This window comes from Gracilinanus agilis, chromosome 3 (genome assembly GCF_016433145.1).
Source record: "Gracilinanus agilis isolate LMUSP501 chromosome 3, AgileGrace, whole genome shotgun sequence".
Lineage (NCBI taxonomy): Eukaryota > Metazoa > Chordata > Mammalia > Didelphimorphia > Didelphidae > Gracilinanus > Gracilinanus agilis.
The window spans coordinates 15,381,968-15,439,231 of NC_058132.1; the positions used below are offsets into that span (position 1 = coordinate 15,381,968).

Consider the following 57,264-nt stretch of genomic DNA (forward strand, 5'->3'; position numbering starts at 1 on the left):
GTTGGGATGTCAGAAATACCTAGGAAGACCTATGTGAACTAATCCAAAGTGAAGTGAGTAGAACCAAGAGATCATTGTATCCTGTGACAGCAAAATTGTAATGATGACCAACTTTGAAAGACTTAGTTACTTTGAAAAAATAACAATTTAAAACAATTTGGAAGGACTCATGATGAAAATTGCTATCCACCTCTAGAGAACTGATGAACTTTGAGTGCAAATTATAGCATATTTTTCTTGATTTCTTTCATTTTCTGCCTTTTTGTAGCATAGCCAATATGGGAATGTGTTTTATAAGATGTCACATGTATAATTGGTATCATATTGCTTGCCTTCTCAGTGAGTGATGGAGAGAACTAGAAAAAAGGACAGAATTTGAAGCTCATTTTTTAATCTTTAAAAATAATTAATTAAAATATGTTAAAAACATTAAATGAACATTTATGATGAGAACTGGTTGTCTTTTTTTTTGTTAATTACATTGCCAGCACTCAGGACAGTGCCTGGCACATAAGAGGCACTTAATGAACATTTATTAGATTGGATTGGCTAAATAATTGGTGGTATATGAATACTTGGAATAGTTATGTGCCATAAGAAATGACAAAAAATGAAGAAACAATGAACCTAAAGAAGAAATATTAACTGACACAAGCTAAAGTTAGGAAAACAACACACACCATAATGACAACAATGTAAATGGAAAGAAAATTGACAACAAAATGAAAATGAATTATATAATTTTTAAAAGTACATATCATTCCTTTCTTTGGAGAGTGTTATATAAATAAATGGGCAGATGGAGAGAGGGTAATGTAAACTAAACTGGATGCTACCACTGGTAATTTTGTGACAGCAGTGGAGTCCAGATATGTGGCTAGTGCAAGATCAACTGAGGCTTGCCACCTAGCTAGATGATGTGACACCTCCCTCCTTTATGACAGTGCCCAGGCAGGATCCTTCAGGTCAGTGGATGGTATCCCTTCAGGTCCCACCTGGGGTTGATTGATGATAGATATTGGGTTCTATTAGCCTTGGTAATGGTTTATCTAACTGCGTGTCTCCCTTCTCAGAGAAGCTTTGAAATAACCAATCCAGGAAGGTACTTGAATAATTTATCTATATTTTAGCAAAGAGGAGTATTGGGAAATGGAAAGAGGAATTGGGAATCCCTAAACTAATTGAGTAATAATAAACTCTCAGAGCTGTAGGCAGGTAAGTGATTCTGGCTTGTTATTAGCTCCCCTGGATCAGCCTGGCCACAGCCAAACCAGAGTAAGCAAGCTGCTGTTTGATATCTTTCAGCTTCTTCTTCCTGCTAGATGTTATGCCTATACAGCCTTCAGGATCCACCCCTTTCCCACCCTCTTCTTCTTCTCCTGCCCACCTCCTGGATCCCTCCCAGGTCCTGGGATACCTAGATAACTACAGATGATTTGATTTCCTAAATATCTAGGGGCAGTAAAATCAGAAGAGAGATGGTCTGGGTACAGGTTGGCAATGATAGTTAGGTACAAGACAGGAGGATCCTACAATGTTGAGCCAATGAAGTCACCAATCCCCAAAAGACCAGGATCCACAGTTCTCAAGTCCAAGGGAAGTGAAAGGAACCAAAAGCCAGGGATGCCAGGGTATTTATACCCCCTGGGTCAACCGTTTTCTCCCCTGTCCTCACGGCCCCTGGGAACATTCTAAGATCCAACAGCCCTTACCCGTCAATCAAGGGTGAGACTCTCTGCTCCCAGAGTTTCAATATAACAAGAGATAAACTCAATGGATGTATTAATTACTTTTGATGAATTGATTCCTTTCTTCCCCCAAAAAGATGATTCCCTGGGTACTGGAGAAGAGAATGCTATCATTAGAAATGAATGTGATTTAAAAACAAAAGGCATGAATAAAAATCAGAGGAAGGTGACAGTGGAAAGCATATTGGAACTCAAGTTCAGAGACATATGATATAAGACCATAAACAAATGCTTTTATGTCTCTAAGCCTCAGTGTACTCAAATGTGAAATAGGTAAGATAACTCCATTATAATCAACTTTTCAAGGCTCTTCTTAGAGAAATGTTGAGTTAACATTAGAGGAGTTAAAAATCTTCAGGTGCTTCTAATGCTGATTTACAATCATGGTCAGGTATTTAGCATAGAGGATTGGGACCCGTTTCCTTCTTTCCAACCAGCTTTCTACAAAGAAAAAGTTAACCTCATTCTTGAATCTTTTCCTTAAGAAAATAAGTTCTCCAAAATAGACATAGGCTTTCACTTTAATATTCACTGTCTCAGGACCTTTCATTTTCAGGATGGAGAGATAGGAATAAAATTAGAATGCCATTGATATCAGGAACTCCCATGAGAGGAAATTTCTTCTACCCATGCAGGTCAGCACCTGTTCTTCCAAGTTACAGAACTAATACATGTCAGAGGCAATACTTGAAACCAAGGTCATCTGGGACTCGAACACTAGCATTTTGGCTACCATACCATAGAGCTCATTTCCAGATATCTATAAATTGAATTCTTCCCTTTCACCTAGCCGTGCCATTATGAAGGAAGAGGATGAATCTGAGTTCTGTAAGTTTCATGGAACCATGTTCTCCCCAAATAACATAACCTCTCAAGCCAAGGAAATAAAACGATCAGGTTTATACTTTAATCACCTCCCCCCACTAAAAACAAAGGGATAAACAAGAATGATTCTAATTTTAAAAGAGGCCTCTATCATCTGAGTTACTTCCTGTCAATAAAAGGACTTCTGACAAGACTAACCTGAGAGAAATACATTTTTCCACTGGAACAAACCTGACATTTGGCACCACCTCTGATCCTAAGACTTATACACTTCCCCATTTCTTTTCTACATGGAAGGCCATTAGTAATGTACTCCAAGCCAGCCTAAAAATTACAAAAACCTGATTTGTTTCCTTGGGGAACTATTACTTTTTTTCCCTTGCATTTGAGATTCTCATTTTTTGACCCTTTTCCATTTTGTAGACCTCAACATGGGTAAAATTCTCTCTGGACTTTCATGAACCTGAGTTTGAGAAACAGCTATAATGTCACTCATTCCCCTGTTCACGAGAATATTTAGTAGTTACCCATCATGTATGGAGACAAACTCCTGTATGCCTGCCCTTTGATTCAGCCATACCACTGCTGGATTTGTACTCCAAAGAGATAATAAGGAAAAAGACTTGTACAAAAATACTTATAGCCACACTTTTTGTGGTGGCAAAAAATTGGAAAATGAGGGAGTGTCCATCGATTGGGGAATAGCCGAACAAATTGTGGTATTGGCATGGGCATTGTACCCCCAAAACTATAGAAGTGTTTCAGGCAAACTATAAGCAGGGAAATTCCTTTGCTCCCTCCTATCCTTGTGACTCCTAACCCAAAACATCTGAGAACTCCTATAAGGCCTTGAGAGGATTATCCTCCTTGGATGGTCCTTTAGAGGACAGAGAGATACACCTCCTTGATATCATCAAGTTGTATCTCAGACCTCCATCTGTCCCCTAAACTATGAGGGTTACCCCCTATGTCTACAGGCAGACCTGGTCAGATGACCATACCCCCCACCAAATACCTGAGAGCTTACCACACTAGAGTCACATCTTCACCATGGCAACAGAGTCATGTCTCCACTGTTATAAAGAATATAAAATCCCCACAATTTATGTTATCTAGGGAAAGCTTTTCCATCCATGCTGTCCTCCCAGGGAATGGCTCCCCATCTTGCTGTTCCACCTTGCTATCCTCCTGACCATGCTGTCCTCCCAAGGAGCAGCTATCCACTCATGCTGTTCCACTTAGGAGGCAGGTTTCCACCTATGCTGCCCTCCTAGCCAGATTCAATATTACCTTCCAAATTAATATATTTCTCCTTTTATTTTTAAGCTAAGTTTTGGAGTCTTGCCTTCTTGCAAAAGGTATCCTTCCAGAGCCCCACAGTGGTCTCTTTTGGTGACGGAATATTATTGTGCTGAAAGGAATGATGAACTGGAGGAACCTCCAGGAAAGGACACGGAGGAAAAGGAACAGAACCAAAACATTGTACACAGAGATGGATACACTGTGGCACAATCAAATGTAATGGACTTCTCTACTACCAGCAATGCATTGATCCAGGACAATCCGGAGGAACTTATTAGAAAGAACACTATCCACATCAATAGAAAGAACTGTGGGAGCAGAAATTCAGAAGAAAAACATATGTGATCAACCATGTGGTTGGATGGGGATGGGATTAGGGTTTTGATGTTAAATGATCACTCTATTGCAAATATGAATAACATAGAAATAGGTTTTGAGCAATGATACATGTATAAGCCAGTGGAATTGCTTGTTAGCTTTGGGAGGGAGAAGGAAATAGCAGGGTGGGGGGGGTGAATCATGAATTATGGAATCATGGAAAAATATTCTAAATAAATTTTAAAAAAGAAAGACAATACCAAGAAATTCTGTAGAAAGATGATTCCATTGACTCTATCATCAATATGATTGCATCATTTTTATTGTACTTCAGGCAGACTACTAAGGAATTCTTCTAAGAATCTTCCTTTTTTTAATAAACTTTGTTATCATTTTCCTAACTTTTGGAACTATATCTTCTAGAATGCTTATGCTTATAAAGACCTTAAAATGTCAAATAAATAAATGAATGAATGAATATTAAAGTCCTTCACAACTTGGCTTCAACCCATCTTTTTCAGCCTCACCCTAAATTCTTTCCCCTCTCATACTAGCTTTTTCTCTGTTCCTCCTACTCTATGACCTATCTTCAAGTCACTGCACTAAAAATGTCACTTATCCTCAATGCACCTCCACTTTATGGTCCCCCTCTTTCTTTAAGAAGCAATCAAGACCCTTGACGGACTTCTAGTAAAGATAGCGGCAGAGTAAGGAGCAGCTGCTCGATCTCTCCTAACCAAAGCATTCAGGATTCCTCAAAGGGACATAAAAACAAATCCAGACAAACGAAGGAACCCCACAATGGGGCACAGCATTGATGGTATGCGGAACCGGGGCATTTACACACTGTGAAGGGGTGAAACAGCTCTCACTAAAACGCAAGAGGAAGAAGCCCCTCCACCACCCCCACAGCAGGCACAGAGCCAAGGCCAACACACAAGAGTGAAAGCGGGATTGGGGCAACCAGTGAGTCACTGGCAGCTCTAGGGCTTGTACGTGAGAGCTGCAGGACATAGGAGCCCAAGTGGCTAAAGAACACTCACGGACTTTCCATAGCATCTGCGCGGGTGGAGACATTGCCCTAGGTACAGACAAAGATCTCGAGCTCATGGACTTTCCGGAGTGTCTGGGCTGGTGAAGACATTGCCTTAGGCATGGACAAAGATCTTGAGCGCACGGACTTTCCCAAGCATCTGCGGGTGAAGACATTGCCCTGGGTGAGGACAAAGATCTCGAACTCAGGGACTTTCCCAAGCTTCTGTGCAGGTGAAAACATTGCCCTAGGCGCAGACAAAGATCTCCAGTGCACAGGTTTTTCCCAGCATCTGCGTGGGTGAAGGCATTACCCTAGGCTCGAACAAAGATCTCGAGCCCAGGCTTGGACCTCGAGTGGTATCAAAGAGCAGACGGGAACGAGGCTGTGGAAGCAGCCCCTGAGACTGCTGAAGGAGCCTCCGACAGAGGGGAAGACTGGGGACTACCAGGAGGCTTGACCCTGAGGACAAGGAGACTGGAGCCTTTGGGAGCTTAGAAAGCGCATTCAGACCCTGAGTGTCAAGACAAAGCTGAAAAGGGGCGGGGCTAACAATGGCAAGCCGAGAACCCCAGAAGAAAAAGATTATCAAGAAAAACTCTGGAACACTCGACAACTTTTATACAGAGAAAATCCAGACAACAGAGGAGGACAAACAAGTATCCAAACCTTCCCAAAACAATGAAAACTGGTCACAAGCTATTGAAGAGTTAAAAAATGAGATGTTGAGGAAGATGGAAAAGATCTGGCAAGAAAATAACAATTAAAAAGGCAGAATTTCACAATTGGAAAGTGAGGCAAGTCAACTGAAGACCAGAAATGACCAGATTAAAAAGGAAAACCAGTCCCTAAAGGCTAGAATTGAGCAATTAGAAGCCAATGATCTCTCAAGACAACAAGAACAAATAAAACAGTCAAAAGACTGATAAAATAGAAGGAAACATGAAATATCTCAATGAGAAAGTGACGGGCCAAGAAAACCAGTCTAGAAGAGACAATTTGAGAATCATTGGTCTTCCAGAAAAAGCAGAAATTAATAGAAACTTGGACTCCATACTTAAAGAAATTATTCAGCAAAATTGCCCTGAAGTCCTACAACATGAGGGCAATATAGACATTGAAAGGATCCATAGATCACCCTCAACACTGGACCCAGAAAAGTCAATACCCAGGAATGTAATAGCCAAATTCAAGAGCTTTCAAGTAAAAGAAAAAATCTTACAAGAAGCCAGAAAGAGACAATTCAAATATCAAGGAGCACCAATCAGGATCACACAGGATCTGGCAGCCTCAACGCTAAAAGACCTCAAGGCTTGGAATATGAATATTCAGAAAGGCAAGAGAGCTGGGCCTTCAGCCACAGATCAGCTACCCATTGAAATTGACTATATACTTCCAGGGGAAAGTATGGGCATTCAACAAAATTGAAGATTTCCAGGTTTTTGCACAAAAGAGACCAGGACTAAATGGAAAGTTTGATACCCAACCACAAAAATCAAGAGAAACATGAAAAGGTAAATAAGAAACCAAGGGAAAAGAAAGAAAACTCATAATTTTTTAAATTTGACTCTTTAAGGGCTTAAATAAGATCTAATTATCTGTATTACTATGTGGAGAAGTGCTATGTATAATTCTCTGTAGTGAACTCTATTCACTATTATAATATTCACTATTATAGCAACCAGAAAAATAATTCATAGGGAGAGGACAGGATACTAAATGGTCTAAGATGACATGGGGAGTGGGAAAGGGGGGGGAATAGTAGGGGACACCAAGAGAAATCTGAGTAAATAAGAAAAATAAGATATTCTATTACACACAAAGAGGGCATGGGAAGGGGAGGGGATGAATAATATCTTAAGAAGGAGAGGAAGAGAGCATAATCAAACCTTACTCTCAATGTAATCAACCTGGAGAAGGAAGAGTAGCTTTATTATCCATCTGGATAAAAAACTCTATCTAACCCTACTGAGAAACTCAGAAGGGATAAACCAAAGGGAGCAGGGGAGTGGGGAGGCCAAAAAAGGGAGGGGAGAAGAAGGGGGAGGGAATTCATTTGGTCTTTAAAAAAACAAAAAAGAGGGGAAGAACAAAGGAGGGGGCAGAAAGGGAAGTCAATCAAGGGAGGGGATAAGGGATAGCGGCTCAAAGCAAACCACTGGTTTAAAAGAAAATAGTGTAAGAAGAAGGGTTGGGTCTAGGGGAGGATACAAAAATGTCAGTGAATGCACAACTGATAATTATAACTCTGAACGTGAATGGGATGAACTCGCTCATAAAACGGAAGCAAATAGCAGAGTGGATCAGAAACCCAAATCCTACCATATGTTGTCTACAAGAAACACATATGAGGTGGGTAGACATACACAAGTTTAAGGTTAAGGGCCTGAGCAAAATCTTTTGGGCATCAAATGAGAAAAAGAAGGCAGGAGTGGCTATTATGATCTCTGACAAAGCCAAAGTAAAAATAGATATGATTAAAAAAGACAGGGAAGGACATTAAATCCTGATTAAAGGCAGTATAAACAATGAGGAAATAACACTGCTCAATATATATGCACTAAGTGGCATAGCATCCAAATTCATAAAGGAGAAAATGGCAGAGCTCAAGAAGGAATAGATAGTAAAACCATAATAGTGGGAGATCTAAATATTCCTCTTTCAGATCTAGATAAATCAAACCAAAAAATAAATAAGAAACAGGTAAGAGAGGTGAATAAAGTCCTAGAAAAAATTAGATTAAATTGATATGTGGAGAAAAATAAATAGGGACAAAAAGGAATACACCTTCTTTTCAACTGCACATGGTACATTCACAAAGATTGACCATGTAATAGGGCATAGAATAATTGCAAACAAATGCAAAAGAGCAGATATAATAAATGTCACCTTCTCAGATCATAATGCAATAAAAATAATAATTAGTAAGGGCACCTGGACAGGCAAATCAAAAACGAATTGGAAATTTAACAATATGATTCTCCAAAACCAATTTGTCTAAGAAGAAATCATAGAAAGAATCAACCATTTCATTGAAGAGAATGACAATGATGAGACAACCTACCAAACTCTGTGGGATGCAGCCAAGGAAGTACTCAGGGGGAAATTTATATCCTTGAGTGCACATATTAACAAATTAAGGAGGGCAGAGATTAATGAATTGGGCAAGCAACTCAAAAAATTAGAAAGCGAGCAAATTAAAACCCCCCAGATGAAAACTAAACTAGAAATACTAAAAATTAAGGGAGAAATTAATAAAATTGAAAGTAAAAGAACTATTGAATTAATAAATAAGACTAGAAGCCGGTATTTTTTAAAAAAAAGATAAAATTGACAAAGTAATGGTCAATCTAATAAGAAAAAGGAAAGAAGAAAACCAAAATAACAGTATCAAAAATGAAAAGGGAGACCTCACCTCTAATGAAGGGGAAATTAAGGCAATCATTAAGAACTATTTCGCCCAATTATATGGCAACAAATATAACAATTTAGGAGATATGGATGAATATTTACAAAAATATAAATTGCCTAGATTAACAGTAGAAGAAATAGAATACCTAAATTAACCCATATCAGAAATAGAAATTGAACAAGCCATCAAAGAACTCCCTAAGAAAAAATCTCCAGGTCCTGATGGATTCACAAGTGAATTCTATCAGACATTCAAAGAGCAACTAATCCCAATACTATACAAATTATTTGCTATGATAAGTAAAGTAGGAGTCCTACCAAATTCCTTTTATGACACAAATATGGAACTGATCCCAAAGCCAGGGAGACCAAAAACAGAGAAAGAAAACTATAGACCAATCTCCCTAATGAACATAGATGCAAAAATCTTAAATAGAATATTAGCAAAGAGACTCCAGCAAGTAATTAAGAAGATCATCCACCATAATCAGGTGGGATTTATACCAGGAATGCAAGGATGGTTCAACATTAGGAAAACCATCCACATAATTGACCATATCAACAGTCTAATAAACAAACATCACATGATTATCTCAATAGATGCTGAAAAAGCCTTTGACAAAATACAGCATCCATTCCTATTGAAAACATTGAAAAGTATAGGTATAGAAGAACCCTTCCTAAAAATAATAAACAGTATATACCTAAAACCATCAACAAGCATTATATGCAATGGGGATAAATTAAAAGCCTTCCCAATAAGATCAGGAGTGAAACAAGGATGCCCATTATCACCTCTATTATTCAACATAGTACTAGAAACACTAGCAATAGCAATTAGAGAAGAAAAAGAAATTGAAGTTATCAAAATAGGCAATGAGGAGACTAAGCTATCACTCTTTGCAGATGATATGATGGTCTACTTAAAAAATCCTAGAGAATCAACTAAGAAGCTGGTAGAAATAACCAACAACTTTAGCAAAGTTGCAGGATACAAAATAAATGCACATAAATCATTAGCATTTCTATACATTTCCAACACATTAGAGCAGCAAGAGGCAGAAAGAGAAACACCATTTAAAATCACCCTAGACAATACAAAATACTTGGGAATCTATCTACCAAAACAAACACATCAATTATATGAAAACAACTACAAAACACTTTCCAAACAAATAAAACTGGATCTCAACAATTGGAAAGCCATTAATTGTTCATGGGTAGGATGAGCTAACATAATAAAAATTACCATTCTACACAAATTAATTCATCTATTTAGCGCCATGCCTATCAAATTACCAAAAAACTTCTTTACTGAATTAGGAAAAACTATAACAAAGTTTATTTGGAATAACAAAAGATCAAGGATATCAAGGGAAATAAAGAAAAAAAATGGTGAAGGAAGGGGGCCTAGCAGTACCAGATATTAAACTATACTATAAAGCAGCAGTAATCAAAACAATATGGTACTGACTAAGAGATAGAAGGGAAGATCAGTGGAATAGACTTGGGGTTAATAACGTCAGCAAGACAGTGTATGATAAACCCAAAGAGCCCAACTTTTGGGACATGAATCCACTATTTGACAAAAACTGCTGGGAAATTTGGAAAACCATATGGGAGAGATTAGGTTTAGATCAACATCTCACACCCTACACCAAGATAAATTCAGAATGGGTGAATGACTTGAATATAAAGAGGGAAACTATAAATAAGTTAAGGGAACACAGAATAGTATACTTATCAGATCTTTGGGAAAGGAAAGAATTTAAAACCGAGCAAGAGTTAGAGAAAATTACAAAATGTAAATTAAATGGTTTTGATTATATTAAGCTAAAAAGCTTTTGTACAAACAAAAACAATGTAGTCAAAATCAGAAGGGAAACAACAAATTGGGAAAAAATCTTTATAACAAAAAACTCTGACAGGGGTCTAATTACTCAAATATACAAGGAGTTAAATCAATTGCATAAAAAATCAAGCCATTCCCCAATTGAAAAATGAGCAAGAGACATGAATAGGCAATTTTCAGGTAAAGAAATCAAAAGTATCAATAAGCACATGAGAAAGTGTTCTAAATCTCTAATAATTAGAGAAATGCAAATCAAAACAACTCTGAGGTATCACCTCACACCTAGAAGATTGGCTAAAATGAAAGAAGGGGAGAGTAATGAATGCTGGAGGGGATGTGGCAAAACTGGGACATTAATGCATTGCTGGTGGAGTTGTGAACTGATACAACCATTCTGGCTGGCAACATGGATCTATGCTCAAAGGGCTATAAAAGAATGCCTGCCCTTTGATCCAGCCATACCATTATTGGGTTTGTACCCCAAAGAGATCATACATAAACAGACTTGTACGAAAATATTTATAGCTGTACTTTTTGTGGTGGCAAAGAACTGGAAAATGAGGGTATGTCCTTCAATTGGGGAATGGCTGAACAAATTGTGGTATAGGCCTGGTGATGGAATACTATTGTGCTAAAAGGAATAATAAACTGGAGGAGTTCCAGGTGAACTGGAAAGACCTCCAGGAACTGATGCAGAGTGAGAGGACAGAGCCAGAAGAACACTATACACAGAGACTGATATACTATGGTAAAATCGAATGTAATGGACTTCTGTACCAGCAGCAATGCAATGACACAGGACAGCTCTGAGGCATCTAGGGTAAAGAATGCTAGCCACATTCAGAGGAAGAACTGCAGGAGAGGAAACATAGAAGATAAACCATTGCTTGAACGCATGGGTTGAGGTGGACATGATTGGGGACGTAGACTCAAAACGACCACACCAATGCAACTAACAACAATTTGGAAATAGGCCCTGAACAAGGACAAATGTTACAACCAGTGGAAATGTGCGTCAGCCATGGATGTGGGGATAGTGGGGGGTGAAGGGGAAAGTAGGGGCATGAAGCGTGTAAACATGTTAAAAATGAATATTAATAAATGTTTTTAAAAAAAGAGTAGTAATCCCTTAGACTTTAGTAACTACTAAAATGTTGCAAGCTACAAACTTTAAAAGAGAAAATGGGCAAAATGTAGTGCAAATAGGGTGCAGGTCAGCCCTGCAAGGCCTTGTTGGAGAATTTCTAGCAGTTGAAAAGGGTTTAGAATTCTGAGGAAGTTCAGTTGACCCAGGAGACTCATGGAGAGTAGAAGGGTCAATCTGAGCTCTTTCTTTGGATTGAAACCTGGCCTATGTTCTGCAGCCTTTCTCTTTAATATTATTAGCTTAACTATTTCTTTTGAATCTCCCTAACCTCCCTTATTCCCCATCTTCATTTTCCCTGCCTGAATTTTTGTGAGGTTTTGAAAGGAGGGTAGATTTGAGTGTTAGTTTTAAACTTGATATTTTAAATAGTCAAATAGGGTTTCCCCTTGTTACAAATTATCTATTGAATCATTGTATCCAATTTTCCTAACCCTATTGATTATAAAACCACTTGAGAGCTGAGTTAAGGCAGGTCCTTTCTCAGTTTCACGTTCCTGTCTCCCTCCCCCACCTGAAGCTCTCTCTAGGTGGCTGTTAGGGTTACCTTGTAGCCTCTGTCCTTTCCAATTGACCCTATAAATCAATAAACCCAGTTTGTCAAGTAATCATACCTTGGCTAGTTCTTTAGTTGATTAATAAGAGAGGGAGGAGGAGAGAGAGGAACAACATTCTCTTTGGGTTCAGAGGGATTGAAAGTGTCCATTTTGGAGGAAGTGCAATCTCAATACTTCCTCTGAACTGTGCCTTTGTAAACCTGAGAAACTGACTAGCAGCCCTCTAGTCAGTTTCAAGCCATTCTTGGCTGGCCTTAATCTTTATCTGTAGAAGTGCCCTTCCTACCTGAAGGGCTCATTCTGTTTCCCTTTAGTGCCTCTGTCTCAAATCCTGTGTCCCATTCAGTCTCTCCCAGGCTGTAGTTGTTTGCCCAAAGTATCTCATCCTCTCCCTTGCAAACCTTTATACCTCCATGTTTATATTTCCTAAACTCATTTATTCCCTTACTTCTCCTATCCCCTCAATTTACCACCTTTACCATTATACTTTCCTTATTCACTTTACTGCCTTAGGGATTCACAAACCCCTATCCACAGTACTTTATCCTCTATTCCAACCATACCTCTGCATTAATTCCCTATCACCTCTAGCCTATTCCCTTAATTACCTCCAGCCTTTGGTCCTATATCACCCCATTGCTTTAGTCTCATATTACATCTACCTTATTACATCCTGCAAACTCCCTTATTACACTCTGCAGCCAACTCTCTATCTCTGAGCACTAAACCCCTGTTAATAAAAAGTCTCCTCCTCTTCTAGCTTCACAGACCAGAAACTATGAAATTATCTCCTTTTGCTTCCTCTCCTTTATCCGACCAATCACTCTAACAGGTACATGGAACCAACAGCTGAAATGGATCTTGTAAATCTAAGCTAATTACCCTGTTTTACAGATGAGCAAACTAGCATGCATGGAGGTTTTCCTGTCAGTTCCAAGATCACAGAAGTAGTCACAGCAGGGATTTGGAGTCTGATCTGGTACCGTGCCTGGAATGCTCTCCTTTCTTATTTAGACATCTTAGAATCTCTGCTTTGCTATCAGAGTCAGCTCTGGAGCCACCTTGTGAAAAAAGAAGACCTAAAATCATAAAGTACATAATACAAGCTTGATAAATACTTGTTGGTGGGTTTATTGATTGATTGCTATGGTTTTCAAATCCCTTTGTGTAAATAAACTCTTTTGATGACTTTCCCACTGAATAAAGCCCAAACTCTTAAGCTACTCCTCAGCACCTTCCACTGTCTACTGTGAAAAGTTCATTCCTGCCACACTCCCGCCTCTGAGATTTTGCTCATGCCTCTCTCTCCACCAGGATTCTTCCTCATCATCTTCTCTAGCTAGGCAGCTCCTACCTTTTTATGAAGTTTCCCCTGCCCCCTCTAAGCCTACACTGGTCTCTATTTCTGAGTCGAGGCACAGACCAGAAAGCAATGGTTTAAGAGCCCTGAGACAAGAAACTCCAAATCTGGCTTGCTTCAATTTGGTAAATCCATTCCCTTTTGCCAGGCCTGGGGTACTTAAGGTTTGGAGGTGTGGAACTCCAGCTAGAAGGCCCCAGGATAGCCAGCAAAACTCTAGAGTCTTTCTCAACCAGATTAAAATGTAATCGGAAGGTGTTTAACAAAAATACAATACAACAAGGATGATGTTAATTTATGGGTTTTCTAAGGCACTATGCATCAGTATGTTTCTATCTGAGTTTGACACCAATGGTCTACAAAGCCTCCTTTAAGGACTAAAAATCAATAGAGAGGGGGCAGCTGGATAGCTCAGTGTGTTAAGAGCCAGGCCTAGAAACAGGAGGTCCTAGGTTTAAATCTAGCTTCAGATACTGTGTGACCCTAGACAAGTCATTTAACCTCCATTGCCTAGCCCTTGCCACTCTTCTGCTTTAGAACTAATACACAGTATTGATTCTAAGATGGAAGGTAAAGGTTTAAAAAAATAAAATGAATAGAGGACCTATATTTCTTACTCAGACTAATTTTTGCCCTAACTCATATATCCCTGTATCTTTTTTGTTATTTCTTTTAACATATGTCAGCTTAGTCTCCATAGTGAGCCTTTGAGTTCCCTGATTTCTATAACAGTAGCCATATATTTATTTGGAACTTATCCTAGCATCTGGAAGGGGGCTAAGCAGACAGTAGTCCTTAGGAGTTTGTTGAATGAATGAAAGACTATTGGTTGGAGAAGAGATGGACACTAGAGAGCTTTCCTTTTGGAGCCTATCATCTCCTAAGCTGATTCTAGTCTACTAAGGAGAGAATAATTGATGTTCTGCACCCCAGTGGTGTTGTACTGGGGAGAAGTCCTAGCATCAAACAAGGGAATGCATACAGTTTGACTTGGAAGATGGCGTTTAAATAAAGACAAAGGTCAACTTGCCTGGGACTCAGCTGTCAGATGCAATAGGGCCATCCTATTCCTTTCTCTGGTAACTTCCTGGAGAAAGGAACCATCCTCAGATGGCAAATCTACAGGGATGAAAAGAATCAAACGTGTGACTCCAAGACTCACAGACCTAAAAATCTCCACACACGATAGGCAGCAACCATCATTATCCCTCTAAAGAAGGAAAGGGAACATGTATCAAGAGTGCTGGACTTCGTAATCCAGGAGATCTGAGTTCTGTGATGTTTAAGCTTCAAATTAATATCCAATATTCTAAGTATTATATTTAATAAGATTTATTAATAATAACTAACATAAAAAATCTAGAGTAAAAAGCCCACCTTCCCAGCCACTCATGGGCAGGGGGAGGAAAGAGAGAGGGGGAGGAGTTACAGAACTATATAAACAATAATGTAAACACACAAGGTGGGGATGAAGGAGGAAAGGGACTCTGGGAGATGAAGGAATTCTGGGGAACATAGTCCTGGGGTAGAACATTCTAACTACACAGATGGGAATCTTTCATTTTCTTTTTATTACATTTTATAATACAAAATGGGGTTTATAGTGTGATGACTAGTATCCCATAGCAAGGGGGACTTTTCAGGGCTTCTTTCTTTCTTTAATGTCTACCTGCCACCCAGTTCTTACTTGTGGCTCCAAGAGCTATAGAATGCACTGTATAGAATGCACTGTAGCTTCACCCCAGGACAACCATCATGGTGGTGATGTGAAAAATGTCCTCAGGCATGGTGGAGGAGGGAGGAGAGCAGCCCTGTCTGGCACACATTTCCAAAGGTTCACCAACACTGGTTTACCAGGTTTGCTTCCTTAGGGAATTTATAGATTATGATTCTTGTAAAATTTGTTCAACTTTTATGACATTGAAAAAAACATGGGATTAAGGAATTGTCTTTTTTTGTTTAATGTTAAAAGAATGTATGAGATTGGAATATCCAAAATAATTGATTTCTGTCTTTTTGATGTAATTTTCTCTATAAATGAGTTGGACATTCCAAAGCAACTTCAAGATTATCTTCTCAATTCCGAACCTGTGCTTAAAGATAATAAAACTTAAAGATTTACTTGGGGAGCAGTAATCTACTGCATGACCTCAAAGAGGAGAAATTTCCCTCTGTAACAAGTCAAATTAAAACTGAGACACTTTCTAACATTATGACTCTGGGCAAGTCTCTTAATTTCTTTGCCTCAGTTTCCTCATTTGTGAAATTGCAATAATAACAACCACTCCATAAGTATTTATTAAGCATCTCCCATGTGCTTGGCACTCTGGTGAGTTCTAGGGATACAAAGGCAAAAGTTAGGCTCATTGCCCTCAAGGTGCTATTATGCCAGGCACCAATCTAAGATCTGGGAATTCAAAGAAGGCAAAAGATAGTCCCTGATCTTAAGGAGCATATAGTTTAATGCTTCTTTGCTATGAGAAGGAAGTGAGATAATGTATAAATAATCATAGATTTGGTTCCTTAAAGGGACCTAAGAGTCCATAAAGTCCATCCTCCTTCATTTTACAGATAAGAAAACCAAAGTACTGAATGGCAGTGCTTGCCCAAGGTTTTGCAGTAAAATTCTGAGGTAGGATTTGAGCTTAGGTCTTCCCAAATGGAGAGCCCTATCACCTTGTTAACTTTCAAGTGTTTTATACACATCACTTATTGTTAACTCTGGAAGCTCCAAGATAGATGAGAGACAGTCCTAATGCCACAGAGGATCAGGGAGAAGAATGGTGGCCATCATGGCTTCTTGTGAGGCCTCTATGGCATCTCACTAGTCAGAGAAGTCTTGAAAGGAAAGAAATTGGGAGTGGAGAGATAATACAAGGGAAGGGAAGAAAAATAAGCATTTATTAAGCATCAATTGTATGCCAGGCACTATGCTAAGTCCTTTCAGAAATATTATCCCATTTGACAAGCACAATGATTGAAAGACACTTTGTCCTCCAAGCTGCTCCATAATCCAGACCAGTAATGGAACCTCTCTCTGCCACAAACACCTCCTAGATGAGTGAGTCAACAAAGGCTTTCAATCATTCATAGAGAGCACCAATTAAGGAGCTCCCATATGATCAAAATGCACTAGGGGAGATGCAAAACTCAGATAAATCTCTATTCCTGGCCTTCATAGCAGCTATAGTGAAACAGAGGGATTAGACCCAAAGATGTAACTAAATTACATCCTATTACATCATCATTATCATCAGTTAACATTTACACAGCACTTTACAGTTTGTGAATCCATTTTTAACATATTTTCTCCTTTGATTCTCACAATAGCTCTTGGAAGTAGGTGTGATTATTATCTCATTTTACAGATGAGGAACCTAAGGTGAAAAGAGTGACTTGCCAGGGACATGATGGCAAATATCTGAGGAAGGATTCAAAAGCCCAAAGCTCTATCTGCCAGACCACCTACTTATTATTGTGTCCAGTTGTTTCAGTTAATTCTTTTTATTCAAGACCCCATTTGAGGTTTTTCATGGCATAGACACTGTAATGGTTTGCAATTTCCTTCTCCAGTTCATTTTACAGATGAGGAAACTGAGGCAAATAGGGTTAATTGAATTGCTCAGGATCACAAAGCTAGCAAGTGTTTGCAGCTGGATTTGAACTGATAAAGATGAGTGTTCCTGACTCTAGGCTCAGCATTCTATTCACTGTGCCACCTTGCTGCCCAAGAGCCACCTATGATAAAAATAGAAAGTCTAGATGTTGGGGGAAAGGGAGTACTGTTATTATCAAATGAACAATGAAATGAAAAGGAAAGACTTCCTGGAAGAAGTGGCCTTAGATAGGAATTCCACAGGCAAAGAGAGAAGGGAAGGCATTCCAGGCAAAGGTTCAGCATGGCCAAAGGCAAAGTGGCAGGAGAGAACAGAGCATATTTAGACTTGTTCAGCTGTGAAAAATCATGGAAAGTTTGGAGAAGAGTAAAGCAAGATAAGATCAGAAAATGGTCATACTATGAAGGTCTGAGGGCAGCTGGGCAATAAAGTGGATATAATTCTTGTCCTGGAGTCAGGAAGAGCTGAATTCAAATCTGACCTGAGACCCTTACTGGCTGTGTGACCTCAAGCCAAACACTTGACTCCTTTTGCCTCAGTTTCCTCAACTATAAAATGAATTAAGAGGAAAATGGAAAACCATCCCATTACCTTTGCCAAGGAAAACTTACACAGGGTCATGAAGAGTCAGATACAGTCACAATGACTGACAACAAAGGGTTCATTTTCCTCATCTCTAAAATGAAGGAATTGGACTATATGACCTCTGAGAATCCTTTGACTAAATCTATGATCTATGCAAGAATTTAGTCAAATCACTTGATTACTACTAGAACTCAGTTTTCTCATCTGTAAAATGAAAGAGTTAGACTAGATGACTCTTCTGTCACTTCAAGCTCTAAACCTATGATCCTATGCTATGGTTTACCATTTCCTTCTCCAGTTTATTTTACAGATGAAGAAACTGAGGCAAACAGAGTTGAGTGACTTGCCCAGGGTCACACAACTAAATGTCTGGGGCCAAATTTGAATTTGAGACCTAGAAGCGTATGTAACTCCTCATCTAACCACACTTCTTCAGTCTTTAGAATTCTTGTCAATGTTCTTCTGTCTCTTCCATTAAGAACATAAGTGAGACAATGATCACAAGAAGTGTCCACATCTACTCAGTCACAGATCCATGAAACACTTCAAAGGTCAGTATCTACCTCCAAAGCTTGCCCCTTCCCCACCAATCCTCTCTCAATCTTCTATGCTTCTCACCTTCTTCCTCAAACAGGTGGAGTGGATCCTCACTAGGCTCCCTACTTCTATGATGTTCACTCAGTGTGATGGCTTCATTCAAGTCCTGATCTCCCCCCTAGGGTGGAATTAGAGCCTGAAGCAGCACCAGCAGCTCTAGGGACCTTTGTTCTCAGCCACAGAACACAGAGCTCCTGGTGTCAGCTCAGGACCTCCCATGTTTAGCCACATCTGGGGCTTGAAACAATAGTAATATTATGATTATGTTATATGTTATAACCACTGATATTTTAAAAAGGATCTATGTCTTCTGTCTTCATATCACCTTCATTTTCACATAGATGCCACCTCAAAATCTACCACTATTCCTTGAACCAGAAAAAAGCATGTATACACTAATTGTGGCCATCTAAGAGGAGAAGAGAATGAGAATGGTTATGGAAGGAATTCTGATGAAAACTTAGAGGAAGTGACTGCAAAGGAAGTTGTTTCATAGGTTAAAATATATGTTACTAAGCAATTAAATTAGTTATGTTGATGCTTAATTAAGTTTTTTAATCACAAAAACAAAATCATTAAACATGTATTAAGCACCTACTGTATGCTAGGTACTTTGTGAATATTATCTCATTGGACACCCATACCAACCAGGGAGCACAGGTGCTACTATTATCCCCATTTTATAGTTGAAGAAACTGAATCAGGCAGAAATTAAGTAATAATTATAACTAACATTTATATAGCACTTATTATATGCTGAGCTCTGTGTTAAGTGCTTTATGATTAATGATATGATCCTCACAACAACCCTGGGATGTAGGTAGCATTATTATCTCATTTTACAGATGAGGAAACTGAGATAGATATAGGTTAAATACTTGTCCAGGGGCACACAGTTAATAAGTGTCTGAAACTAAATTTGAACACAAATATTCCTGACTCTAGAACTAGCATCTTATGCACTGTACCACCTAGAGGCCCCTCTGACTTTCTCAGGGTCACAGAGTTAGTAAGTTAGTAAGTTAGTACCTGTGGGTAGATTTGAACTCAGGTCTTTCTGTCTCTGAGTACAGAGCTTTAACCACTACAACACCTAGCTGGGTAGAGGACACAAATACAATGAATGAAACATGTTATCAACAATCTCTTAATTGCCACATCTAATTTTTTTTCTTAGTCCTCACACTTGTCAACCTTTCTACTAGTGTTGACGCTGTTGATCAACCTCTCCTGATTACTGTCTCCTCTCTAAGTTGACACTGATTTTTTCTTCTCCTGCTAGCTATCTGACCCTTTCCTTCCTAGCCTCATTTTACTGGCTTATCATTCATATCAGGTTCCCTTACTATGGGTATTTCCTAGTGCTCAATTCTGGCTCTCCCTTCTTTAAAGTCTTTTTCTCAATCTTGTCTCCATTATCTCCAAACTTGGAATGCATTTCCTTTTTCACCCTACTCCTACCTCCAATGTGCAGCACAAGCACTCCATGCACAAGAAGGCTTTTTGAACACTCTTCATTTCCAACTTGGAGAGAGAGAACAGCAACAAGCTTTGGGAAAGGTCTCCACCACCTTACCAGCCAAAGAGGTAAGAATCAAGCCTAGGAATCTACTGAAACAACTTGAGAGGTTCAAAGGATAGAATCTCCCTTAGACTCTTTTCTGGGGATTCCCTCCCTCACCCCTATGGAGCCGAAGAAAGCCAGAGTGAAAGAAATCCCATCCGTCTGCCTCCTCACTTTCCAGCTGTGTGGATCTGGGATTTGAACCCGAGTCCTTTTTTTCTAACCCTTATGTTCTCTCCACTAAGGTACTGGAGCCACGCACTCTAAGCGCTCTCCAACACCAGTGGCTTTGTATTTATTCTCTTTATATTTATTGGGAATCTTCTCACATATGTGTGTTATTTAATCTACTCTGTCCCCCTCCCATTGGATGTAAAGTCCTTGAGACCTAAAATTGTTTCAACTTCTATTAAATCCCCAGCACCAGGCACACAGTAGTTGCTTATAGGTTGCATCATTAGTTGATTGGCTGAAACAAAACCTGCCCTCAAAGAGCTTACATTAAGTTAAAGTCAAAGGGAGGCTTGCCTTGTCAGATCTCAAATCATAGGAGGAATTATCAAAACCATGAGGCACTACATACAGGATAGGAAAAAACTGACCCCATCTGGGGTGTTCTCTGCAAAGATACTGGAGTGGTTTGCCATTTCCTTCTCCAGCTCATCCCCCAACCCTCATCTTTTTAGACCCCCTTACCTTCTGTCTTAGAATCAATACTAAGTATTGGTTCCAAGGCAGAAGATTGGTAAAAGTTAGGTAATTGGGTGAAGTGACATGTCCAGGGTCACACATCTAGTTCGCATCTGAAGTCACATTAGATCCCAGGACCTCCTGTCTCCAGACCTGGTTCTCTCTCTCCATGGAGCCACCTAGCTGCTCTCCTAGCTCATTTTACAGATAAGGAAAAAGTACAACAGGGTTAAGTGACTTGGCTACAGTTACATAGCAAGTGAGTGTCTCAGGCCAGATTAGAGCTCTTCCTAGACATGACAGAATGATCCTGAAATTGCTTGAATAAAGAGAAAACGGAAGCCCGAGTTTTAAAAATCACTTAGGTCTTAGCCCAATGCAGAATGTGTTAGTGAGGAGAGACTCCAGGTAGGCAGACTCGCCAGCAGACTGCTACAAAAATCCAGACAGGGAGTGATAAGGGTCTGAACCAGGATGGGGACAGCGTTGGAGAAGGGAAGGGTACCTATGGGAGAGACGGTTAAAAAGAGGCCTTGGCAACAGCTTGGATATGGAGAGAGTGAGCAGTTCGGGATGACTCAAGGGTTGTTAGTTTGAGGAGTGGGAGGACTGCGATGCCCCAAATAGTCACAGGAAAGGTTGGGAATAGGGAGGAAGTGACGTCAAATTTCAGAAGAGAGATGATGAATTCTGCGCTCCGCCCCCGCAAGTTTTTGTTTTGTTTTGTCTTTGTTTTTCCTGTTGAGTTTCCGATGTCCGGGCAACATCCATTCGAAATATCTGAAAGGCAGGTGGAAACGAAGGGGAAGCTGCATCCAAGCATCCATCCCTTCTAAAGGGTGCTCGCCCTGGACCACCAGCGCAAGATGGTGACGTCACAAAAAATCAGCAGTTACCATGGTGACGCGGCAGCATTCTAAGTCTCCCCAGATTACGCATGAGCACATCACCTCCGGGTTTAGCTCGGGTTCCCGGTGCAGCGAAATCGGTAAACTGCGACCAGGAGGGGCTGCCTTGGGGACTAATTTCAAGAGCAGACATAGATGAAAGATCTAGACAGAGGGGCGCGGCTCCCACCAGCCTAATGCAGCTTTGCGCTTGCGCAAAGCCAGCCCACGAACTACATTTCCCAGGATGCTCCGGAGCCCAGCTCTCCTGCCCGGAACAGGCTGCCAGGTGCGAATTCTTTCTCACAGTCACCAGGGGGCGCGGCATGACCGCACCCGGCCGGTGTTCTCTGGGAGTGACGCCAAGGCTGAAAACTAGATTGGCCTGTTTTCAGTATATGTAGTCAATTGCAGAATGAATGAATGAATGAATGAATGAATGAATGAATGAATGAATGAATGAATGAATGAATGAATGAGTGAATGGATGAATGATGAATGACGAAGAATGAGGAATGAGAAATGGCCATTGAATTTGTCACTTAAGAGACCATTGTAACTGGAGCGGGGCGTTTCAGTGGAAAGATGAGGTCAGAAGCCGGAGTATAGAGAGGGGAGAAGAGGGAGAGAGGAGGTTGCAAGGACGAAGGGTGCATGGCCTTCCCAAGGCATGCGCCCCAAAGTGGAGCAGGGGGAGCAGACAGGCACTTAGATCAAGCCCCCTTTTCTTTCTTTTGACGATGGGAAGACTTGGATGTGCCCGGAGGTAGTTGGGAGAGAAGAGAGAGACCCCAGAGGGATGAGAGATGGGAAGAGATGAGATGAAATTCCATCCCTCCTGCATGCAGAGGAGAAGGGCCACCCCTTCATCTGGGAGGGGGCAAGGAGCAGTGAAATTCGAGGCAAGATTCGCAGCAGCCGGCCTGATTGTGGGAGTTGCTGTAGGAGTCTTGGAGAGGAATGGAAAGATTTGGAAAAGCTACCGCTAGTGAATTAATATGGGAGTTTTTAAAAGTATTGACAAGGGCCAGTAGGTGGTGGTTCAGTGAATAGAATACTGAGCCTGGAATCAGGAAGACTCCTCTTTGAGAGTTCAAATCTTGCCTCAAACACTTCCTATGTGTGTGACCTTGAGCAAGTCACTTAATCCTGTTTGCCTCAGTTTCCTCATCTGTAAAATGAGATGGAGAGGAAAATGGCAAACCACTCTAGTATCTTTGCCAAGAAAACCCCCCAAGTGTGTATGACTCAAAATAAAACAAAACACTGAACAACAGGAAAGATAGACTCACTATAGACAGGGTTCAGTTGGAATAATGGAACACAAATTTATAGTGAACCCTTCCTGTGGTTTCATGATTTTATCCAACTTCTTTCAATCAATAGGTGACCCTTATGTGAATAAACATGAAGACAATAGATCATGGGAGTAGTGCAAAATTAGGGTTTGGCAGGGCAAGAATAAGCGGTCAATGGACTTGTGCATAGCTCATAAACATGGAAGGAGAAGATTTGTATGTGATGGCAAGATCAAGGGTGTGACCATCTTTTTGTGAAGATGAAAAACAGAGTGTATTAGAGAGGAATAGAGGAGTAGGTAATAGGAACTGAGTAGCCTTGGGAACTGGGAAGAATATTTAAGGGTGCATCACTATGCATGATAGTCTCTCATATTGAGGTGGAAAGACTAAGAACCAAATACAAATTTCTTCAAGGGAAGTAGTAGAATGTTCTGGGGGGTTGATTGATTTCACTGTCAGAGAGTAGCCTGGGTGATAAATTTGTATAATATGAATTTCAAAGGTGACTCCCTTAGTGAGTGAGGTTGATAGAGATATCAGAAATGGCAATGGCAATAACACCCATTCTCTTGGAAAATTCTTCCCATGTTCTTCTGAACTTGTTAGCTATTATTCCATTTAGTAAGAGAATTATGTTAGATTAAATGAGATATTATTTATAAAGTGTTCCCTCTCACTCCATTTCCCATACCAGGCCTTACAATTACTCATCAAAGATGAAGCTATTTAGTCTAAGGGAAAAGATCACAAATATACGTAAATAGGTTTATTATGACTTTTATTAATAAATTCAATATATTCAATAATTTTAATACTATTTTAATATGAATAAATATGAATCATTAGTATTGGGGAAAAAGTATTCACCAGTTCATAAAATACTTGATATTTAATTCATTGGAGGAGGGAGAATTCAAGCTACTTAATTAATTAGAAGCTATCATAACTTCATTATTTTAAAACAAATGATCACAAAATACATCTAGATTACTCTAGGGCCCATGAGGCTAAAAGTAAATAAGAGAAGTGGCAGATTGAGATTAGGTGACGTACAAATGAAATTGATCAGACCCAGTACCCCCTCTAATACCTGGTTATACGTGTCAAGTTTTTTCATTTAAATTTGTTAGGTGGTTGTTGTTTTTTAAACAATTAATTACTTGACAGGTGCCTTCAACATGGGTTGAATGATTGTGCAGTATTTTTTTTTTGGTTGGTTTCTCAATTACTATTGTGAGCACTATACTTCCCCCTATCCAGTTCCATCAGTTTTCTGTAAAGTTCTTTCTTTTATCACTCCCATTCACACCTCTCCTCTTTTATTTCCCTCCTCCACTAAAGTTGGCAAGCCATTCATTCTGCTCTAACCTGTTCAGCCTGAAATGCTGGCATTGCTGTCTTGGTGGAAGTCCTGCAGCCAGAACAGAAATGGGGGTTGAGAGCTGGAGTCATGGGCTCTGACTTGGTGAGGATACAGAAAGCAAATCCTTTCTTCCAAGATGTCAACAGATATTGGGGGGGGGGTGGCAGGTTACATTGGGCAGATCTCAGAAGAATGGAAGAAGCCCTTCTATAGTTCATATTGGCAGGACTAGTAAGTATGATCATTCAAAACTAAACCCTAGAACTGGGTTAGAGCAGAGGGATACTCTACAGAAGTAATCAATGTTTCCTGCATTGAATCGAATTTGTAAGTCAATTTGCCCCAGGTTCAGAAAGGTGGTAAAAAATAGTGGAGTGGGGATATCAACCAGGATCTCCAGGCACTAAATGCAAGGCTGGTGGGAAAGCTTCAGTAAGTCAAATAATCTTTTTTAAGCACCTATTTCATGTCAGACACTGGGTTAAACATAGAGGACCTAAAGAAAGGCAAAAAAAGAAAAAAAAAACCTCTGCTTTCAAGAGCTCACAGCCTAATGAGTTCAAGAATGTAAAAAGCTTCATGGCACAGGTCAATAGAATTCATGCTAGGGATGTCTGTTTCTGCCTCTTACCAACAATCAGCGAGGCAGGACAATTGAGCCATGGGAGCAAGAAGTCAGCATCTCCTGCTGACAGACAGCCTTAAGGAGGGCAAGTGCCTCCCTAACTCTCTAACCTCTCTAATTCTGAGATTGCCTGATAAGATGGGGTGGGGGGGGGGCGGGGGGAACTGATGACCAAGTGTTAGAGTTCCCTGTATTGGCTCTTATTCCTTGGCCATAGAACTAGTTAGAAGGAAGGAGAGAGAGGGTAAGTGAGACTTCTTTATGACTGAGAAACTTGGTTCCAAAGACTCTTAAGTATCTGGCTGGACCCTTTCAAACTCTTCCATGTATCCCTGTGTGAAACACTTGTGCTTCTTTGTTGCTTGTGTTATAGGGATACTGTTTTACTGTGCTAAGGTAAGGCAGATAGATTTCTGCCTAGTTTCTTCAAATTCCAAATCCATTTCTTTCTTTACTACATCTCAGCTGCCTCTGCTACTTACTTGTGGGATAATGTAGGGTAAAACAGTTTGCTTTTCTGTCCCTTGGTTGGATGAGGTGACATTTTGTGCCCCTTTCAATGCTAAATCCCAAGATTTAATGACACAAATGCCACTGAGCTGACATAGAGTCATCACCACTCAAGCCTTACTGTACTCTCTGCCTAAAAAAATCAAGCTTCTTGTAGCACAGCCCAAAATATGACACTGTGGGAACATTTTAGTGTATTGTGTTGTTCGAACCTAGCCCTATGAAGCTAAAAAAGCAGATCTTTTGCTTAGAGACCAGATTTGTTTAATGCTTAATTCAGATCCTGACCAGAAACCTTTCAGATCCAAAGATTAATGTGAGGAGTTTTCTCCCACTATGTATCTTATCTCCATACTGTCTTGGTGATGGCCAATCAGCCACTATTTCCTTGTTCCTTTATTCGAACCCTACATAATGCATAACTTAGAAAGGCTGAGGGAGAAGGCTACCTCATTTTCAGCTCAACCCTGCCGGATGACTTACTTAACTTCTTTCTAAATTATTTCAGTTCTAGGCTTTGTTCTCTGCCACATCAAAACCATAGAAGAGCTAATTCAGAATAGTTCTCAACTCTTCCAGTCACGTGTGAGTCATTATTTATGGGATCCTAAGACCTTACCAAAAACAAGATAGAGAGATAGAGGAGGTGCAGCTTTAAGGTGAAATTTCCTCCTTCAAATAATGTTGGCCCTTTAACCACTCCTGGGTGTTCTGATGTGGCTTCCATAGAATCACATAGCACTTGGGGACAAAGATGCAGATCAGTATCCCAGCACTGGAGGCCAAGATGGCAAAGGCCTCCACAGTCACCATGGTCTTTCCCTTGGTGCGTTGATAAGCAGGAAGGAAAGGGAACCAGACACTACAGAACACCAACATACCGAAGGTGATAAACTTGGCCTCATTGAAGGTGTCAGGCAGGTTCCTGGACAAGAAAGCCACAGTGAAGCTCCCTAGAGCAAGGAATCCCATGTAGCCCAGGACACAGTAAAAGGTGATTATGGAACCCTCATTGCAAATGATGAGGATGTAGGTAAGTTCAAAGTCAGTGACCATGTCTACAAAGGGTGGAGAAATGGCTATCCAGATGCCACAGAGGGCCACTTGGATGAGGGAGCAGATGAGGACAATAGCATTGGACACTCTAGTACTTGCCCACCTTCTGAGCCAGCTTCCAGGTCTTGTAGCCTTGAAGGCCAGAACCACAGTGATGGTTTTGGCCAAAACAGAAGAGATGGCCACTGTGAAGGTAATTCCAAAAGTCACATATCGGAGCAGGCAGCTAGCTGTGGTTGGGCGACCAATGACGAGCAATGAGCAAAGGAAGCAGAGGGTGAGGGAGAGAAGCAGAATATAGCTGAGAGCCCTGTTATTAGCTTTGACTATGGGAGTGTCTCTGTATTTCATAAAGATCATGAAGACTAGGCCTGTGAGGAGGGAGAAGGCAAGAGCCATACAAGTCACAACAATCCCATGAAGTTCTTCATAGGCCAGGAAAGTGACAACTTTGGGGAGGCAGCCATCTCTCTGAGTGTTTGCATATTGGTCCTCTGGGCACTTTACACACTGCTGCATATCTAAAGGGGAAGAACCAATAATCTCTCATTCCCTTGCAAGCCCCATTTCTGAATCTTTAGGTCATGGGAACAGATTCAGCCCCTCACTGAAACTGATGGCAACAGACTTTTAGGACTATCACATAGAATAAAATGATTTTTATTCATTTATTCCATGGGGAAAGATCATAAAAGCACAGATATATAGTTGAGAGACAACCTTAGATGCCATCCATTACAAATTGATTATATGGATGAGAAAACCAAGGATCCTATGATAGAAGTCAGTCTTACAAGAAATAAACATAGGAGCTGGGATTTGAACTCAAATCTAACAAACTTCAAAACCCAACAGCTTTTCCACCATACTGAGCTGTCTACCTCCAGAAAGGAAATTTGCCACTCTTTCTTGCTTTCTTGCTACAATCTTGCTGGATTGTGATCAAGTTTTTCAAATCCATTTTATTCAACTGACATTTATGAGGGATTCACTCATTGCTTCACCTCTGGGAATCAACAAGATTCAGATAACTCATGAATATGTGGATATCTATTATTTATAGCATCTATATCTATCTGCATATTTTGACATTAAAGGTTTTAATATATTTTTGCAAATATAACTATATACATACATGTAGACATATTGTATGAATCAAGTTCCCTCTCCCAGTGCACCTGATAGAACTTTGCTCTGTGTGTGTATGTGTTTGTGGGAGACAGCAGCTAGGAAAAAAAAATTGAGGATTCTCACTCTCTTCACTTTCTCCAAGTTTCATTTACTTTTCTTTAGGTTCTGCAGTTGCTTTAGGCAATTCTGGTTTCCAGATTCAACAAAGAAGATGAATAAGGCCAACCTCACTTCAAGTGACTGGGAAAAGTAAGATAAAACTCTTGAGAAAAAACTCACATGAAAGCATCTGGCAGGCTCCATAATGCCTCTTTCTCCTATGTGAGATTAAAAATTAATACCAGAACACTCCGGGTATTATACTTAACAAAATTTATTAATAATAAGTAAAGTAAAGGGGGCAGCTGGGTAGCTCAGTGGATTGAGAGCCAGGCCTAGAGACAGAAAGTCCTAGGTTCAAATCTGGCCTCAGACACTTCCCAACTGTGTGACCCTGGGCAAGTCACTTGACCCTCATTGCCTAGCCCTTACCACTCTTCTGCCTTGGAGCCAATATACAGTAATGACTCCAAGACAGAAGGTGAGGGTTTTAAAAATGATAATAATAATAATAATAAGTAAAGTAAAAAGCTAGAGTAAAAAGGGTGCTAACCTAGCCGTGGTAGAGAGAGAGAGGCAGAGTTATACAAACAACGTAAGCACGCAAGGTGGAGATGAAGGAGGAAAGGGATGCTGGGAGATCCAAGGGTACAAGATTTCTAATTATACACTTAGCTGCATGAAGAAAGTTTGGAGAACTTCTCTTTGACTAAGATCTAGGAATCTCTCTCTCTCTCTCAGATGAGTTGTAGTATGTCCAAATCACAGAGGTCTTTCATTCAATATTGTTTGGCATATATTCTCCTATGTCAACTTTCTCTGATTTCTATTTAGTTGGATAGATGGGTTTCTTTGCTACTTACTATTTATGTTCATTGTGGAACTGGTATTTGGTACAAATGGAGCCAAATCTTGGGTATAAAGACTGGGATCTTGCCTTCTCCCAATAATGAAGAGTGATCAGAAACTTAACTTGAATCTGGAAATCACATCCCATAGACTAATCTTTATTTTTTTATTTTTTTTAATTTTTTTTTAACCCTTGTACTTTGGTGTATTGTCTCATAGGTAGAAGATTGGTAAGGGTGGGCAATGGGGGTCAAGTGACTTGCCCAGGGTCACACAGCTGGGAAGTGGCTGAGGCCGGGTTTTGAACCTAGGACCTCCTGTCTCTAGGCCTGACTCTCACTCCACTGAGCTACCCAGCTGCCCAGACTAATCTTTAATTTGGATAATATTTAATGGGCTAGACAGATAGAATTTGAACCAAGTACCTCCTCTCTTTGAGAAGAGAAAAGGGGCCAAATTTCTGGCCCCCAACTTCCTGCTTCCCCTCTCTGGCAGGAATTTAGCCTACCTTAATGAAGGGAAGGGGAAAAAGAGGTTAGAGATGCTTGTCTGCCCCTGTTTTAAGCCAAACAACAATATCCCCATGTACTACATATATATATATATATACATATACTACATATATATACATATGTATATTTTTAAATATCCAAACACAATTTTGATGTGTATGTGTGTGTGCATGGAAATGTGTATGAATTCACAACCTTTCAGTGTCTTCTTCTTGCCTACCAAATCCTATCTAAATTCCTCCACCTGGCCTTCAAGACTTTCCCTGATTTAGCCCCACTCCAGAAATGGACTGGACTTTCTCACAAATTGGAGTTGGTAAATTAACCATCATTAGAGAACATGAAGCAGAGGCTGGAAACCACCAATAAGACTAGATAAGGGATTGGCCTGGATGAACAAAGAGGCTTGAAAGCTGAGACTACTTATTTTCTTTATTTTCTTTTTGATTTCTAGTGCCTAGTCTAGGTCTGGTAGAGGGAAGATTCATAACCAATGTTTGTTGGTGGAATGGATTAACTTGCTTTTGATTTGCTTAAGACCTTTACTGAGAACAAGTCCCTCATTTTCTAATGTATTGTTCTTAGGCCGAGGAATGAAATCATCTACTAATGTGTAGACCTGCTCTTTTCTACATTAGAAGAAGGTTCACTTGTGCACATGAAATTATATTCACAAATCCTTACGGTGTTGAAGTTTCCTCCTCCTTCTCCTCCTCCTCCTCCTCCTCCTCCTCCTCCTCCTTCTTCTTCTTTCTCTGGCTTTCAGTTGTCTAGAGAGCTCTCCCAGTGTGGGAGAGCTTCTTCCAAAATAGATCCATGATAATTTAGGAACCTATTATCTTAGTTACCTGCTCCACCAAGAGGTGAAGTAACTTTGTCAGGGTTACACAGTCAATACGTATATATGAAGAGCCACAAAATATTTTGGAAACCACACCCAAAAGTTCTATGTCCTTCCTATTTGTATTCCTTATCACTGTGGCTTAACACTCCCACCCTGAAGGATGCAGAATGGCAGGGGCCAGCACCACGGATTCTCTTACTATTGTGCTCTCACCTCTATGGTCTGCAAACTGACCCTCTGGGCAGGGCTCACAATCAAAACAGCAGGGAGACCATCCCTTGGTAAGAATCTGGCTGGACCCAGGAGGGCAACTCTCCCTGCAGACCGATTGAGGGACCTGGCAGGAAGCAGAGCACACACAAGGTTGGAACCACACTCTCTACTCAGGGAAGTTACAAAAGACATTCTGCCTCCTTACCTGTAGCAAAATGGCTAATGAGAAATATACCTAGGACTTGCCCACACCAACTTGATGGGAAGGCTAGCAAAGTGCCCAGAGGCCACTGACCAAACACAGCCACAGATGGCTGCCTCCTTAAACATGTGACTTTTCTGGTCTATGAATGCCATTTGGGAATAACTCTGTCTTGTATGAAACCAATCCAGACCTCTCATGATGGTCTTTTATCATGCCATGCTGCATTTTGGATCATTTCCAGATATATAGAGCATCAAAACCAATTACGCACACACACACACACACACACACACACACACACACACACACACACACACACAGACAAATGAAGAAAACCAGAGGCCAATATAAGTTTCTTGGAGCTGCATTATTTTTGCCACGAAAAACGAGAGAGTAAGGCCAAAGATTAGAGTAGAACCTGGAGTCTCTTGCCATATGAAGAACACTGGAAGGAATAAGGGGCATTTCGTCTAGAGAAGAGAAGACTTAGAGACACATAATAACTTTTTTATAAACCTTTAAGGGTTATGATGAGCATTCTGATTTTTCTATTGACCTGAGTACTTGAAAAATGTAAATGGAAAATAATGGAAAATATAAAAAATGACATAAAAAGGAAAATTTGATCTTGATGTTGTGAAAGCCTTAGGTGGAGGTCAACAATTAATTGTTGAATTAAAAATCTATTTTATTTTAGTGGAATTTTAAAAAAATCTAAAGGATTGAATAAATGCATGGCAAGGTTCATTAGACTCTGAAATTCTATTATTCTAGGAAATTTGATCCTGATATTTTTTAGGATAACTCTGATTCTAGAGTTCTTCTTGGGCTCCCTTGCATACTTTTTAAAAATGATGTAACATCATTTTTGCTTATAGGAACCTGAGGTAGGTGGCACAATGGATAAAGCAATAGGCCTGAAGTCGAGAAAAATTATCTTCCTGAATTCAAACTTGGTTTCAGACTCTTATTAGCTGTGTGACCTAGGAAAGCCAATTAGCCCTGTTTGTCTTAGTTCCTCTTCTGTAAAATGAGCTGGAGAAGGAAATGGTAAACCACACAAGTATCTTTGCCAAGAAAATTCCACTATTGAAACAAGTGAATAAAAAAAATCTTTTGGTTGCCTACATTTACAGTTCTTTAGGCTCAGGTGTTTTTATGCCTGGTCCCAAGTTGCTTGGATTTCCTCAAGTTTCCTCTGAATTCACTTCATCAAGACAACACACTACTAATGACTTTACCACTCTTTGTGGCAATGTCCAATTTCCCCGAAGCAACAGGGGATGCCTTGTCAGTATGACAACTGACTTTTGACAGTACAATAATACAAATGATAATAGCCACTTATTTCTCTATATAGCACCTTTGAGATTGGAAACCACTTTGCAGAAAAAGCTCTGTGAAGGAGATGGTAAAATAATTCATTTCCATATTTTGTAGAGTTGAAACTCAGAGAACATAAGCAAATCTCTTCCCCCATACTATTGAAGCTCACCTGGGTCTTTCCTCCTTTCCATTGGATAGCACTCTCATTGACAACAATTTCTTTTCCACATGGTGCTGTAGAATCCACATAGCCAACAGTAATCAAATCAAAGAAGCCTTCAGCATTTTTCTGTACATTCAGAATGTTGTAGACAGAAGGAATATCTCCATTGGCATCAAAAAAGACCTCAGTGTTCTGAGGCATCTGGAAATGTACCTTTCTGACATATTGCAAGAGCTGAAGACAGGAGACATTGAGAGTAATGGGCTTAGATTAAATTCCATTCCATTTTAAGAATATATCGTGCAGGGGGCAGCTGGGTAGCTCAGTGGATTGAGAGCCAGGCCTAGAGATGGGAGGTCCTAGGTTCAAATCTGGCCTCAGACACTTCCCAGCTGTGTGACCCTGGGCAAGTCACTTGACCCCCATTGCCTATAAAAAAAAAAGAATATATTGTGCAAAAGTAATTTGAGTTGCATGTGAGATGCAAAGACTAGGTCATTCAACAATTCAATTAATCTTTTGCCACTGGTAAAAACTGATAGGCTCTTACTCAGCCCTTTCCAGCAAAATTAACTAGGTCCATGGAAGATCCATATTCATTCTGGCAGTTTATGCATGTCCTTTGGGATAAAAGTTCTGTCTAAGGATTGAGTAACTATCTCAGAAAATCAGAGGGCTTCTACTCCTTAACTCTGTCTTTTTCTGCAGGAGAGTGCTGTCTACTTGTCAAGGGCTATGTGGATTTGGAGATTTTCAATCGGAAACCGGCTCCTTCCTGTCTTTGTTCTACTTAATATGACCGGCATGATGGAGATGTTCACCACAGAAAAAGAGCATGAATAGATCCTGCACATAATTGCGGCTGTTTGTTTTCCATCCTAACAAAGAATCAATAAGCAAATACACAGTGCATAATAGAAACAATGAGAAATACCATTTACGCCAAGTAGCCATAAATCTAAAGCTCTCCCTGACTCTAGAAGTTCTCCAGACAGTGCAGAATATGCTTTAAACTCAGCAAAAATGCATATTATGGATTTGTTTAGATCCGCATGATTCCCTTCACTCACTTTTGAGTAGACAAAGGAGAGTCAACTAGAAGTTAATTTATTTAATTCTTGTAAGGCTGGTCAAAAGATGAAGATATCCAAACCCCACACTCAGGATCTCAAGTGTTTGATGTCACCACCATTATTTTTTTCATTTAATGAATAGCATTTACTCCTAAATTTATTGTGTTTCAATGGAAACTGTTGTATTAGAGAAACTATAAGATGACAAGCGTCAGTAGCAATGCAGTCTCCCTAATCCTTTGGTGTTTGGAGGGACACACACACAAGCAGGCTTGACTGGAAGGGAGGGGCAGGATCTTGTGAAAGTGCTCCTTCACTTACCCCCTCCCATTAGGCAGTTGGAAAGTCAGTTAGAGTTTGGTAATGGAGGACAAACTGATTTGTTAACTCCTGGGCCAAGACAGTAAGTAAGGAAAGGCTAAATTCCTAAAGATGATAACTCTCTAAATTATTTCCTCATAGGATTGTATTGGAGAAGCTTGATGTCTTAGAAGCTCATAGGCACAGAGTTTAGGATAAACTTCAGGGCTACACGTAGGATGAAATTGGCTTAAGGATGTTGTGTGTATATCCCCAAAATATATATCTCTAGGTACTGTTCCCAGTGGATAAAGGTTTAATGATAAGTGGGAATGGGAAGGTGGGAGATGGATTAGGATTGATAAGGTAGGGGAAACTCTCAAACAGTTATGTCAAAAGTAGCCTCTCCCCCCAAAGAGGGTAAGGTATCTTGAATGGCTGATCTGCTCCCTAACCCTATAAATATTCTTCTTCTAAATCAAGACAGCTAAACTAAGGTAGACTGTGATATTGTTGAAAGTCTAACCAAAGTAAAACGGCTTTGGCAGTGAGGAACTGAATGACTCAGTTCAGAGTCACCCAGATTGCAGAGATAGCCCCAGACTCAAGACTCAGGACCCAAGACCAAGACAGCAGAGTGACCTGCCTCTTTTATACAAGGGCTCCAACTGCCTTTAACTGCCCCTTCTCTTAGAGTTCTGGGGGGGCACTATGGAATTCTGTGATGTAGCCTGAGCCCCTCTCTGAAGCTTGAACCCCTCTCAGCAATATGGATCTCAAAAAACACATTATTTTACAAAGATTACAGAGACAGTATCAAAGCAAGCAGTTCTTACAGAATTTCAGTATGAGCAGACATTTCTTTGAACTGCTTCAAGAAACAATGAACTTGTGGAATTGTGATTTCAAAGGACTCGTTCATTGTCTGGCCTGATTGAGCTGCACCTTTCAGCATCACTGAAACATAAGGAGACTTAAGAGATCTGAGACTATCTGAGCTCACTCCATGCCCACTTTCCAGTGAAGATCTAGAGTTGGTTACTGGTCTTAGGGTTCCTGTCCTCTTGGCAGAGAATTCTTTCTTCTTTCACCCAATACTGGAATGATCATCATTTTTGTCATTGTTTTCCCTGAAATATGCTGTCAAGAACTGAGCATGACAGACCACTTGTGGCCTGACCAGGGCATAGGACAGTAGGACTACCACAAGAACCAGTAGGTGCTGTGTATCTTTAAATGCAGCCTGTGATAGCCTTTACTTTTTAGGCCTCCATGATCTCATACTGAATTTGCAATTCACTAAAACCCCAGATTTGCTTCTTTATTACCAACCATATCTCCTCTATATTATATTTCTGAGATTGATTGTTGAGCCCAAGAGGAAGAATTGATTTTCTCCTACAATAATTTAATTGGTATCAGTTTTAGTCCATCATTCTAGCCTGTTGAAATCTTTTAGAATGGTTACTTTCTCATCTAGCATTATAGCAATTTCCCATGGATTTATGTCACCTGAAAATTTAATAACTGTGTCATCCGTGCTTTCATCTACATCACTGAATAAAAATAACAGAGGCTAGATCTAAGGCTGGATCCATGGGGTCATTAACTAGAGACTTTTCTTGGCATCGGCATCAAATCATTCATTAATAACCAATGGAACTATTTGTTAAATTGTTTTTAAATACAACTAATTGTACTATTATTATGTACTTCATGTCCCTTCACATTTTCCATAAGAATTGCATGAGAGAACTTATCAAATGCCTAGCTATAATTAACTAAACTATGGCATTTCTTTCTTTTTTAAATCAGATTTATAAAAACATAAGAATGGAACCTATGAAATCATTGGTATAGAAGGGTCTCAAATGAAATAAGTCCTTATACCTTCCCAGGGTGGCATCTTCACAGCAATTCATTATCTTAGAGAGTTACTTATGTTCAAATAGCAGGTAACTGTGTCAGAAGTTAGTTCTGAATTCATGTCTTACCATGCCCAAAACCAATTCTACTCAGGATGCCATAGTTCTTGTTTGTCTGGCTTTGTAGTACTCTCAAAAAAGAAAGTGAGGTTAGTCTGGCATGGTTTGTCCTAAAAAAAATCTCTCTGACTTTTACATTTTTACTTACTTTTCACTAAACATTTTAAATGACATATTTTATTTATCAGAAATGTACATGCTGGGGGCAGCTGGGTAGCTCAGTGGAGTGAGAGCCAGGCCTAGAGACAGGAGGTCCTAGGTTCAAACCTGGCCTCAGCCACTTCCCAGCTGTGTGACCCTGGGCAAGTCACTTGACCCCCATTGCCCACCCTTACCAATCTTCCACCTATGAGACAATACACCGAAGTACAAGGGTTAAAAAAAAAAAAGAAATATACATGCTACGCTATAATAGTTATTATTCATTTGTCCTCCCCTTTGCTCACCCAAGTTGGGACTATACTCTTCATTTCTGTTCTATTTCCCCCACTTTAAAATTATAGAGACAGTGGCTGAGAACCCTCTTGTGATTGTTCTTCCAGTCCCTTAGATGTAGTTCATTATTCATGCTTACTTGAATTCATTAAGGATAACTAAGGGAACTGTTAGCTACCAACTACTTCACCACTATTATTTTTTTTCCTGTCCATCTAATACAAAAACCATTTTCTTTGGGAGAGGAAATAGAAGCAAACTAAACTTTGAATAATTCTTCCCAATATCTATTTGCTATAATCACCCTATGGGCACTTAACCATCAGTCTCTTTCTTAAGTCTTCCTCCTTCCCCCAAAATGCCCAGAAAGGCCTTTCTGTTTTCATAAACAATTTAAAGAATGTTAAGGCTAGAGGGGACTTTCTTCCTTTTTGGAGTAGGTCATCTAGTTTGAGCCTATCATTTGATAAGTAGAAAAAATAAGACCCAGAAAGATAAAGTGTCTTACCCATACTTATAGTTATAATCTGGGAACTTGACAATGAGATCCTAGTCTTTAAAATAGGCTCTGATCCTTTAAAGTGACCACTTGTGGCCTGACCAGGGCATAGGACAGTAGGACTACCACAAGAACCAGTAGGTGCTGTGTATCTTTAAATGCAGCCTGTGGTAGCCTTTACTTTTTAGGCCTCCATGATCTCATATATAGTCTTCATGAAATTATTTGCCTTCTCACTGAGGGAGGTGAGTGGGAGAAAAATTTTGAACTCAAAATTGTGGAAAAATAAAAATAAAAATTATTTTTTCTTATAATTGGAAACATTTAATATTAACATTTAGCAATGAAATAAATATAGACCAAAAAAATGACCATGTGGAAAGCTGTGGACAGACTATCTCCAAGCATATGAAGAGTTGATACTGTGTGATGACAAATGTCTTCTAATTGGCTGAGGAAACAGAAGGATTAATAATGATTTTAGACACACTGTACATGCACTGAATTTGCAAATAATAATTCAGATGCATCCCTATAATATTGAATCTGATTAGATTTTCACTGGCCAAGGCCTTTTCTTTTATATTCTAAGATATAAGATTATATTATATATTTAATATAATAATAAGATAAGATAACATATAAGAATTTATTTCCTAAATTCAACATGTTTAGTCCCCCTTTGAGATTTGTTCAGATAGTCAGTTCTGTACTTTTCTTTGAAGAGTCCCTGGAAGGGGCAGCTAGGTGGTGCAGAGCATCAGCTAGGAATGGGGAGGACCCAAATTCAAATTTGGCTTCAGACATGTCTTAGCTATGCAACCCTGGCTAAGTCACTTACCTAATTGCCTTGTCCTTAACTCTCTTCTTCCTTAAGAAAAAAGGTAAGGGGTTTAAACAAAAGTTCCTAGAGTTTCAGTCTGCTTTTCTCACATATCTACTGGCTATAAGTGCATGGTTATTTTATATGTACACATACATGCATGTACACATGTATGCATAAGTATGCATACACGTGTGTGTGTGTGTGTAGTCTTACTTGGACCCTCTCACCTGCCAGGGTCTGAAGGTCTTGATATCTGGGCACATTCTGTTTCCAGTAGGATCTTCTCCTTCCTCACAGGAGCTCAGGTCCTGGAGGGCATGGGCTATACTGTACACTGCTTTGTAAGCATTATAGGTTATACTCAGTTTTCCCAGATTGAATGAAGGGATGTCTTTGTCTTGTAGGTGCTCTGATCCTGTGCAGAGCTGGTCTGCTCCAGGCTCTATTCTGTTCCCCAAGGAACTTGTGTCCTGGCCCTCTCCTGTGCAATTAAAATCATTTCCTCCTCCAAAATTCACAAAGATATCTTCTGATGTCCTATCTGGATGCAGTTGTCTGAAAAACTTTGGAAACCCTTGAATTGTTGGCTGATTCAGAGAGATGCTGATAATTTGAGGAAAATCTGAATTGTATCTCATCAACTCATTCCATGGAGTTCCAGTGAGTACATAGCTTCTTATCCATATCTTTCCAGAAATGTCATTTGGTGAGAAGAAATGTAAGAACTCAAGATAATTTGAATTACTTAAAATAGTAATGATGACTTTGGCTGTTGATTTTTGAAACAAGCATTGGTTTTGTTGGAACTTCTCTGGAAAATGAAAAGCAGGAAAAACAATAAGAAATTCCTGGCAGATGCCAAACTTCTCCAGCTCATCTCTCATCAGGGAGCTCCCTTGATTCCCATAGTCATCATCAGAAGAGACAATTCCTACCCAAATCCAGCCAAAGTGGTCCAGCAAGATGGTAACACCTTGGAACCAGGCTTGGTCATTGGAAATTGTCCTCAAGAATGAAGGAAAGTGGGTCTTGTCACTCAGGCTGACTATGCTGGATCCATAGCTGATCTGAAAAAAAAAAAAAGAAATTTTCTAGGGATGAAATAACAAATCCCAGCAAGAGAAAAATGCAAGAAATATTCAGCTTTATGTAAGTGTTGACAGATCAATTTTGCATATTAATGAATATTTATTATTGGATCAACATTCTCAATTCTTCCATATCTCACGTGAAAAGCTAGGCTCTCAACAATCTACCTACCTATCTACATATCTATCTAGATGTCTGTCTATCTATCTATCTATCTATCTATCTATCTACCTACCTACCTACCTATCTATCTATCATAAACCTAAAAATATCAACAAGCATGAGAATTTCAATATACAAAGAAGAAGATGATTTGTGAGAAAGTGAACTTACATTATGCAACACTTTAAAGTATTACATATTTATCTTAATAGTAACGAAAGTGCCTTGTTAAGAGTGTCATCTCTTAATTGAATATTTTCATTTCTATGCATTTTAATGTTTTGATTTGTTGTTATTCTTTCTTTTCTTTCTCTTTCCCTTCTTTCTCTCTCTTCCTGCTTTCTTTTTTCTTCCTTTTCTTCCCTTCCTTCCTTCATTTTTCCTTCTTTCTCCCCCCTCTTTTGCATCTTTATTATTATCCACAAACTCTCTTCTCTCCCAAGTGTACACTTATAATAATTAATGAGTACATAATAAATAATTGATCTACAATTTCATTAATTTTCAGATTTTCCCAGTAAGGAAATTCCCTTAACTATGTCAATACTGCACCTTTTATTCTATATATAATCTTGCAAAATGAAATGAGCAGAACTAAAATAATGTTGTACACAGTCACAATTATAATATATCATGATCATCTGTGAATGGCTTAACTATTATCCACAAGGTAAAGGACCAGGACAACTGAAAGGACAACTAATGACCACCACCATAAAAGAACAGATAAAATCCAAATGCAAATTGAAACATACCATTCTTTACTTTATTTCCACCTTGAATTTTTGTCTAGTGTAAGTCTTCTTTCACAACATGATGATCATGAAATATGAATTGTATGTTAATGTATGTACCTTTATCATATTACCTGCCTTCTTGTGGAGGGGTTAGTGGTGGGAGGGAAATTGAGAAAATGGACTGTAAATATCAGAAAACAAATGTTAAGAAATTGTATTAACATGAATTAGAAAAATATAATCTTACAAATTATATAATCCTACCACAAGCATTGAAAAGTTGGACCAACTCATCAAGGTCACACTGTCAATATTACTTAGAGTTGAGACTTAAAGCATTGCATCTTTCTAGCTTTAAAGATAACATGCTATCCATTACACTGTGCTGTCTCTTTCATATTTAAGCAAGATAAAAATCAGCACATTGGCTATTTCTGAAAATATATCTCCCTTTCCCCCTTGTCTAGTCTGTCTTATAAGGAAAGAGGCATGTGTCATTATGAATTTTCTGAACTTCAGCATGGTCCTACACTGATCAGAGACCTAAAGTCTTTCAAAGATGTTTTGCTTTATATAATTTTAGTCATTGATCTCCTGGTTGTGTCCTTTTTACTCTGCACTAATTCACTTAAGCCTCCCCAGCTTTATTCAACTCATCATATTCGCATTTTCTTAGGAAGGATTGATATTTCACTATATTCATATATGATAAGTTTTACATTTCCAGTTCTCCTATTTATGGGCTCCTATGTTATTTCTAGTCATAGTTAAAACAACAACAAAAGTACTTGTGTAGTTATTTTTAATCATTTGGATCCCTTCCCTTTTTTACTTTCTTCTTGGTACATAACAGTTTCATCCCTGTGTCCTAGGGGGACACATATTTTTGTGATTTAGGGTGTTGAGTTCCCAGGTGCTTTTCAGAATGATCTCATCAATTGGCAAGCTTACCAGTCAATTATGAATCAGTGTGTCTGTCCACTGACAGCCCTTTGATTAATTAACATTTTTGCCAGTCTGATGGATGTGAGATAAAATTTAGAATTGTGGCATTTACTGTTCTTTTACCATTAGTGATTTGGAGCATTTTCAAATAACTATAGCTTTTATTTCATCATTTGAAAACTGCTTGTTCACATCCCTTTAATACTTTTTGTCCCTTCTAATTGTATATTTATCCAATTTCCCTATAAATCTTAGATATGACTTTTATCAAAGAAATTTATTGTAAAAATTTCCCTGTTATTTCCCTCATTTAAAATTATACTTATTTTCTTTTGTGAAAGCTTTTGTTTTATTTCATTGAAATAACTATTATATGTTCCAGGATTGCCATGTGCCTTATTTACATATGTAATGATGGATTTCATACAAACCCCAATCGATGTAATTTACAAAAGATATTCTTTGCCCAGATGCCTTTTATATAAGAATACTTCTGTGATGGAACTAAAGAATCAGTTATCAAGTGGGAAATACTTTGATTGAGTCAAGAAGGGCTACTCCTATATGCTAACTGCTGCTTAAAATAGCAAAGAATTTAAGTTGTTTCTCATCCCAGAAGAATCCAACTCAGTGGTTGAACGTTCAGTCCAAGGGTTGAAGTTTTCAGTTCTAGCTAAGCCCTTGGAGCAAAATCAACCTGAGGTGGAATGGGGAGACAGAAGTAGAGATCTTCCTCTTTTTCTACTCTATTTGTTACTTGGCCAATAATAATGTGTCTTACTTGGAGGTGAAAGACAGATGTTGAGAATATATTCAGGACAAATAGATCATCAAGGAAATGTAGCTTTAGGACCTTCCCAAGGCATGAACTCTCAGTGCCCAGAAGACAGTTACACATAAAGGAAACTTAATGGGGACTCCATGAAGGGAGAAATAGCATTTCCAATAACCAGGGTTTATAAGTTTACCCTTTGGTGGGAAATATTTTAAGTTTGTGCCCACTCTTCCTATACATACTTCATGTGTTTCTGGGAGAATGCACCCCTAGTTTGGAGGTTCTTTCTGTAAAAAATTATACTCATCAGATTAGTAAATACCCCTTCTAAAAGCTATACTGACTAGTACTTACAGAGTAACATGCACAGGAGGACTCATTAGGTACACTATTACAACACATTCTAAATGACTTACCTAGAGATAGAATTTGGAGAAGTCAGTTGACTTCTGGGGTCCTGGTCCAGCAATATGAGTAGTTTATGCTACATATGTAAGTTCCATTTTGAGATTATTATGTCATTTGGTATTCATTATTAGTCTAAACCTAATCTTTACCGGAACTTTCTGGTTTTCATAGCAGTTTTCGTGAAATAAATTGTTTTAACTTAAAAGCGGCTGGGGACACAGTGGATAGAGATTTGGACTTGGAGTCAAGAAAAAACCTGAGTTCAGATATGGTTCAATATGAGTTCAAATCAAAACTAGAGCTTTAATTAGCTATATGAGTCTAAGTTAAGTCACTCAACCCCTATTTGCCTCAATGTTCTCAACTATAAAATTGAGATTGTCATAGTACACCAGAGGGTTTCCCCAAAAGTCAAATGGTTAAAAAGCTTAGCACAATGCCTGACATATAGAAGGTGCTGTATTATTGTTTATTCAATTTTCTCCCCTTTTCTTTAATCAAATAATTAGTGTTTTGGGGTTTGCCTAATATGATGAAACTATTGTTGATTGCTTCCAAATCTTCTTTACTTAATCTTTTCACTCAGAATTTCTAATTTTTTATTCAATATTCAATTGGTGTTAACAACTTTAAAATTCCAAAAATTGTACTGTAGACTTCTTTTTTCTACTCTTTCCATTTTTTATCTTTGATATTTTTGACGATTTCATCTTTCAGATGAACTTTGTTATCATTTGGTTTAGTTCTGTGAAATAAGTGCTTGGAAGTTTGTGCTTCCAAGTGATGACACTAAATTTGCCAATTAATCCATGTAGAAAATCAAAGTTCTCGAGCTTATAATGATCACAACAATACTAATGACAATTACATTTACATAGTTCTTTGGAAAGAAAGAATTCCATTTCATTCGTAGAATCTCATAAATGTAGAATTGGAAGGAGTTCTTAGAAAACTCAGTCTAACCCATCCATATATAACCAGGAATCCCTTCTAGACATCATTGATAAGCAGGCACTTCACTTCTTCTGGATGATATCAGAGGATGGGGAACTCATCCTCTTCCAAGAAAATTCATTTTGGAGTTTGAGGTTACTCTGTATTATGTAATGCTATGTCTTGAGACACACCTTCCACCTTGGCCAACCTGAATTATTCACTATTCTCCAAATATGCCCTAGTTCCCCCTCCATTAGCCATTACTCTTTAAACTATAATTTGGATGCCTGTACCTATCTCCCTGTATGCTGAATAAGCCCAAACCCTCTTCTACATCAGAATTCTCTGTAGTTCCAGCTGGTATGGTCCCTTGAGCACTCAGTATGCAGAAATCTAAAAGAAATGATATGTCCTATGTATAAAAATGCAGAATATAGGACATGTTAGGCCCCCTAGTAGAATAAAAGTAATTCTGGAATCGTGGCCCAATAATGTGGATATGAGTCCCAGATATAAGATTTCTTGCCTGTTGTGGAGCTATGGGAAACACATGAAGTTATTGTATGCTTCAAACTCTATACGCCTAATGGGAAGCACATGATGGAAATTCAGAGATGCAATCACAGAAAATTACATCTCCCAAAGGATGAAGATGCTGGTTTTTTGGATTGATAAGAACTCCTGGAGATCTGAAAATCCCAGGTTTCCTCAAGCTCTGATATTTATGATCCTGTGAGAGCATAGTTGTGACCTTTACTAGCTATGAGATCAAAGAGAAAACATAAGGGCTACTGGTTACAGATTGAAACCCAGAAGAATACATAAAGGATTCCAAGTTCAGCCCCACACTTTTGTAGATGAGGAGATTAAGGCCTCTCAAAATTAGGTGACTTGGCCAGAATCACAAAAGGTAACATGTCAGAGGGTAGAATATAATCCCAGATCCCTAGACTCAAAATCTATAGTTCTTTCCACTGATTTCCTATTAGATTTTTAAGCCTTCTTTTCTTTCTTCTATAAAGTGGATGTAATAACACTTATCCGGGGATAATAATATATAAAATAAATATAATATGAATATGTAATAATATAAATATAATATAAAAATAAAATATTTATCTGGGGATTTTGAGGAAAATACAGGGATGGTTCATTGCAAAGATTTTCAGAAATAACTCCTGTGTTAACTAATTTTGTTTAACTCTTTCACTGAATGTTGTAAGGGAGAGTTAAATAGTTCAGAAATATTGGGAAATGACTATGATATAGAAAGAAAAAAGAATCAGCAAAACTAAAAAAAAATTAGCTATTAATGTAACTTTGATATGTAGGAGACTTTTTCATTCAGTGAGATCAGAGAAGAGACATGGTTGACATAACCAGAGCTGGTAAATGGTGAAAGATGGTAGAAAGGTAGCAGAAGGTAGAAGAAGCATTTGAAGTTACTCACCTGGGGGAATTTATAAAGTCCCAACCATCTAGCTATAGGCACAGAAAGAGCAGAACGAAGTTCCCCAACGAGGGCAGTCTGGGGAGGCTGGGCTCGGCAGCTGTAATTGGGGACTGGATTCCCCTGCCCAGTCAGAAAGTCCATGGTTCCCAGGAGAACCCCATCAACAGAATCCCCAGAGTCCCAGATGGAGAAGCCCAGGGTGAGGTTGGGGAGCAAATGGACATCTCTGTTGATCTCCTCGGTGGCAAAGACAAAACCCTGGCAGGCCGCAGAACCCCAGTATAAAAAGCTACATATGGATGAAAAATGGGAGTGTTGGTATTTGCTATTATTGGCAGAAAATATCCTTTTAGCTCCTCTCCTCTGCTTCTTACTGATCTCCCCGATAATGATTCTTTCCAAACATAAGAGTCACAACTTTACCTTCTATATTTTAAGACTGACAATGATTTATGTAAGTAGTGTAGCAATCCAATGATTCCCATTTTACAGATGAGGAAGGAAAGCCTTAGTTATGGGAAGAGGCTTACCAAGGATGATAAAGCTTCCAAGTGACAAAGCTTAAACTCATGCCTTCTCATTTTAATCCGACCACACACAATGTTTCCACTCCCTATTCCTGTCCTACTCATCACCATGAATTTCAACAGTTTGATTCAGAAAATTTATTCAGTATTCATGTAGCAGAGCAAAAATATGAGCTCCATATCAGATATATACTAGTGTAATTGGGAGCACAGGAGTCCTTGGGGCCAACCCTTGAAGCATGCCTAGATATTCCCTGCCTGATTCCAGTCCAAGAATCTACATGGAAGTTGGGAGCAAGCCCATTTCCCACTGGGAAGACTTAGAGGTTTGTATTGTGTGCTAGTATACAGCTCCCTCACTGGCTGCTGAAGGCAACAGGAATGAGGATTCTGGGGTGACTGAGCTGCCTCTCAGTGGGTATACAAAAGAAGTCATGTACCCTTTTGTTCTCCTTCTTTTGGGGCTGCCAGCAAGGCAGACCTACTTTGAGCTGCCTCTGTGGGAACTGAGTGTTGGACTGGAGAAGAGATTTTTGAGTACCCAGTGAGTTTCAGAGGGTCTTTGGCTTTCATCAACTAACGAGGGGGCTCTTTGTCCTCCACAAGACAAACCCCAGAGTCATCAATCCCAGGAAGCAGACTCACTCCAAGATTGGGTGGTTGCATGGCCTGAAATCATGCTGGGAATACCTAGAGATGATACAAAGAGTGGCTCTCATTAGCCAGTCAACACCATTACACTAAGATGAATGCATATAGCACAATTTGGGAGCTCAAGAATCTAACAACTCTTTTTTATTTTTGAGAGGGAGAGGAGTTGAAAAAAGCTGAAAAGGAGCTACCAAAATATTGGTAACTTTTGTTTATATTGTGGCTGGAAGAAAAGAAAATTGGTTCCCTATATCTAATTTCCTTTTCAAAACCAAGTTCTTCCTCCCTTACTGGACTCAGTTTGGACCAAAAATGGACCTAGAAAGCTACTTATTTCGTGTCTGCCTGGGATTAGTCAATCTATGCCCAGTCAGTTATCAGGATATTCTTCCAATTCAATCTGAAGGGGTGATAGGAGTCCATGTGCTTTCACAATTATTTGAAGACCTCATTATCTTCCCTATATTTTCTGTGATTAAATGTATGAGATAGATGTAGTGTGGTAGTGGGATAGAAGAGTGATGGGACCTCATAGTTATCATATTATGGAAATAGATGCTTGATGCCAGATGCCTTTCATTTAATTTCTTGTAAGAAAATTGAGGCCCAGGAAAATAATGTGATTTGCCCAACCAGTGATGATCTGAGCCATCATGTGAATCCAGGTCTTTATGACTGTAAGTCCAGAACACTATCCATGATTGCAGCCTGTCTTCCCCCATCCCTCCCTGTCACTACATTTCTACAGTGTTTTAAGCTTTGCTAACCATTCAGCATATATAATATGATCTCTATAAAAACTCTTTGAGATGAGCACTATAGGTATTATCAGATCCCTACATTATGCAGAGGAAATAGACAATTTATCAGTATGATAACTGGGACTGAGGTCTCTCATGGCTCCAGGTCTTTGACTTACACCACACATTGGGAGTGTCTCTGGACACCTTGGAAGTGGGGGTTGGATGACCATTCTGGAGACTTCTTCCTCACTCATTCATTCAGTTAATAAATGGGGATGTCTGGGTCTGCATGATTTCATGGGGTCTCTTGTGAGACTCATACCATGATATTAAATATGTGAAGCTGGTTACTTCCCTATTTTCCAGGAGACTTTTGAGAAAAGTCTGGATGACTATTAGTTGAGGAATTTTGGAAAGATAATGGAGTTCTTCAAGACTAGAGAAATACTGGCATGCTGGACAGAGACAGACAAGAGAGAGAAAGTATGACTTCTTGAAAAACAGGTTATTCCAAAATTGTTAATTCTTTTTTTGACCAACATTTACACATTAGCAAATGAAATAAATGAATGTTGAGGGTATCTTGTTGATAGTTTGCTTATAATTCAAGAGTGCTTTTCACAAACGTCTCATAATATTCCTGTAGAAACATTGGTATGATGTACACAAAACTATTTAGGAGTTGGAATGGGAACCCAGCTGAAAGAGTAGTCACTAATGACCAACTTGGATGAAGCTCTTCCTGGGATCTGGATTGATTTTGACCTTTCTCAGCCTTGGATTCCTAATTTGTAAAGGAAGTAGTTGGAGTAGGTGTCCTCCAAGGTATCTCCTGCTTTTAGGAAATATGATCCTATCACCTAATTTATGCCTCTTTTTGACTTAGGCTTTACCCCAGTGTTCCCAATTTTATACTTTGGGGACTACTAGAACAGGATTAATTCCCCAATCCACATGACGTCTCTCTGAATGCTCAGTTTCCTCATCTTTAAAATGACAATCTGGTTTCCCATATAATTCTATGTACCAATCAACCTATGGAACAGAAGCAGTTAATTTACTCAGAGCCTTGGTACAACTCACCCTCTTTTGGGAAAACTTCCAATCCAAACACACATGTTCTATTATTCATGCTCACCCTGTGGAGTTTCCTCGAGCAGGTGGGGAAGTAAAGTCACCAAAAGAAGAAAAGTTTGTAGAAAGGATGGGAAAAGCACCTCCAATCAGCACATCTCCCATTCTCTCATATTTCTGGGCTGCTATCTTCAGCTTCTCATGCATGTACTCTGTACAAGTGGAGACAGGAAGAGGAACTAGGAGGAATAGAAGCAGAAGGAAGAGAATCATCTCCAGACCAAAATTCCTTCTCATGAGAAATGTGTGTGTATGTGTGTGTTGGATGGGGAAAGCTAGAGAAAACAGACCCCAGGGCAACTCCCACAACTCCAGAAAGCAGAGCCTTACAAGAGACTGAAAGAGAGCCTGTTCTTGTTCTTTTATCCATAACCTTCAGATCTCTAATCCTATCCCTATCAGGCAGGTGCTGTGGAGATCTCTGGGAGCAATAATTTCTTCTTGAGAGGGATTGTCTTCAGTCAGATTCTCAAGAGAAAGGTAACAAGGCACTCATGGGATCTGAGAACTGGGAAATTGCAGGCAAGAGTGGCTGCTATAAGAAAAACAATGTTGATAGTCACTTTGGTACTTGGGTTTGTTGTTGTTGTTGTTCCACAGCACTTTGCCCAAATTTTGTAAGACAGAAGGAATATTGTCATCCCCACATTTCATATGATAATCCTTGAGTTTAAAAAGGTCAAGTAACTTGGCCAGGGTTATGCAAATGAATAAGCATTTATTACTCACCTACTATTGTCATGGGAGAGTGAGTTTTGTTATGTGAGAGTGAATGCTGGTTCCAGCCCAGAGAATTGCACCTCAGACCCCTTCATCCTAAGGCATAAAAGTGTTTATTTAAGGATGTTTCAGATAGTGTAGCCAGGGAAATGGAAAAGCCCAGGGTTATGGAAAAAGCCAAAACAGAATTTTGAGTTGCTACATTTATTATGAGTCTGGTATATTCCCATCATTGGAATTCTCATCCCTCCCTCAGATTATTCTTCCCATGGATGTTCCAGGGAGTGTTCGAGGGGAAGGGGCAGTGAAGAAGTACAAAGTTCCCCAGTGTACCTGGGTGATGCTTCCTCCCATTTCCTGTTTGTCAGACTTTTCCAGGTTGTTATGGGTGCTTAGGTATCCTTTATTAACCTTGCAAAATCCCCTTATCAAGGGGAATAAAATCATAACATCCTTCAAGTTTGCTACGGTGCTCCTCCTCCCTTCAGGCTTGACATTGCAAGCTTTTGTGAACTGGAAGTAGCTGGGAAAGCATAGGGCAACATATTTTTCTGCTAACTAATAAAAAGATCTAAAGGTGCCATTAAAGAAAAAGGATTTCAAAGTGGTTCTAAGGTTTTAAAGCATCACTTACCACTTCCAACTGTCATTACTGTGTGCCAGGTATGGTGTCAATCTCTGGGAACACAAAGACTTATGAGATATCCTCAATTTTCAAGGAATCAGCATTCCCCTAGGTTAAAAAAGGGGAGTGTAGAAGAAGATAAGAAAGAAGGAAAGGGGGAAAGGATGAGGATGAGAAAAGGAGCCTGAAAACTCCATAAGAAGGGATAAGGAGAGCAATGTCAAGGCTGGATAATGCTTCATTTCTCAGATGTGGACTATATAAGACCAAGAGAAATTATTGCTCAAAGTCCTGCAGGTAGTAAGTGTCAGAGCTAGGATCAAACTGAGTTCTTCTGACTCTTCAATAGAGGTGATTTTAGCTCAATAAAAGGAAGACTTGAATAACAACTTGTATTACCAGGCAGTGAAATAAATGGTGGTGAACTCCCTGGTCTAAAAAATTCTACAGCTAAGATGCATGAATGCTGGGGTGTGAATCCTGGTTTCCCAAGTCTCCATATAACACTTTAGAGTCTGATGATTTTTTCAGGGACCTTAGAGGTCATCTCTTCCAATCTCTTTATTTGCCCATTATTTTCAAAACAAGAAGTACCAGAGTCGGGATTCAAATCTAGGTCCTTTTGATGCACACTGAAATGTCCCCCTGCCAAGTAGCTGTATATTGGTTCTAAGGTCTACCTTTCAGATATGACATAAGAACTGCTTAAATTCTCAGTTATGAGAAAATTCCTCACATCAATCTTTAGACATAACCAGATCCTTAGATTAATCTTTAGACATAACCAGATAACCAGAGGGGGGTCCTCTGGACAGCAAGTACAGGTAGTTCAGATTTCCAGCCATCTAGGACTAGATTCAAATGATGTTCAATTTCCACAATCACTGCCTTCCTTTGGAGTTTGGGCAGAATCAGGCAAAAATGACCTAAAGTTGCCTCAAGGGATTTAATGTATCATTAGCATCCCATTGACATTGTGATTTTCTCCTCCCATCCCAGTGGGCAAACCAAGTGAATCATGAGTAAAGCCACACAGACCAAAATGATCTATGAGTTAAGTGACATCAGTTCCCTTGAGATGCAGGGCAACCACTGCCCAAACAAAAGACCCCTTTCTTAGTAACTATTCTAGATAAAAAGTGTTCCTGAGAACCCCTACGCACCTTGTATTCTCTTATTCTCTACTTTCACTTACCACCCCTCCTTACCTTAATTACTTGCTTCCTATACTAGCTACTTTCTTACTCAATTTTCATACAATAAAGCTTGTTTCCTTGAAATGGAGCCAGTCTGAGCCATCAATCAATTCTTTGGATGAGACCCAATCAACATTAAGCACATCATTTCGACTCAGTCCTGTGCTCTGTCTCCTGAGATGTGCTTCCTGTTCTAACAGAGTGCTATACTTAGAGTCAGGATCCCAGGGTTCACACCCCAGCTTTCATGCTTCTTAGCTGAAGGCTAGAGGGTGCAACATATAGAGCAGTAGTCTTGGAGTCTGGAAGACATACATGAGTTCAAATCCAGTCTCAAACACTTACTAGCCATGTGATCCTAGATGAGTCCCTTAATTTCTTTCTACCCCAATTCCTTCAATAGTACTAATAGTACCTAACCTCAAGGTTGTTGTTAAGATCAAATGAGACAATATTTGTAAAGCTCTTAGCTGAGTTCTTGTCAGAATTAAAAACAAACAAACAAACTACCTTCCATCTTATAATCAATACTGTATATTAGTTCCAAGTCAGAAGAATAGTAAGAGCTCACCAATTGGGGGTGTTATTTTCCTAGGGTCACACAGCCAAGAAGAGTATGACACCAAATTTGAACACAGGACCTGACCTCTCTAAGCCTGAGCCTATCCACTGAGACACCTAGTTGCCTCCTAGGCAAACTTATAATTAATAATGTTCCTGGAAGTTCTTAGGAAGTTATTCACTTGACTTGCCTTAGTTTCCTCTTCTGTAAAAAAAAAAGGGGGACATTATAATCAAGAAAATCATGGGGATTAAAACAACAAGTGATTAACTGCTCAAATTGGGTGACTCCATCTTGTGACTCAATTTTGGAGCTATCTCGTTTCCTTTTCAAGAGGGGCTCAAATTCAAATTCTATCTTGTGAAAAAACTTTATTCAATTGGGAGAAAACTTTCTTACATTATTTGACCAAAGCCCTGCGTGACCAAAGAGCCAAACCACCTCTTCCTGCTATGACCTTTAACCAAGAATATGGGATACACTGGCCAGAAACCCAATGATTCATGCATCTCAAGCAACCCATATGTCTTCTCAGAAAACTGGCCCCATATTGATCAATCAGTTATTGTTTCCGTGTTCCTTTGATTGCTTACAGATGGTAGAGAGGAGTGGGATTTCTCTTATTTTCTGAATTCAGCCAATAGCACTTGTTCACCTCTCAACTTGGAAAGTCCCTAACATTATTTTGTTAAAAATCAGATTAGCAATCATGTAACCATGGAAAATTTTTCTTAAAAAAAAAATATATATATATATATACACAAACAAACAGAAATAAATAAAGAAATAACAAATGAATAAATAAATAGATAGATAGATAGATAGATAGATAAATGAGAATCGGACTAGCTGGGGGCAGCTGGGTAGCTCAGTGGATTGAGAGCCAGGCCTACAGACAGGAGGTCCTGGGTTCAAATCTGGCCTTAGACACTTCCCAGCTGTGTGACCCTGGGCAAGTCACTTGACCCCCATTGCCTACCCTTACCACTCTTCTGCCTTGGATCCAATACTCAGTATTGACTCCAAGACGGAAGCTAAGGGTTTAAAAAAAAATCTGATGTTGAATTGTTTCCTTCTAATTAATTGGTCGATTTGATTGTTTTTTAATGCATAAAAATCTATCTCTCTGCATTTTGAATCCAGTGCAAAAGCTGAGAAAGCTAGTCCCAATTTGTCAGGCAATTGCCATAAATTGCTTAAGAAGTGGATGTGCTCAGAAGATTGACCTTTTGTTTCCTCAATCATTTCCTCTTTCATGGACAACATTTGAGTGCTCTATATCCCCTGGAAAGGAAAGTCAGTGAATAAGTATTTGGAAATGCCTACCACATCCCAGGCAGAATGCTAAATCTGGGGCATACAAAGAAAGACAAAAGAGAGCTCCTGCTCTCAAGGAGTTCAAAATCTAATGGGAGACACAATAAGCAAACAAATTTATGTAAACAAATCCTTAGAAAACTTTAACATGCTGCAGGATTCCAAGTAAATATTGGCCAAGGTCTGTAGCAAGACAACTCAAAAAGTGTTGCCTGAAAAGACATTATTCCAGAAGGATATCAATTAATCAAGAATGCCTCAGTTTAATTCAAGCATAAGTATAATTAAGAAATGTATTGCAAGGAAACAGTGAGGTAGCTCAGTGTTTTGATAACCAGACTCAGAGATGGGAGGTCCTAGGTTCAAATCTGGTCTCAGACACTTCCCAGCTGTGTGACCCTGGGCAAGTCACTTGACCCCTCTTGCCTAGCCCTTATCACTCTTCTGCCTTTGAAGCAATACCCAGGATTGATTCTAAGATGGAAGTTAAGAATTTTAAAAAAAAGAAATATATTTCAAGGGAACAGCCAGGTAGCTAAGTGGTTTGAGAACCAGATTCAGAGATGGGAGATCTTAGGTTCAAATCTGTTCTCAGACACTTCCTAGCTGTGTTACCCTGGCCAAGTCATTTGCCTAGCCCTTACGGCTCTTCTATCTAGAAACAATACACAGTACTTATTCTAAGATGGAAGCTTAAAAAAAAAAAAGGTTCATTGAAGTTCTGATAGGCAAACAATACTTTGCAGTGATTACCAAAGTGGGCGCTACCACCCCCTGGTGGGTGCTGCAGCAATCAAGGGAGGCGGTGATGGCCACATTTTTTTGGTATTACATTCTATTCTGAGTTCAATAAATAGTTTCATAATTTCCAGGGGGGTCTAAGTAATATTTTTTTCTGGAAAGGGGGTGGTAGGCCAAAAAGTTTGGGAACCACTGCTTTAAAGTAAGCCAAGCATCAAAAGAAGAATAGATGTCGTTTTGTTGGGTGGGGAGGCCCATCGCTCTGCAGGTCTGCTTGGGAGAAGATCCAAACTATCCTTATTTCAATGTGTACCTGTGAGAGGAAGCAGTCTTGTGCCTCCATAGTTGGCCACTTGGCAGTCTCTGTTTTCTTGTGGTTTACAACGTCACCACTCCCCCATCATAAGCGTAAGTGAAAATGCCTATAAGATATTTCCAACTCTGGTCACTGTGACATTTCTGAAGATGAAAAGTGGAAATGTCACAGTTTATTCATACTTCGTTTATTCTTATCTCTATTTCTTTTCTGAAGACACAGAACCTCTGGGAAATAAAGGGACTTGACCCAAAGTAGCCAATAACAAATACTAGAGCCAGAGGTCCACGCTGGTGGCTTGGGTCCATTTCTAGAGACGTAGTCACTTGTTCTTCTCTCAAGGACAACAAGGACTTGTTTGTGCATATGTTGGGGCCCTGGGAGGTCTGCTACCATTACCATTCTTCTTATCAAAGATTTCTACTCAGGAATGAGGATCCTCTATGTGCAAGGGTCCTTGGTGGTCATCTCTTTATAGGAAGTTTATCATTCAGAATAGAAGATCTAAAGCAGTGGTTCCCAAACTTTTCTGGCCTACCGCCCCCTTTCCAGAAAAAAATATTACTTAGCCCCCTGGAAATTAATTTTTTAAAAATTTTAATAGCAATTAATAGGAAAGATAAATGCACCTGTGGCCATCACCGCCTTCCTGGATCACTACAGCACCCACCAGGGGGCAGTAGCACCCACTTTGGGAATCACTGATCTAAAGCTTGCAGGGACCAGTTCTTCCAATATCCCCCTTTTCACAGACTAGGAAATAGGGCCAAGGAGGACTGTCTGTACTCATCTAATTAATAAGTCCAAGGTCAAAGTCACGTGTCTCAAAAACTAGCACTCAGAAATTCAAATCAGAGATCTGCAAGGGATTTTAGGAGCCATATATCTATCTCAGGGAGAATTAATCTAACTCCAGAAGGGACCTCAGAGGCCATTTAATCTAATCTCTTCCCTTCACCGAGGAGGGTCCAGAGCCTCAGGGAAGCAAGGTGAGTTGTCTGAGCTCCTGCAAGTAGCAGTTGTCAGAGATGGGCTCCTCCCCAGTTCTTTGTATCTAAATCCAATGTTCTTTCCAGCCTAGTAGTTAACACATTCACCTTACAAATGAAAAAGGGGAAAAAAATCCTAAAATAATTTACTCAAAATCACAAGATCCCTGGAGAGTAGGAAAATAATGATCCATACAGGGAAGAGATGAGATTTATGAAAGGAATAGAGAAAAGTGAACAATTAGCAGAGAGAACATCACAGAATTTTGAGTGAATGTTGGCCAAGGAAGACATCTGTAGCAAGACTAGTGTTGTCTGAAGTGCTATTATTTCAGAAGAGTATCAATTAATGAAGAACACCTCAGTTTAATCCAAACATAAGCATAATTAAGAAATGTATTGCAAGGAAACAGCCAGGTAGCTCAGTGGTTTGAGAAAAGGGTTCTAAAGGACTAGTTGGTCTCACCATTCCTCAAAGCAAAGCTGTGTCCTATTTTGCCTGAAGCCTTCTGCTCTGAAGACTTGATCCTGTGGCATCCCCCTGGGTCTCCTGGAGCAGAAAGTAGGCATCTCTCTCCATCCATCTGGGGCTCTCCAGGGCCCTTATTGAATCAATTGTTGCCACTTTACCTAATGAGGCTGATTTTAGCTGCTCAGCTCCTGCCTTTCACTTTCCCTAGGGCCCAAGAATTCTCATTACAACTGGTGATGCCCAGGGGGCCGAGGGTAAAGTGGCTCTCATAGCTCCTCCATAGGGCTAGACTTAAAAGGAGAGACTGAAGACTGCTCCTGGATCCACTTCCCTTCTTTGCTAAGTCGCCTGCCTTCCCTTTACAAGTCTGTGCTCTGAGAGATCCCACAAGTAACTAGTGTCAGAAGTGGGATTAGAACCCAAGTCTCTTCTGACCTTAGGTATAGTGGAAAGTGCATTTAAGGTCAGAGAAACTGGTTTCAGTCTCTCTTTTGCTATTTTCAACCTGTGTGCCACTGAACATCGGTCAAGAAACATTTATTAAGAGCCTACTATGTGCCAAGCATTGTGCAAGATGTTTTGGATAAGAAAAAAAAAATTGAGACTATCCTGTATTCATTTGCCTTCTATTCTGGGTGACGGAATGAATAAAAACAATACAGACATATAAATATGCACAGAATATTCACAAAATGGTCACAATCTCCTTGGGCCTTGGTCTCCTCATCTATGAAATCACCAAGTTAGACTACAGCCCAATAAATATTGTTCCTTGGGAAATTGAGCTTGGCGTGAGGTTGGAACCCTGGAAGCCTACTTCCCATATTGATGAAGCAGAGCAATGAACCCAGGGAAAACTTTGAGGGTCAGGTAAAGGAGAGGCCAGCTAAGTGGCAGAGTGGATAAAGCACCAGGTCTGGAGTCAGGAAGAACTGAGTTCAAATTTGGCCTCAGACACTTATTAGTCATTTGACCTTGGGCAAGTCACTTAACCCTTTTTGTCTCAGTTTCTCTGTTAGTAAAATGACCTTGTCAGGACTCCAAAATTAACCCCTTTCTAATGCCTCTCACTTTCCTGAATTGTCACATTCCCCAAGCCCAGATCTAGCAGCTGAGCATATCCTACCCAATCAAGAGGTGCTGAGAGCTTGGCATAACAACAGTCCTTTGCCCACATACACTCAGGGTGAGCTTTGCTGCTCAGAGTCTTTAGTGTCAAAACCATGGATCAACTCAGACCAACCATATCAGGTGTGAGTAATGGCAAAAGCACAGCTCGGCCATGAATAGACTTTTAATCACCAAATAAAACTGATTGTCCCCCTCTCTGATTCTGGACAAACTGAGAAAAGACTCTTTGACATTAGACAAATCCTTGTCTTGTCACTAAGCAAATTTTACCATTGTTCCAGCCATACCCTCTTTATCTTGTCATAGCTGTTGGTAGCAGGCCATCCCTTGGCATTTAGTTAGTGTTGTCATTACACAAAGCAATGCTGTGTCTTGTTTCATATCTTCTACTACTCTGAAGCTCTGATCCTCTGACATTCTCGCTAAATCCCTGGCCCAGAAAATAGGCACCTTCCTCTCTTCCTCTCTCCCTCCCTCCATCCATCTACCTGGTGCTGCTTCTGCGAAAAGCTGGCTCTTATTAAATAGAATTAAATAGAAAAGCGGGGCCCTTATTAAGTCAGTCATTGTCACTTTACCTAGACAACTTCAACTTGGGTAAGAGCTTTTCCCTCTGGTGCCATGACTTGTCTGTACCTTTCAACAGAATAAAATTTTAAAGTACCTGATGGGTACTTGGGGTTATTTTTACATCCCATTTGAGTGGGTGGTCTAAAATTGGGACAGAGAAATAATAAATCACTCTCTCTCTCTGCCTGGGAAACTCTAATTGGGGTCAGGAAGAGTCAGACATGTCTGAAAATGACCCAACAACAAACCACGACACAAGGGCAGGAATGACAGCCAGTTGACAAAGATTAGGGTGCTTAATCTGTAGACTACAAAACTCTGGGGGATCTTTAAGGTATTTTCAAGTATTTAAAGGATGTTCATTTGAAAAAGAGTTTAATTTTGTTGTGTTTAACCACAGAGGGAATTCCTGGGAATAATGGTAAAGTGAAAAAAAAAAGGTAGAATTCTGCTTGATGTGAAGAAAACACTACTTTCCAATGAGAGCTGTTCAAAAGTGGAAATGACTGCCCCAAGGCATATTAGGTTCTCCTCTCTTTGGGGGTCTCCAGGCAGATGACAAATGAACAAAAAAAAATCCTATAGAGAAAACTCTTTTATTTGTGTGTGTTTATATATAAATGAATTTATAGTATATGTTTATGTATAAATATATTATTATTGTTTATTTGTTTCAATTGTGTCTGACCTCATTTGGGATTTTCTTGGCAAAGATACTGAAGTGGTTTGTCATTTCCTTTTCCAGTTCATTTTACAGATTAAGAAACTGAGATTAACAGGGTAAAATGACTTGCCCAGGATCATACAACTGGTTAAGTGTCTGAGGCTAGATTTGAACTCAGGTCTTCCTGACTCCAAGCCTGGAGCACTATTTACTGTATCATCAAGATGGTCTACATAAACAGTGTGGATTTTAAAATCAATATCCAATAACTAAATATATTTAATAAAGATTTATTAATAATAATTAAAGTAAGAGACCTAGCTATTCAACCCACTCATGAGAGCAAAAAAGAAAAAGGGAGGTGAACCTTAAGAACTTATACAAACATGTCATGCACACGTGGACAAAGGGAAAAGCATTCTAGGTAATACAGAAAGGAAGTTTGGGGTAATGTCGTTTTTAGGTGTGTAAGAAAAAAATGGGTATAAAAGGATAGATTAAAAATATCATGGTTTTTAATTTTTATTAAATTTAAATGGTTTAAAATTTAATAATAGCCATTAGAAAAATGAAGCCATGTGCCTGTTAAGAGTTAGTTTGAAATAAACAGTATATACCTAAAACCATCAACAAGCATCATATGCAATGGGGATAAATTAGAAGCCTTCCCAATAAGATCAGGAGTGAAACAAGGATGCCCATTATCACCTCTATTATTCAACATAGTACTAGAAACACTAGCAGTTGCAATTAGAGAAGAAAAAGAAATTGAAGGTATCAAAATAGGCAATGAGGAGACTAACCTATCTCTCTTTGCAGATATGATGATCTACTTAAAAAATCCTAGAGAATCAACTAAAAAGTTAGTAGAAATAATCAACAACCATAGCAAAGTTGCAGGATACAAAATAAATGCACATAAATCATCAGCATTTCTATACAGCAGAGAGGAAGAAAGAGAAACACCATTTAAAATCACCCTAGACAATATAAAATACTTAGGAATCTATCTACCAAAACGAACACAGGAATTATACAAACATAACTACAAAACACTTTCCAAACACATAAAACTAGATCTAAACAATTGAAAAAACATTGACTGCTCATGGGTATGATGAGCTAACATAATAAAAATGACCATTCTACCCAAATTAATTTACCTATTTAGTGCCATACCTATCCAACTACCAAAAAACTTCTTTACTGAATTAGGAAAAACTATAACAAAAGATCAAGAATATCAAGGGAAATAATGAAAAAAATGTGAAGGAATGGGGCCTAGCAGTACCAGATATTAAACTATACTATAAAGCAGCAGTCATCAAAACAATATGGTACTGGCTAAGAGATAGAGAGGAGGATCAGTGGAACAGACTTGGGGTAAGTGACGTCAGCAACACAGTGTATGATAAACCCAAAGAGCCCAACTTTTAGGACATGAATCCACTATTTGACAAAAACTGTTGGGAAATTTGGAAAACAATATGGGAGAGATTAGGTCTAGATCAACATCTCACACCCTACACCAAGATAAATTCAGAATGGGTGAATGACTTGAATATAAAGAGGGAAACTATAAACAAGTTAAGTGAA

General features: G+C 39.3%; 1 protein-coding gene across 1 annotated transcript; it reads right to left on the bottom strand.

Annotated features, from left to right (window-relative positions):
- Positions 1–25,943: 25,943 nt before the first annotated feature.
- LOC123240771 (vomeronasal type-2 receptor 26-like) lies at positions 25,944–46,512 on the bottom strand. The gene is made up of 6 exons (XM_044668483.1): positions 46,370–46,512; positions 43,308–43,599; positions 37,033–37,872; positions 31,694–31,921; positions 29,994–30,117; positions 25,944–26,866 (listed from the first exon to the last, which is right to left on the bottom strand). The coding sequence occupies exons 1-6, from the start codon at positions 46,510–46,512 to the stop codon at positions 25,944–25,946; spliced, it is 2,550 nt and encodes an 849-aa protein (XP_044524418.1).
- Between the last annotated feature and the right edge of the window lie 10,752 nt (positions 46,513–57,264).

Bases quoted from the DNA above. Each gene is read 5' to 3' on its own strand.
- LOC123240771 (XM_044668483.1), bottom strand. From the start codon at position 46,512: ATGCATGAGAAGCTGAAGATAGCAGCCCAGAAATATGAGAGAATGGGA. The intron at 31,922-37,032 runs GTGAGAGGGTCC...TCCTGTCTTCAG, and splicing joins AGACCTTCAGACCCTGGCAG to CTCTTGCAATATGTCAGAAA. The intron at 30,118-31,693 runs GTGAGCTTCAAT...GCTTCCTGCCAG, and splicing joins GGAAAGGAGGAAAGACCCAG to GTCCCTCAATCGGTCTGCAG.